The sequence below is a fragment of the Galleria mellonella genome, unplaced genomic scaffold (genome assembly GCF_026898425.1).
Source record: "Galleria mellonella isolate WM207_F2 unplaced genomic scaffold, CSIRO_AGI_GalMel_v1 utg63, whole genome shotgun sequence".
Lineage (NCBI taxonomy): Eukaryota > Metazoa > Arthropoda > Insecta > Lepidoptera > Pyralidae > Galleria > Galleria mellonella.
This window is the reverse complement of record NW_026442130.1, coordinates 641535-713623: the sequence shown is the minus strand read 5'-3', so window position 1 is coordinate 713623 and position 72089 is coordinate 641535. Positions and strand designations below refer to the sequence as shown.

The window sequence follows — 72089 nt, the reverse complement described above, 5'->3', positions numbered from 1 at the left end:
ACCACGTGGAGGACGATCTGATAGCAATGGGACTGATAGTTCGCATTACTAACAATCCCTTTCCGCCCTTTACGTGAACTGTTAGCTTGTTCATTATTCACCATACCATAGACTAAACAATCTATGGTTTCATTTAAAAACTATTTATTAGTGAAATTAAGATGTTAATTACATTGCCAGTTTCATTAGTTTAAGCATGACAATGCAAAAGGGAAGTAATCAGGGGGTAAAGGGATTATTAGTAATGGGGTCTAATAGCCCAATGGCTAGCAATACACCCTATCAGGTCGACCTCCACGCGGTTCCCCTCTGAAAACCATTGTGGTTAATTATTGTCAAATTTTTCAAGATTTATCACTGACCTGACTTCATCATCACCTATCATTCCTCACTGGTGTATACCGATAGCGAGGGCGGAGCTACCATTTCATTATCATCCATTAAAAAAAAACCCCATCGTCATATAATTTGGTACACAATAGTAAATTACTGCAGCGGCCAGCAACTGAGGCAATGATGGACGAACGTTCAAATGTGGGCCGAAGCGTAGCCAAGGCACACATACATGAGTCCAACAATGCCTATTTGTGGCCAAGGCTTGTATAGTACTTTTCTCAAACAATGCGCGGAAATCAAAAACACAATTTCACTTTTTAAGTTCAATGACGAATAACGAACAATAAAAATTTTTCACGCGCCATAATGTTTATATTTATAATAAGTTTACTATTGTAATCTTTTGGAGGAAACAATAAAGAGTATCTATCTATCTATCTAATGTTCCTTTGTTTTTTTTTTTTCAATAAACAGCTTTCTATTTGAAAGCCAGTACGAAATTTAAATAAAACCTTTTATTAGTTACCTCCTTGGTAGGCATGTTCCGAAGTAAAAGGTCATTCCATTTTTAAATTACAGGACAAATATGAGTTTACATAGTAATTTATCTGGCCGCAAAACACGACAGATATGGGTTTTCATACAACTTTTGCCGGCCGCTGCCCGCATGTATCTGGCCAGTACGGCAATTTTGATTTATCTCGAAGAAGATTGTCGAAAAAAAGCGCGGGAAACGTTTAAAAAAGCGGAAGTGTTTTTTGATCTTCTTTAAAATAATTTTATTTTTAATTATATAAGGATTAGTCTTATTTATATATTGTGTATTAGATTGTATATATAATTGTATATTTTGTAGTAATAGTGTTTGTTGCTGTAAATATTGGTAAGTAAATTACCTATATTAATTAGACATTATGGATCCACCTATAGACCCTGGGGGGACAACCCCCCAGGTGTCTGCAAATATAACTATCCCATTTAATAATAGTTTTGATATATTGGGTGAATCTAGTATGGACACAGATGGTTCTAGCGTTGCAAGTTCTAAACGTAAGCGAGTACGTGGCGAACGTCGCATTTGCAAACATTGCAATAAAAAACGAAGGAGGCACACCAAAGGTCTCGAATCTAAAATTAAAGATAGTGATTGTCAATGTATTGAGGATGAGAATCAAACTCTAGTATCAATACCAGTTGTAAATAATACCGAGTCTGTTAAACCTGCTTCTCCACCCAGTACTTTAAGCAGAACTTTGTACAATGCCGAGGATGTAGCTCCTTATGTCGTTCATGTACAAAAAAATGAAACACATCCTAATGATAACACTACATTACATCCTATTGCATTTGGTCGCTTTTTACACACTAATAAGATAAATAATATAGTGAATGGTAGCCTCAAAAGAATAGGAAGAAACCGTTTATCGCTTTCTTTCTCAAATTTTGAAAATGCAAATGCATTTTTAAATAATAGTCACTTAGAAACACATAATTTTAAGGCATTTATACCTTCTTTCCATGTAACCCGTATGGGAATTGTGAGGGGTATTCCTAAAGATTGGACAGAAGAGGAAGTAATCCAAAATATATCAGTACCTATAGGTTGTGGGAGAATTCTAAAAACCAGAAGAATTAAGAAAAAGACCATTAATGAAGGACAACCAAGTTTTATTAATACTGAAACCATTGTTATTACTTTTGATGGACAAATATTACCAAAAAGAGTATTTATGTTTTACACATCATTAACTGTAGATTTGTACATTTACCCCACTATCCAATGCTATAACTGCTGTAGGTTCGGACATGTCAAGATGCAGTGTCGTTCAAATCCTCGGTATTATAAATGCAGGCAAAATCATACAGGTGATAAATGTGAAGTAGATGAGGAAAATGTTTCTTGTATCTTGTGTAATGGTTCTCATTCAGCAATTAGTAAGAAATGTCCTGAATATGCACGTCAGAAAGCCATTAAAGAAACAATGGCCCACAGTTGTGTTTCTTATGCTGAAGCATCAAAATTTCATCCTCCCACTTCTAAACTATATTCAGATGTATTAACATCATCATCTCCGTCCAATAAATCTCATTTTCAATCTTCTTTCCTCAAAGAGAAATCATCATTACCACATATTCAATCATCACATAAAAAAACAGTTACACTTAAACCACGCTCTCCTCAAAAAGCACAACAAGGATATGATCGTTCTGCCCATGAAGCCATAGTTAAGGAATATAATATTCCTGCTCCCTCTAATGGTTGTGCATTATCATCAAATAATATTGACAATAATCAATCCATCTTTGATATTATTCTCATGCTTATTAAAGTGTTATCGCAATCGAAGATGATACAAACAACTTTACCACCGTCCAACGATGCCATTTACAATGTATTTTCTCAATTATTAACTTCTCACAATGGATTACAAAGTCCTAATAATTCAGTGGAACTGTCGTAGCATAACAAACAAGAAATCAGACTTATTTTATTTGATTAATAAATATAATCCTTTTATAATAGCTCTCCAAGAGACTTGGTTAAAGCCAGGATATCCTTTTAGGATTTCAGGCTTTACAAGTCTCCGTGATGATAGAGCTGACGGATATGGCGGTGTTGCCATATTGGTCAAAAACTCCCTTCCTTTTTCTTCTTTTTCGCTTCCTGTATATAGCGGCATTAATGCAGCTGCTATAATTATAAATGGTATCTGTTTTGTTACTTTATATATTCCTGATCCTACATGCCAAATATATTCACAACTAGAACAATTATTTTCAATTTTACCTAAACCTTTTCTCGTAATGGGCGATTTTAATGCTCAACACCAATCGTGGGGCAGTTCTACTTCTAATTTTTATGGTGGAAAACTCCTGACGATAATTGACACTTACAACTTATGTATTATTAACTCAGATGTACCAACACGTAGAACTGCACCGAATGAAGGGTTTAGTGCTCCTGACATTTCAATATGTTCTTCTGATTTAGCTTCTTCACTGTCGTGGTATCCTCATTCCTCTACTTTCGGAAGCGATCACTTTCCCCTCATTCTTTCTTTTCCAATTTCCATTCCCTCAAGTCGAAAGAGTGGTCCTCGGCTTAAATATAATTTATCAAATGTAGACTGGAATATTTACAAACAATATTTAGATAATAAAATATCGGAGTTACCTATTGTTTACCATGGAAATGAACATCAATGTTGTAATGACTTGATGATAAATATGAAGGAGGTTGCTGATTTATTATTTCCTGTTAAAAATAGTGCTTCAGGGAAAATTCCCTCGCCACCTTGGTGGGACAAAGATTGTACGGAAGCAATTAAAAATCGTAAAGAGGCTGAAAAAAATTATAATAATTACATGACACCAGAAAATTTTGAAATTTACACCGCAGTTTCACGTTCTACTCGAAAACTACTGAAAAAAAAGAAATTAGAAGGCTGGAGAAGATTTTGTTCTTCTATCTGTCCAGAAGTTAATTCATCAGTCGTTTGGAATAATATTAAAAGATTCAGATCTGCCTTTAGTGATCATACATCACGTTCTGCACTCGATTTAACTTTAGCGAATAAATTTTTAGATCGTCTTGCTCCTAGTTATGTGCCGGAATGCCTTTACAATATTTCTCTATCCGTCTCTGACGAATTATTCGAACTTGACTCTCCTTTTACTCTAGTAGAACTTAAAGGTGTTCTAGCTTCTATTAAAGACTCTGCACCGGGAGAAGACGGTATACCGTATTCCTCTTTTAAAAATGCTAGCGATGCGACATTAATTTACTTTTTAAATATAATTAATTCCATAATTATTTCGGGAAATATACCTACTTCATGGAAGTCTCAGATTATTATACCATTTCTAAAGCCTCATAAACCACCTTCTGAACCATCTTCATACCGTCCTGTTGCACTTTCCTCTGTCTTACTAAAGCTAGCTGAACATTTAGTGAAAAACCGTCTAGAATGGTTTTTAGAAAGTAATAACTTACTATCCCCGAACCAGTTTGGTTTTAGGAAAGGTAAGAGCACCTTAGATAATGTGAGCATTCTTATTTCAGATATTCATATAGCTTTCTCACAAAATTTGTCAATCCTCTCAGCCTTTTTAGATATAAATTCTGCCTATGATAATGTAATAATTTCTATTTTAAAAACTAAATTACAAGCTCTAAATGTACCGGTAATGCTTTCTAATTTCATTATTAATATTTTATCAGAAAGAACAATATATATGAATTTAGATGAAGATACCAAATTATCTAGAACAGTATGGAAAGGCCTTCCACAAGGATCTGTTCTCAGTCCAATCTTATTTAACATATACACATACGATCTAGAATTATTCCTTGATAAATCCGTCAAAATTTTACAATATGCTGATGATCTTTTATTATATTTTATTGCGAAGTCCATAGAATCTGCTTCTGCCAAATTATCTGATTCATTAGATTTGTTAAAAACGTGGTTAGATGCAAATGGTCTTAATCTTTCTGTAACCAAGAGTAGTGTAGTTTTGTTTTCAAGAATGAGATCACCGCAACAAATTAAGGTGCTTTATGATAACTCATACATTCCTATAAAGACTGAAATTAAATTTTTAGGTATCGTGCTAGATAATAAATTAACAGGTCTGTCCCACTGTAATTATATTTCTACGAAATGTGAGCGTAACCTCAACATTCTTAGGTGCCTTGCTGGAGTTTGGTGGGGAGCACATCCCGTTTCACTAAAACTTGCTTATAATGGTCTTATAAGGAGTGTCATTGATTATGGAACTTTTTTGTTAGCTCCAGGAAGTTCATTTGCTTTTAAGAAATTGGATTTAATTCAATCAAAGGCCTTGAGGATTATCTCTGGAGCAATGAAATCAAGTCCAATCAATGCTTTACAGCTCGAAGTCGGTGATCCACCTTTGGTTTTAAGAAGACAATATCTATCTGATCGCTTCTTTTTTCGTTGTTTACAATTATCTGATCATCCGCTTATTCAAAAGTTATCTCAACTACATATCTTTATTTCGTCTTCATCTTATTGGAAACATAAAAAACCTCCATGTTTAATACAAAGTTATGAAAAATATAAATCCATAGAATCTCCCACTTTTACATCGTCCTGTTTTCCCATTTATAAATGCTCATATCAATCTTTAGTTTTATCTCCTAATATTAAATATGATTTTGGGTTATTAAAAAATGATTCAGAATTGAATGCCAAATTTATGTTTATAACTGACATTGAATGGAATGAATGGCACTACATCTTTACTGATGCATCAAAACCAGACAATAGCGGTTGTGTAGGTGTGGGTGTGTTTCATTCACAATTTAATATCGTTCAAAAAATTAAACTTCCACCGGAGTCTTCAGTTTTTACCGGGGAATGTTATGGTATTTTAAAAGCTGTAGAATATATACTTTTAATGAAATTACATAAGGCAATAGTTTTCACTGACTCTATGAGCTCTTTGCAAGCTCTAGCCAAATATCCGTTTAAATCAAAACCAGTTTATCCCATTATTTGTGACATAAGACAAAGTCTTTATCTTTGCATGTTGAGAGGTTATTCCGTTTCTTTTGCCTGGTTACCAGGACACAGTGGTATTAGCGGCAATGACAAAGCTGACCTTATTGCAAGAGAGGCTGTAACTTGTGGTGATATGTATCCGTATCATAATTACTGTAGTGACCTAGCTTGTCTCCCAAAAATATATTTAAGGTATGCCTGGAAGGAATATTGGGAAAAAACAAGTACAATAAAAGGAAGATTTTATCGCCTTATACAACCCGATATTCCTTTCAAACCATGGTTTTGTAAATTAAAGCTTGGAAAGACCGCAACAACTATTATAACTCGTATGCGTCTAGGTCACGTATGCACACCTTCTCATTTATACAAGCTTGGTATTGTACAAAGTTCGTCGTGTAATTGCGGTGCTGAAGTGGCGGACTTGAATCATATATTCTTCTCATGTTCTAAATTTGACCACACCTCCCTTTTTAATCATCTCCGATCCATCCGTGTTCCATTCCCAACTTCTATTCTTACTCTACTTTCTTCCAATGATCCTATTATCTATAAAATACTATCTTCATATATATATGATAACAATATTAAGATTTAGTTATATTACATGAATACATTTATAGTTGCATCAATTGCTTTTCCTATATATTTATAAGTATATTCTCATATGTACAAGTATATGTTTCATATCCTATAAATATCCTAGACCTAATCCTTATCCTTTCTAAATTCGTTTGTGTTAGGTATTTTTATTACTATTATCGTTTCTCCGTTTTGTTCTTGGCAAAATACCCTAATATCGGGGTGAACGCCACAAAAAAAGAAAAAAAAAAAAAAAAAAAAAAAATAAGATTGTCAAAATAATGCTCACATTTCCAAGCATGTTTGAGAAAACAATATTTGGAATGAAGAAAAGTATAAGCTACTATGTATCCTGGATGTTCAACATATCCCGGTCACGTGGACGAAGTCGCGGGAAAAAGTATGTAGTAAATAGTAATATTATTATTATAATAAGATTATAATTAACAGAAAAAAAACTGAATATATCCTCACAGATCCGGTCCAGGATATTGCGTATCTAATAAACCTGTACGAAGCGAGAGGAATTGTGCCCGAATCAGGTGGACTTCCTCGTTGTGCCCGTGGAAGCTATCGTGGTTAATTCCTTATGAATTAGCCACGGTGGACCAATTGACCTGATTCCATTCTCACCTATCAACCCTCGCCGGTGCGCCGCCAGCCTAATCCAATAGCGTAGGCGGGGACGCCATTGTATTTACATTCGTTAAAAGAAAATGTATAACTACATACAACAAATTGTATTGAAAATGGGGTTTATATATATATATATATATATATATATATATATATATATATATATATATATATATATATATATATATTTATTTATTTATTTATTTATATATATATATATAAATATCAACAATCTCCAACTACCATTTCATCCACGCACGTTTTGCGCCACATTTTTCACCTTTAAACGAAACAGATTTATTAAATCGCTGCTTGAAGCTTAATATTAACCTTCCGGCAAAAAAATTGACGAAATGGCAGTATGGAAAAGGTTATGGGACTTCTGGTAGTAATAGGTTCGACTGTTGGCCGTCACACACATACTAATGGTAGCGGAATTAAACAAAATTTATATATATATATATATATATATATATATATATATATATATATATATATATATATATATATATATATATATATATATATATATATATATATATATATATATATATATATATATAAATTAAAGTATAAAAGCCGATCTTATCGCTAAAGTAATAAAGCGACCTTTGGTTACAGGAAAAAAGAAAAAAGGCTGTAAATGTGTATGGCGCAAAAAATGTGATAAAAAAAACACTCATTCGTTGTTCTCATTTCTCATGTACAGTTTAATGTATGTAGTTTGTTCTCTTTTTGAATTAATTTCAAATGTTAATGCATATTTGATTGCAACGTTCGAATGATTTATAACTATAACAAATTTACTACTACCTACATATTACAATATAAAAAAAATATTTTCTATTCTCGAATTGTCATATAATCATTCGGAAATGTGCCATAGGTATATGCATATATATAATAAAAATAAATGTTTTATTTTCAGGTATAGTACCCATAGTTTACAGTCATTGCGGTGACAATTTAATTATGATTAATTACAAATGTTACATTATTATATTATTAAACGTTACATTACTATATTAATTAATAAGATACCAATTCTGTTGCTTGGGTACCTCTGTCCCATTCGTGTTTCAACCGTGAAGCAGTTGTGTTTGCGTGGCTGTGTTTCGGTTTGAAGGGTGGGATATGGCGTGAATTTACAGGGTACAGAGGAATAACATCTGAGTCCTCAGGAATGGCAACGCATGGGTGGTATCATGGGCGAAACAGTATACTCTGTTATGTCAGTAAACTCTGTAAAGTCTGCTCATGTCTATAGGCGACGGTTACCACTTTCCATCAGGTGGGCCATCAGCTTGTTTGCCATTCTAAGTTGTATAAAAAAAAATTAAATCATTTTTATATAAATTCTTTTGTCATCTGGTATGCAGTGAGGAATACTGTCTTAACAATACATATACATCCTAAAAGTTAACTGGTAGAGAACGCCTATTACATTAAGTCCACTCTTTTTTTCATTTTATTGGTCGATAAAGCTTCAATAAATAAGTAAATATGCAAGCAACTAAGTGTATATATTTGTGCCTTACATTAACTAAACTAAAACGGTGAACACAACGGCAGCAAGCCTCAGATAAGGTATCCGCGCCCGTACATAACTCTGGCCGATAGGCTCACCCAGTTATCATATTGTAATATTTAAGGGGCATTAGCTGCAGGTAGATAACGTGACTAATGCGGGTCGAAAGAGGGGCATTTTTGCACGTACCCTACATCTGAATTCGGTGCTCCAAGTATAGAGTGGCAGCGATTTAGAATATTTCTAATAATGTATGTCCAATTGGTGAAAGTTATCTTCTGTCTCGAAATGTTATATAATAATATTCACACAATATTTATACAACATAACACACACAAACACACACATACACAGAGAGAGAGAGAGAGAGAGACAAACACACACACTCACACACGTACACAAACTTTGCTCTTTTATTTATTTCATTGTGAACCGAATAAAGGGGAAAGGAAAAGGACTTACTGGATTTCGTCTGATGCCTTTTCTTTAGTCCCAGGACACTAGTTTTCAGCCTTTCGGAAATTTTCTTCTTTTACACACACCACACGTCATGAGTTCCTTTTTTTAACTGTCAAAAACTAACAATCGCATTTCGTGCAACAGAGGGCGCTTGTAGTTATACAGCATGAATAGGGGGGGGGGGGGGGAGTTTTAGAAGGAATTTATCGGTTCTCTAACAAATATATTACTGGTTATTTGATTAGAATTAGTTTGTCTAATTCCGCAATGATTAGTATGTACGTGGCTGTCAATCAATAATAATAATAATAAAGTTTATTTGCTTGAACACGGTAAAGTCAAAGATGTTACATTAGTCAAAGAACATTCGTGCTTAGCTAACAAGGTGATAGCATGCAAAAATACATTTAAGATTAACAATTAACATTTTGTTTTTTGTTTAAGAAGTCTTTTACATCACAAAAACTATTTACATTCAGCCAAGTATACATTCTCTTTTTAAAAATAATTCACATTTAACAATTTTAATTCATAAATCAAATCAATACTTGAAGATTGACCACCACTATTACTACCAGAAGTTCCACAACCTTCCATATTAGCCGACAATCTCCGATTGCCATTTTGTTCACGCACGTTTTGCGTCACGTGTTCCACCTCTAAACGAGGCATCTTCAGGATTCTTTAGTTCGCTGCTCAGTGCCAAATGTTAACCATTTTAATCAAATGACCAGTGATATGGACATCCGCAAAATAATGCCTAATATAAATATAAAATAATAAGTATGTCTGTAAGTTTATTGACTTTTAATGAATAATTTTCTGTGCGCTATTTATGAACGAAACCAAACAGAATCGCTTCATCTGCACGACGGAAATTTAATTTCTTAGTCAAAGATAAAAAATATATTTAAAATCTAAATGTTGAAATATTTAAAATATTTTAGATTTCGTTTTACAAGGAAAACAGGAGCTTTAATCATAATTTATTTTATGCAACTTAGAATGGCAAAGAAGCTGACGGCCCACCTGATAGAAAGTGGTAACCGTCGCTTATACCTCTAAACATGAGCAGTACCATAGACTTAACAGAGTATACTGTTTCGCCCATGATACCCCCCATGCGTTGCCATTCCTGAGGACTCAGGTGTTATTCCTCTGTACCCTGTAAATTTACTACCATATCCCACTATTCAAATCGAAACACAGCCATGCAAACACAACTGCTTCACGGTAGAAACACGAATGGGACAGAGGTGCCCAAGCAAACGACTTTTGTTTGCCATTCTAAGTTGTATAAAAACACACACACACTCACACACACACACACACACACATGCGCACACACTCATACACGCACACACACGCACGCACAATAATTATAGTAGATATACAATAAACTCTTTTATACACATTTTTATTAAAAATCGCTTAAGCTCATCACTTATCCCCCGGACGGTCGGTGTGGCCATTTGGTCAGATTTGTGAGCGGTCGCGTTATTGTCGCCCCGCTATGTGTCTGGTCCAGTTTTTAGTTTATCTCCGGACTTTGGGTTAAAACCTTACGCTCTTGGGTTAAACTATTAAGCTTTAATAAATGCACGTGCGTTGTAGATAAACTAATATTCCATTATATCATGTCCTTTAGGACGGGACGTATCCAGTGGGGACACACCCTTACAATGGCCCTTTACACAGATACAATAATGATATATACCGCTTTAGATTTTTTTTTTTTTATTTAAATTACACAAACATATATTTTTCTTTTCTAATGATGACAATGGCTGTGTCCCAGCATAATAGGCCACCCCTTCCTTTCCCGTGGGTGTCGTAAGAGGCGACTAAGGGAGGGCGAAGGATGGGCAGCAGCGTCCCTCTTAAAACATCTCCAAAGCCTGACTGCGGTTGCCGATCCGCCTGCCAAGCGTGGCAACTACTGGCAACTCCCCACCTTTCCCCCCAAGAAAGATAGTTATGTTAAACAGTGGACAGTTGAAGACTGATTCATATCTCTCAGATGATAATGGCATTGTGATGTCACGTTACCATTCCAAAAGTCGTTTGCTTGGGTACCTCTGTCCCATTCGTGTGCAACCGTGAAGCAGTTGTGTTTGCATGGCTGTGTTTCGGTTTTAAGGGTGGGATATGGCGTGAATTTACTGGGTACAGAGGAATAACACCTGAGTCTCATGGGCGAATCAGTATACTCTGTTATATCCATGGTACTGCTCATGTCTATAGGCGACGGTAACCACTTTCCATCAGGTGGGCCGTCAGCTTGTTTGCCATTCTAAGTTGTATAAAAAAAAATAAGACTAAGACGTTATTCGCTCTAATACCCCATAATTTCACTGCCATATCCTACCCACCCTACATACTAATAGCTGGAAGATTATTTACAGGCTATTATCAGAAATAAAAGATATTTTTAATCTTGAATACGTGTGTTTAATACGTGTTCCCTCGGCAAAAATTAAAGCGGGAATGAATGACAGCCAGTCTATTCATTACTGCCCTCTCCAACAATTATAAATACAAAAAAAATATGTAACGGATACATGATCGAATCAATTGCAATACTTAAATTCAAAATTAAAACAATTGACATTCCAATAATCTAATTAGCATTTACGTGACAATATTTTATTAACATTGTACTATAAAATATTGTATTGTATTTATTAAAATAAATATACTAACATTTAATAATTGAATTATAACAACGTCAACAACAATCAATTCGACTATCTATTTATAGTATTAGTTTTTTTTTTTAATGAATGATAATGAAATGGTAGCCCCGTCTGCGCTATTGGTATACGCTGGCGGGACACCAGTGAGGGATGATAGATGAGGGTGAAGCAGGTCAGTTAGCCCATCGTAACAGATTCAACAATAAACCAATCACGATGGTTTCCAGGGGGAACCGCGAGGAGGTCGACCTGATAGGGTTTATTACTAGCAATGGGGTTGCTAATCCCCATTACTAACAATCCCTTCCCCCCTTATAATATTAGTTAATAACAATATGTATTTCTATAAAATATAATCATATAGTCTTACAATCGATCGAATTAGCAATGAGAAGGTCCTGCTTAGGGTTAAGGAAAAAAGACAAATTATTAGAACTATTGAGGACAGAAGGGGAAAAATGTTGGGACACTTGATACGACACGAAAAACTTATGTACATTATAATAGAAGGTAAGATAGAAGGAAGGAGGGGGAGAGGGAGACCGAGACATCGTTACATCAGGCAGATCAAGTAAGGAGTTGGTGTCGTGTCGTATCAAGAGGTGAAGAGACTCGCTGAAAATCATAGTGAGTGGCAAAAGCTCCACCGACAAGAGCGCAGCTCTTAAATAGGATAGATAGATAGATAGTCTAACAATACCGAAACAAAATCATGCAGTCGTACCTTCTTGACAGCAATAATACTCGTGTAGTTCAAAGATTTACAAAATAAAACAAAATTAATTTAATTTGACACGAGTATTTATTAACCCTAGCACTTAACTGACCTATAATCCACACCTTTGCACCTTCATATTAAATTCATTTTACCGGTTTTCCATTGAAATTGCAAGATCTAAGAGGATATTACAATATATTTGCGTTGATCACACACGTTTAGATGGTGCACGAAGTGTTAAAAAACGTCACTAGAACGACCAGCCAACTGTTGGCTGACGCGTTGTTTTTTAATAAAACGAAACGCGCCCTTTTTTAGCTGTGTTTTAAATAATAAATACTAAGCAAGTAATTACTAAGTTTATTGATAACTAGTTTTTATTTTCCGCGACATTTTCCGCGTTACCAAGTAACATTGATTGACCCCAGTAAATGTTATCCCAACCAATAAATAGTCTATGACTTGCTTCATCCTAATACTTTCTACACTCCTATTTTAATTATTTATTATAAATATCACTGTTTTGTCACCTTTTTTCAAATTCAGAGTTTAACACAAAAGAAAGAGATAGAACACACTAGTCAGTTCAATAGCTCAAATAGGTTTATTTGTTCATATATTAATTTTTAATACACCTAGTTAGTATAAATGGCGGATTGACACCTAATGGCGTTATCTACCAGACGACCACAGACAAAATAACAGAAAATATAATTAACAGTGGAACGTGATGAGTAATTAAATAGAAAAACAAAAGTATTTCCTACTAATATAAACGTGAAAATGAGTTTGTATGTTTGTTACTTTATAGCGCCTGAACAACTTAGCCAATCATTATGAAATTTAGACTACTTTTTATCCCAGTTAGTAAACGTATCTCGATCATACGGGCGAAGTCGCGGGTGAAAGCTAATATTAATACAAAATAGTAATATACAAAAATATACATAATAATACATAATAATACTAATGTTATCTACCTTTCATAGTTTGGTGTTTTTACCAATAAGAAGATATATGTATACCAAATTTTATAACTGTACAAATACTCGTATTATCAACATCTCAGCCATTTTCTGTCCACTACTGAATATAGGCCCCATAGAAAAATATTATAAATGTGAAAATTTGTAAACATGTTTAGACATTTGTCACTCAATTCTGCTTAATTGGCTTGTTTAGCCGGTGAAATTTGGTAAAGTTAGGTTATATCGTAACTTAACACATACTTTAAATACTGACTGATGTAAGCAACCGTGGGACACAACTAGTAAGTGATAAAGCCGTTAATACGCCAAGACCAATTTTTACCAGAGGGAGACTTTGTACAAAAGTCGATTGCTTGGGTACCTCTGTCCCATTCGTGTTTCAACCGTGAAGCAGTTGTGTTTGCATGGCTGTGTTTCGGTTTGAAGGGTGGGATATGGCGTGAATTTACTGGGTACAGAGGAATAACACCTGAGTCCTCAGGAATGGCAACGAATGGGGGGTATCATGGGCGAAACAGTATACTCTGTTATGTCCGTGGTACTGCTCATGTCTATAGGCGACGATTACCACTTTCCATCAGGTGGACCGTCAGCTTGTTTGCCATTCTAAGTTGTATAAAAAAAATACGTAATATAAGCTCATTATCATATTCCATTTATTTTATTGTTCGTTATTTATTTAGGTTCCCTACACCGCACATACTGACGAGTCTTGTAAATCAATCAATAGAAATAAAGACAGAAAATTATTAACATTATGTGTTCATAAAAAAATTACCTTCAATTGTGACAAACCCAGGTATTTTGATTAAAAAAAGAAAACTAATGGACCGATTTTGATAAAATTTCTACGAGACCTATCTATAAGCATATTGTTTCTGATAAAAAAAAATTCCGAATTAGTTCATAACTGACTGAGTTACGAGGTAACAATTATAAAAAAAAAACAACACAACAGAATTCAAAACTTCCTTGTGATTATTTTCTAAAATAAATTATATGGACCGTTTCTGACTAAGCGTTTTTTCACTAGACACTCTATCTAGATACATGTTTGACCAATGTTTGTAACTATATCTATGTTAAATTCCCTTTACCAGTTCTCCGTTGAAATTGCAATATCTAAGAGGATATTGTAACATTTTTATAAGAATTTCCAACAGCATAAAATAAGTGAGCAAGTGAATTCGCCCGGGGCGCTCGCTACACCGTCAACGACTCGATGCGATGTTTTTGGAATACCATTTCATGCTTACTGGAATGAATTGTATTCTATCTATAAGATATCTTCGCGTGAATGTGATAGTGGGTTCGATTTCAGTCGACTCAATTTAGAAAACGAATTTTTGTGTTTTTTTTTTAAGAAATAAAAATAGAATGGTCTAGTATTTAATGGATGATAATGAATTTTTTTTTTAATTAAAGATAATATGGTAACTCCGTCTGTGCTAACGGTTTACACTGACGGTGCACCAGTGAAGGGTGATAGGTGAGAATGAAAAGGCAGATCAGTTAGCCCATCGTGATGAATACACCTGGAATTCAGCACGATGGTTTCCAAGAGGACCCACGTGGAGGTCGTCCTGATAGGGCATATTGCTAGCAATGGGACTGATAGTCCGCATTACTAGCAATCAACAGCCAGTTATACAGGCGGTAGATGGTACAAACAAAAGCAAGTGTCGCCTTAAATTAAGAGGTAGAATATGTATTTCTTATGCAACTTAGAATGGCAAACAAGCTGACGGCCCACCTGATGGAAAGTTGTAACCGTCGCCTATAGACTTCAGCAGTACCATGGACATTAAAAAGTATACTGTTTCGCCCATGATACCCCCCATGCGTTGCCATTCCTGAGGACTCAGATGTTATTCCTCTGTACCCTGTAAATTCACGCCATATCCCACCCTTCAAACCAAAACACAGCCATGCAAACAACTGCTTCACGGTTGAAACACGAATGGAACAGAGGTACCCAAGCAATCGACTTTTGTACAAAGTCTCCCTCTGGTTTATAGGATACACAAGCTAAAATGGCAATGGACTGGTCACATATCTCGAAGAACCGACAAGACGGGAAGAAAGGTTCTTGTATGGCGACCGCGTACGGGCAAACGCAGTATAGGACGACCCCCCACTAGATGGAGTGACGACATGAAATGCATTGCAGGAAGTTAGTGTATGCAGGCTCAAGATCGTTCTTTATGGCAGTCTATGGGGGAGGCTTATGTCCAGCAGTGGACGGACAATGGCTGAAATGACGATGACGATGACATATGTGTTTATAAAATTTTAAAATAAGGCCAATATTGGGCAATATCGATTATTTCGCAATACGACAATTCAATAATAGTGTTATCATTAAAATAAAAACACATATATGTATGTACGTGCCATAAACAAATTTTACAACGACCAAGCCGTATGACGAACAAATTTGTTATTCTATCAACGCATGAAAAGGTATAAAAGACTCATTGTTTACTTAGTAAAGAATTTATTACATTAAATATGGGATGGTGGCAACTTGGCATAATTTGGTGTTGTGTATTTCTATTAGAGGTAAGAATATTGTTTTATTATTTTTTTTTATACAACTTAGAATGGCAAACAAGCTGACGGCCCACCTGATGGAAAGTAGTAACCGTCACCTATAGACATGAGCAGTATCATGGACATAACAGAGTATACAGTTTCGCCCATGATACCCCCCATGCGTTGCCATTCCTGAGGACTCGGGTGTTATTTCTCCGTACCCAGTAAATTCATGCCATATCCCACCCTTCAAACCGAAACACAGCCATGCAAACACAACTGCTTTACGGTTGAAACACGAATGGGACAGAGGTACCCAAGCAATCGACTTTTGTACAAAGTCTCCCTCTGGTGGTGATATATTGATACTCTTTATTGTGTCCTCCAAAAGATTACAATAGTAAACTTATTGTAAATAAAATAATTTACCCATATTATATATATATATATATATATATATATATATATATATATATATATATATATATATATATATATATATATATATATACTATAGATAAAAGAGCATACAAATTTATTATGTAATAATCTCAGATTATATAGATAGAGCATCGAGTCTCAAAAACGGATCAACCATTTGTCAGTTAATTGTCAAATTAGCTGACTCGTTTTTTATCAGTGTTCTATTATATATTATAAATATAAACAATTACAAGAAATGATCACAATGAGAAAACAATGGGCGACCATATCGCTAAAAGCGATCTCTTCCAGGCAACCTTTGGACGGAGAGGACTTTTTAGTTAATTTTATTAACAAATAATAAAAGCTTGTTTTTAAAAAAGGTTTATTAATTTAATTTTATTATTAACTTTTTAGTATTCGGTATCTTGCTTATTTGTGCGTTGTTCTAACGATTCGTTTTCTCTATGTTTAGCTACTGCTCAACTTAATTTTTCTAAGCATTGCCGCTTGTGGGCATCGCTTTCATTAGCAAACTTCTCCTGTCGCTTCAATTTCGCCTTCTCTTAACTTCGTTTTCTTTGTGTAGTAGTTTTTTTTTGTTCATATTGTTCCCACGAGTATAGGACAAAAATGGTTTATCCCGCCATAGGTTCATTGTAGAGGGATAAGGCCTTCAGTACAAAAGGGTTCGCCCTGGTACCCTGAGGAGCAACGTTAGCAATATGAAATGTTTATACACCCTCATACCATTCATCCCTCTAGACGTCAGTCAATCAGACATAATCCACATTCATCACCATCGGAATGAACTTTCTTTCCCAAATTTGTTGGAGTTGCATATTCACGCCAACCAAGATACTCCTCAAGACGAATCAAATGAGCCCAAACTCGATGGGGTTGCGTCGTTTAATTATGGAGTTCCTATGGCCGTCTTCCGGCTCCATTATCAGACCCTGGTTACCATCTAATACTAAAGTACTCATCAAGACGAATCAAACGAGCTCAAACTTGAAGGTGTTGCATCTTTTAATTAGGGAGTTCCTATGATCACCTTCCAGCTCCATCATCAGATCAGCTCTATATCATAATAATATTGTATTGTCATCCGATTTATATATGCATGCAAAATTTTCGCTCAATCGGAAACCGGAAAGTGGATCAAATTTAACTTGCAAGATTTGATTACAGACAGACAAGGGGACAGGTGAAACTAAATAAAAGCTTGTAAAATATAGAAAAAGTACCAATTAAGGACGAGATAGGTGAGAGTTATCACGGATCAACGTAACGTATTCATCCGGAATTGACCACGCTCAACCGGTCATGGTATATTGCTAGCAATGGGACCACTAATTCTCATTACCAACAACCATCTACCCACTATCACCCATTCTCTTTTATAAAGCATACATTAAAAAAGAATAATGTCCGTGCCAATTATTCTCTGTAAAATTATATAATACCTACTTACTTATTTGGAAATAAGTTTTTTAATTCATTATATTTTTGATAATAAAATAATTAAACAGTCCTGACTTCTAACTTAATGCAGTTTCATTAAGATTAAGTAAGATTTTTATATTTTAATATTTATATTATTATTTATTATTTTCAGTACAATCCCCGCCAAACTCGAGTTTGTGATGGACAAAAAATATCTAGAGAAATAAGATCGATTCCAGAACGAACAAGTATATATATGTTAGAATTACAAGAACCATCGTATCCTAATGTAACTGATGAAAAATTTAATATAACAAGTAATCGAGTACGTAGGGAAATAAAAAATGATACTAGAAGTGGTAAAAAAAGGAAACGTAAAATAACAACAACCATTACTCCAATGCATAGACCGTATAATTTCCCTCTTCATATTAATATAGTCAACCGAAGACCTAAACAAAAATTGAAGAACACAACCAATGTGGTAAATAAAGACATGCCGAATGAATCCTTAGATATGGAAATCTCTAAACTGAATGGAACTAAGAGTACTGATAATGACGACCATTCACCTGAGTTAACATCCGTTAAAATTGATGATCTATTGACTAATCATGATAATGTATCAGAATCGACTTTTGATAGTAACAGGTCTATTTCATTGAACAATACTCAATCAGATTTAATAACTAATTGGAATGAAACAACACCAAAAAATAGTACTGCATTCCCAGAACATGTAGTTGAAAAAGAGAATATAATGATAAATGACACGTCAATAATATCATCGAACGAAGGTAACTCTTCAACAAGTAGCCTACCTATAAATGATAAAGAAATAAAGGAAAACAAAATATCTGTTGAACAGACATCACCAGAACCAATTACAAATATTGCACAAAATGTGCCAAATAACAGTAGTTTAGCTAATGTAACCAGTAAAAGTGATTTAATTATGAATGATGAATTATCAGAACAGACAACTAGTGCTATTGGTAAAAATATAATAATTGATGATAAATCAACAAATGAAACAATTCCAACTATTAAATCCAAGGATGTGACTGATCCACAAAAGAAAACAGGCTTATCTAACATTGAGGAACCATCAAACTTACCACATAAAGCAAGTAATTCCACGGAAAAACTGCTAAATAACACTGTCTCAAGTGGTAAGTCTAAATCAAGTAATTCATCAGAAGAAAATAATTTATTAAACTCGTATGAAGTATCTTTACCCGAAATATCTTCTTCAAAAAATCAAACTGCAGATGAAACAGAAAGTAAATATTCTCCTAATCTGTCCGATGAATTAAATTTAATAAATCAAGGTAAACAGATCCAACAAGACAATAGTTCACAAATTTTTGATCATTCACATCTCCATAAAACACTAGAAAGTCATCTAAAAGATAATAAAACATTAAATAATACAGATTCAAAACATTATAACAATGAAAAAGAAAATCCTAACGGTACAACTACAATAAAGAACAGTGAATTAGGAAATCTAGACGAGCCGTCAACTCCTAATCAGAAAATATTCACACCACTTACCTCTACCAACTCGGAGTCGTCAAATAATACTATTCCTTCTTTGAATTTATCGGAAATCAATAAACATAACCACTTACAAAACTCATCAAATTCCACCCACATTATTCCGAACAGTGATTTACATAAAACAATATCAAACAAAGACATTGATTCACCTAATACAACAGTGTCAGGTGATAATGAAAATATTAACAACAAAACAGTGTCATCTGATAAACCTGTCGATACAAATGAATCTACCGTATCTTTTCCAATAAACACCCCCAATTTATCATCGAATTCAAATTCTGCTCTAAATAGTACTAACATTAACACAATTCCAGGTATTGAGAACCCAAAACATGAACATAATAAAACTTCAGAGAACATTCCGCCTGAAGAAAATGAAACAACTATTCCGAAGAACGACACCGGTTCACAAAATTACACGAATACAGAAACCGCACAATTTTCCCAACTAACAGAGACACCAGATGATCCTCTAAATATTACTGATACTAGAAATATTGATGTCTCAAACAGTTCTTATTCTGGATCGTCATCCAGTGCAGATGCGCATTCTTATCACGAAACTATACCTACACAAACTGGAAATGAAACCAAAAGTTATGCAACGGCAGAAGCTGAAGCAGAAAGTTTTACCGAAACTAAGAAAGTTACACATGAGGACGATATCTTAAGTGGAACGGATGTAGTGCCAGATTTATTGTTTCATAATAAAACTATACCAGGTTATAACGGAACAATAAACATCATGGAAAATGGGACATCCGGTTTCACTTTCACTGAATTGAAGAATATTACTATTGAAGAAGATAATGTTTCCGGTTCAATATCAAGCGCACGCGCCTTTGCGTTTGATGACATTGAATCCGATTCGGATAAAAACAAAACGAAAAATGTAACACAAGTGGAAGAAACCGAATCAGCAGTCCTTAACTTTAATGAGACAAGAACGGTTACTACTGAAAATGATATTATAATTATGGCAATACCCGATGCCGCCGAAACATCTAATGCTACTTCCCCTTTTTCAAATAAAACCGGTAACTTAACAGATAATTTGGTGGCCTCCCCGGCAGAGTACATTGTGGAGGTGCGAAAATTAATAACAATAAACGACACCATAAATGAATCGGCTGAAAGTGCGACTGCGCTCTCGTATCATAAAACTGGATTAAATGGAACCGATGCAGACAAAAACATCACTATATCTGCTGCATCGGATGGCAATGTTACTATAACCATTACTAGAGTCATTGAAGAGGATATATACAAAAGAGTGTCAGCTGACGAGATTGCAAAATATGAAGGCAATTCTTCAAGCGTAAACAATACAAAATCTTTTGATCTAGCTGCAGCAGATGCGGTAGGAACTGTTATTGCAACTGTTTATCATAACAGCACAAAGGAAACAGTAAGTGGGTCCGAAGCAGTCGCCACTGCTACAACAAACGGCACTAATACCACATCGTATACAGCAGTAATGAACACGGGATCACCAATTATCATAGAAGATATCTCTAGTGAATCTGTTGAAATTGTACCCGAAAATAGACACATTGACGCATTAAATAATACAAGCAGGGAAGATTTTATTCCTGAATCATCTGAATCATCCAATACTGATTCTGCTCCAGGAGATGAAGATCAAATATCTAAATAGGTAAACCTTTTGCTACTTAATAGTAATAGAGGGAGACTTTGTATAAAAGCCGTTTACTTGAGTACCTCTGTCCCATTTGTGTTTCTACTGTGAAGCAGTTGTGTTTGCATGGCTGTGTTTCGGTTTGAAGGGTGGGATATGGCGTGAATTTATTGGGTACACCAGTGTATACCGTTAGCACAGGCGGGGTCACCATTCCATTATCATCCATTAAAAATAATAAATAAAACATCCAGAAATCAAAGTAATGTAGAAAAGTTAAAAAGGAAGGCATTGTTAGTAATAGGGATTGTAAACAATACCTATTTTACTAGTTGTATACCGCGACTACGCCTAGGTGAGTTAGTATTTATTTTTTTATTTATTTATTTCAGATAATTAAATAAAACCGCCCTCTGTAAATATAAACAGTATCATGACTATAATATTTGCACAGATAAATAAGAAAATCTCTATTAATATAAAGAAATAATAAAAAATAAACATATCTCTCCCAGATGTAAAAAAAACTAAAGTCAAACAAAATAATACGAAATAGAATAAATACATCCATAGTGAATGTGAACTTAATTTGCCTACGAAATGTTTGAATAAGATGGACTCCAATTTGAGTTGAACAATATCCGGCCCTTTGGTTTAGCCGCGGGCGGACAGTCCACGGCGGAGTTTGGACTAGTGATGTGCCGAAATGGTCTTTTTCGGTATTCGAGTATTTTAGTTTTTTCGAGTTGTTCGAGTAATTTATTATTACTCTGCTTCACCTGTATGAATCAATATATAAAATATCCTATGTACTTATATAGGATATAACTAACCCGCGTACCAAATTTCGTTCAAATCCGTTAAGGAGTTTTTACGTAAAAAAGTAACTATATATTATTTTGTTACAAAATTTCGCATTTGTAATATTAATATGATAAAAAAAATTATCAAATACAGACTGGAATCTGAGTACTCGAACTCTAGGACTTGTATTCATCAATCGTAAATAATTTGTCAGTAGATTTTTGAAATTTACTTTTAATGAAAATAATAAATATTGAGTATATTAATAATTTATATATTTGGTAATTAATGATAAAATTAATGAAAGATGGCTTCTTGTGTAATTTGCTATTATAAAAACGGCTAAATATAAAATACGTTTGTTCAGTATTGTGTTCAAGATACAAGTATCATATCAAGTCATTTGTGTATTATGGATAAACAAAAAAAAAACTAAACAAAAAAAGAATGTTTTGATTCATGACTAGTGTTCGAGTAACACAAATGTTCGAATCTTATATTCGAGTATTGCATATCCGAATTACGCACATTACTTATTATTCTTACTCATTATTAGTATTCGAGTACTAGATATTCGAGTATATGGTATACTCGAATCAGGCTAACTCAGCGTCTCACTAGTTCGGACCAACCCCGAACCCTGTGTAGTGGCCAGAACATATCCTGCTGTGTTTAGTTAATGTAACATCATCAGCAAAGCGGAAGGGTGCACGTGTAGTTACTGTTATTGAATGTCGATATATGAGGACTTTGCTGATATTAGGGTTTTGCTGACATAGTGATGTATCTATATTGTAATTGAGGTTTATAATAGACGAATATTTACTAGTTTGACAAATAGTTACTAGTTAAGAACCTTTTATGTAGAGGGGGAAGGAAGTGTTAGTAATGAAGAATAGGTCCCTTTGTTAGCAATATACCTATATATAATCAGGTCAACTCCCACGTGCTCCTTTCCTGGAAACTTTCGTGCTGAATCCAAAGTGTATTTATCACGATGAGCTAACTGACCTGTCTTTTCATCCTCATCAATCATCCTTCGCTGTGTATACTGTTAGCGCAGACGGGGTTTAACATTCCATTGTCATCAACTAAAAAAATATATGTATATACATAAATATAAAAATCTTTTATGTATATACATAAAAGATTTTTAAATTTTATAAAGGACCTTGAGTGGCAAATGTATAAGAACGTTCTCGTATGGGCAAACGCAGTGTAGAACGACTCCCCATTAGATGGAATGACGAGAATAAGTAGACCCATAAGGAATGGCTCTGAGCCACGAATTATGACGATATAATATATATATATATATATATATATAGGCAAAAAACATGAGAGCGAAAGCTAGTACTGAATATAATAAAAATATAATTTTCCTATAAATTCAATATGCTGATGCGAATATTTGTACAGAAGGGAAAGCTATTTGTTCTGGCTAATTCGCAGCGAAGGGTCCTTTAAATTATAGGCCCAATTAAAAAGGCTTAATGCAAAACCCCCTGCATATATTATGCAGTACTTAATACAATAACATTTTCGCTGATCCCACTTTGGGCTTTTTACAAAATGGCCTGAATATTGCTATGCAAAAAAATTATTTTCATTATCTATGTTTACTTTACACAGGCGAAATTAGCAAATGGTCGTGGTATATATATATATATATATATATATATATATATATATATATATATATATATATATATATATATATATATATATATATATATATATACTAGCTGACCCCGTAAACGTTTTACCACTTATTGCGAAATATAAAAATCACAATTAAAATACAGGGGTTGATCGTAAAACGATGAAAATTTAAAGTTGTATGTATTTTTCAATGCTTAATCATAATAAAATAAAAATGAAAAATTTGTCAAAAAAATAAAAAAAAATATATTTTGGGGAGGGTCACCCTTATCATGGACGGGTATGAAAAATAGATGTTGGCCGATTCTTAGACCTACCCAATATGCACACAAAATTTCAAAAAAATCGGTAAAGCCGTTTCGGAGGAGTTTGGTAACAAACACCGCGACACGAGTATTTTATATATAAGATATATATATATATTTTTATTAAAATTACAGTGTATAAATTAAACTCTGCAATGGATAAAATAATAAAAAATATGTATTAATTGATTTTAAATATACTCGTAAATACACCACTAGCTGCACGCCCCGCCTTCGCTCGAGTATAAAGATCTTCCTAATGCCTTCTGTTTGAGTCCCTCACTTTTATATTTTTATATAAACATTTTTTAATTCAATTTTTTGGTTTTTCTATACGACTTTTTTTTCTCTATTCAAAAATGCACCACCTACGTATTTCTCTGTTCGCCCAATGGTTGACTGGTAGAGAACACCGTCCGGTATTAAGTCCGCCAAATGTACATAGAATTTTACTGTGCATTAAAGTTTAAATAAATAAATAAAATATACATAAAATATTTCATTCATCATCACCTTCCTACCCTTATCCCAATTATTATTTGTGGTCAGCGTAATATAGTTTTATCCATATTACAAAAAGATTTCGCTTTTAGTTCTACGACCGGCCGCCTGCCTGACGTCAACCCTCTTTGGGAAAAATATTTCTTTTTTTTTATACAACTTAGAATGGCAAACAAGCTGATGGCCCACCTGATGGAAAGTAGTAACCGTCGCCTATAGACATGAGCAGTATCATGGACACAACAGAGTATACTATTTCGCCCATGATACCCCCCATGCGTTGCCATTCCTGAGGACTCAGGTGTTATTCCTCTGTACCCTGTAAATTCACACCATATCTCACCCTTCAAACCGAAACACAGCTATACAAACAACTGCTTCACGGTTGAAACACGAATGGAACAGAGGTGCCCAAGCAATCGACTTTTGTACAAAGTCTCCCTCTGGTATTAAAGGATCTAATTATAGTAATGCTTACAATTTTATATTAGCCATTCCTTTGCTTTACTGATCCCATAACAGTAATTTCCGATAGTGTATTTCAAACAAGCTACATAGTAAAATCATAACTTCGCCGAGCCCGGTGGCGCTCGTCAAAACCCGGTCAAATTCTCTATTTACCAGGGGCTTACCTTAAAACCGTTCATCCACCAAAAGGACGGATTAAAGCGTATAGTTCCACTCACTCGTTCATTCATTCGGTCCTCATTGACGACGGGGTCTAGAGGCAGCGACGTAAGCGGCTTACATTGGCCGACCGGAAATTTAGTTGCAAACTGAATAGAATGGTATCAATACCACCTTACACCTTACTGTTGTAACTCGCATTCAGAGTTGCCAGAGTGGGTGGTATTTTTTCGCAATGTTTAGGGTAAAAAAGTTTTGCTTCGAGAAATTTCGAAATAATGAAACTGTTAAGGAAAACAAATTAAATGGGCTTGGAGACATTTGGGTGATTGTTTTGACAGTTTAGACATTTGTAAACTATATAGAGATATATAAAATTAAATATATAAATGATAATAGCAAAATAAAAGAGGTGATAAGTGAATGAGAAGATAAGAATGACTGGTAGAGAAAGCTCCCTGCTGAGGTTTTCCCAAGAGACTACAGCATGGGGTTCTTCAAAAGGGGGGTAAAGAGGTTTCTTCAGGGTCGGCAACGCGCGCGTAATACCTCTGGTATTGCAGGTATACCAGAGGTAGACTTTGTACAAAAGTCGATTGCTTGGGTACCTCTGTCCCATTCATGTTTCAACCGTGAAGCAGTTGTGTTTGCATGGCTGTGTTTCGGTTTGAAAGGTGGGATATGGCGTGAATTTACTGGGTACAGAGGAATTAATATAATAATTAATATAATTAATTAATATAATAATTATATAAATAAATAATAATATAATTAATTATTATATTAATTCCTTTATAAAATATTAAAAAAAATATTATGTAATAAAATAATAAAATATTAAATAATTAATATAATATGATATGAAAAAAAAATATAAATTAATATAACATGAATATAAAATGCAACGAGATTGGCAGTCTGCATAACTAATAATGTTTCCCCCCCCCCCCACACACACACTTTTTATCTATGACTACAATAGCATTGCACATTATGAAATTTGCAATATAGTATATAACATGCATCTTATGAGGCGTAGCAAACTGCGGAGGGTCTCCCTCCGCAGGTTGCTACGCCTGACATTATATCAAAATATCCTGTAGGTACTCGTCACTACACAAACACACACACACACACACGCACGCACATACACACACACACACACGCACACACGCACGCACACACACACACACGCACGCACGCACGCACACACGCACGCACGCACGCACACACGCACGCACACACGCACGCACGCACACACGCATGCCTGTTATTAACTAATATTATAATATTATTTAAAATGTAAAATACAATAATTTATAATCAATATAATGAGGTTTCATCAAGAAGTCACAACCCAAAAACAGTGAATTAAATAATATTATTTTTAAATACATATTTAAATTTTTCTACTCTCTTCTTCTATACATTGTGTACAATTCTTTCAAGATTTTAAGACTATCCCTGTACCACATTGGTATAATACTAAACTCAGAGTCAATGTTCAATGTGACGGGGGCCGCAGTGTCCACGGGTGGCCATCTCACTGGCAGGGTGTCCAACCCGGGCGGCGTTGGATTCCTGTTAACAACAAAGTATATAAGTAAAGAAATATACTTACCTTTACCTACTATTATTACACTGATATTAATAAGAAGGAAAGATTTTTGTATTTTTTTTCTATACAACTTAGAATGGCAAACAAGCTGACAGCCCACCTGATGGAAAGTGGTAACCGTCGCCTATAGACATGAGCAGTGCCGTGGACATAACAGAGTATAATGTTTCGCCCATGATACCCCCTATACATTGCCATTCCTGAGGACTCAGGTGTTATTCCTCTGTACCCTGTAAATTCACGCCATATCCCACCCTTCAAACCTAAACACAGCCATGCAAACACAACTGCTTCACGGTATACACAAATTAATCATAGACGAATGTTCCCTTCGAATGGAAAAATGTTCCCTTTTTTTTTATTTGTTTAAAAACTATTTACACAAGTTTGTAATCAAATAGTCATGTCTAAAGAGTATTTAGCGACAATTACAGTACGAACTTTATCAATAAAATTACTGTTGCAGTCCAAACATTAAAGCTAAAGGTCATTCTTATAATTTGTAAATAATTATTTAATTACCCAATAATTAAAGGTTATGTACGATAAACATTCTTTTAATAATAATGTCAAATCAATGTCTTACAAAAAAAAGTTGATTTTGCTCAGCGAAAAATAGCGTTTTCATTTGTATGAAAAATAATATATATTTATTTAACACTAGCGACACGTCTCGACTTCTCACTGTTTTTTTTTTTTCTTTTAATAAAATATTAAATCCTTATTGATAATAATAGTTTTATATAGTCGAAAGAGTTTTTAAAATCGACTAAAAATTTGTTAAAAACCAACTTTAACAAAATTAAGGAAATTCTTCGATCGGTTATATTTTTCTACTTCATAACTCCGTCAGTTGTAAACCGGTTTGGAAAATTATTTTTTATCTAAAAGCATATATTTACAGATTGTTTCTATAGAAATTTTATCAAAATCAGATCAGTAGTTTAATTTTTTAACCAAAATAACTGATTTTGCCCCAAAACTTTCGATCGTTTAGACGTTATTGACTATTACTCATCGTTACAAATTGTCATATATAATATTGATATATTAGCCAAACTGTAGTGGCAATAGGCTGGTCACACAGCTCGAAAAACCGACAAACGATGGAGAAAAATGGTTCTTGAGTGGTGATCCCGTACGGGCAAACGCAGTGTAGGACACGCCCCCCCCCCCTAAATGGAATAATGACCACAAATGCATTGCAGAGAAGGAGTGGACGCAGGTGGCTCAGGACCGTTCTTTATTGCAGTCTATGGAGGAGGCTTATGTCCAGCAGTGGATGGATAATGGCTGAAATGGTGACGATGATGAAATGATATTTATAAATATAATTTGTTTCAATATAACTTAATGAAAAGGTAAGTAAGTTTTGTTGAAATTATCACAGGAACACTCTCTAAATTATGTTACTAACAAAGAGAAATATTTACTCAATTGATCGATTTTTTTTATTAATACAATTAATTATTTGTTTATATTTTCTTTAAGTTCAATTTTTTTTTAATGGATGATAATAGAATGGTAAGCCCACCCGCGCTATCGGTTTACACCGGCGGGGCACCAGTGAAGGATGATAGATGAGGATGAAGTAGGTCAGTTAGCCCGTCGTGACGAATTCAACAAGAATTGTTCACGATGGTTTCCAGGGGGAACCACGTGGAGGTCAACCTAATAAGGCATATTGCTAGCAATGGGGCTGTCAAACTCCATTGCTAACAATCCCTTCCCCCTCCCCTTTAAGTTCTATTGAAACAAACTGTAGTATACATTGACCAAAAGTTACTCACCCATATTTTGCAAAATTTGTCCACAACGATGTCATTTTATTGATCATTTCAGTTTCAAACAATGATGATATCAACGTTTGACTGAATAAATAAAATAAATCGTCAGCGTGAGCAGCCCCAGGTGCCTTAGATATGTTCTTCCCTGAAAATAACTTGGCGATGTTCCTCCAACCGCCGTAACTGAATAAATAACTATACACTGGCTTATCACTAGTATTTGCTATTAAATTAGTTTCTTCTAACGACGGGTAATTTATATACACCTCACCAGTAAACCTTGAGAGCTTTATTTCTGTTTCTCTCGATACAACATCGTCACCCATATACATTTTTCTAAGTTTCTCAGCCACGTCCTTCCGCTCTCTTTCATTAAGTATCACCATATCTTTTGGCAAAGATCTCTCAATTGTTACTTTGTTAATGGACGTATCGTTTTCCATTCCCATAAATAGATATCCTTCTTCATTATTCGCACCTATTATCATGGGAACTTTATTATATCTACCATGTTTTAAAGCATCATACGGCAGTTCTGTTAAAAATGGCTCCACTCCTTCTAAAACATCTTCGACACACGGTGTGTACAGTATCTCTGATATGATTTGATTGCCTTCTTTTCTTGGCACCCTTGTGACAATCAATTCAGCGTCAGATTTGTTTGAAAATATTTCATAAAGCTTGTAAGGATCTTGCGTTATATATCCCATTGTTTTGGCCAATAAACTGGCCATGTACACTGGCCTATATTGGTAAGCCCAAGCACTAAGTGAAGATCCACTTTGTAATATCGCTTTGTGAAATAAACCTTTTGACATCGGAGAAAGTACATGGTAGGAAACGGACGCTGCGCCAGCACTTTCACCGAACAACGTAACGTTGTCTGGATCCCCTCCGAACACTTTAATATTTCTCTGGACCCATTTCAAAGCTGCTACTTGATCCTTCATTCCTGGATTACCGGGAGCTTCTTTTATTCGTAAGCACAAATTGCCTTGGATATTAAGGCGATAATTAATAGTCACTAATATAACTCCCTTGCTAACAATATATTGTGGGCCATACAAAAACGGACCGGAAGATCCTTCGAAAAACCCTCCCCCATGAATGAACACCATCACAGGTAATAAACTATTAGAATTAGTATTTAACGGTGTATATACATTTAAAATCAAACAGTTTTCTTTTCCGATTATGAAAGGTGCTCCTATGTAGGCGTTTTGTTGACATTTTATGTTCTCATTGATGGCCTCATAAACTCCCTGCCACTTTGTCTCTGGTCCTGGTGCCTAAAATGTAAAAAGAAATTAGGATCGTTTAAACATTAACACTAACTACGTATCATAAATATGGATTGCATTCCACCATCTTTAGGCGAGGGTTTCCACTTTCTATCAGGTGTCAGCTTGTTTGCCATTCTAAGTTGCATAAAAAAAAAATGTATAGACATCGCCTAATTACAATTTTATTATATAAATTATTAATTTTATTCTTCTTGCAACCGATAAGGTTCCCTCCCGTGTTATTCCCATAGAAAATTCTTTAATATTAAACTCGTTGTTGTGGAACAAACTCTTTAAATGGGAAATTATATTACATAGAAGAGCAAAGCAGAGCTACGCCTGCACGAAGCTGATACGATGGAAGATATTATCTACACAGAATACGAGAACTTTTTGGTCACGTTTCGCATATGGGAACATTCACATTTATCCGTTGTTACATATCTTAGATTATTTATAATATTTTTTATAACTTTTAAATGACATCCAAACGAAGAAGGTTCTTTATACATACACTTATATTTATTTTACGTATCGTCATCGTGATCATACCAGCCTTTAACTGTCCACTGCTGAACATAAGCCTCTCCTTTGGTGATGTTTTGCCAGTAGTTGCCACGCTTTGCAGGCGGATTGGCAACAGCAGTTACAATTTGGAGAAATTGAAAAGGGACGCTGCAGCCCATCCCTTGCCCTCCCTTAGTCACCTCTTACAACATCCACGGGGGTGGCCTATTCCATGCCGGGACCACACGGAGAATTTTTGATATAGTTCACCCAAAATACTAAATTTCATGCAAATCCATTTAGTCTTTTAAACATGAATTAGTACAAACATTTCAACATCTTTTCAAATTAGTATGTTTATATTGTTTATAAGGATTATCACGTGCAAAGATCAATCATTTTATGTATCTTGTATATTTATTTTATGTACTTAGGTTGTCATTTTGTGTATATGCCTTAAATCAAATCTTTAAGGTAGAAACACAAAAATTATTGGGTACATAGACATTATACCGCTTAATAAAGCTATTTTTTTTCCTCTTTCTTTCTTTCTATACCTTATTCCCGAAGACTGGAAACACATGAGTGATAACGTCACAGTATATTGTATTAGATCCACGTTGCTATCCATGTCTATAGGTGACGGTTACCGCTTTCCATCTGGTGGACCGTCAGCTGGTTTGACGTTCTAAATTACTTAAAAAATAGAGATAAACTACCTTAAATCTATGTTCAGGACCGATAATAGAATATGGTACACCATAATATTCAGTATGCGTGCCCGCTGGTGCGATGGAACCACGCAACAACCCTCCAGAGACGCGCACCGTCGCTGTTGGTTGCCGCACCACCCGCGCTGCCCACAGCGACCACAGCACCACCCACTTCACATGTACCATCTCAAGCAGTGACCACTGACGATATCTAGCATGTGTGGTCATCTACATGTCATGTAGATACTCGGTGACGATTTCATACACCTGAGAAGGATAGGGGGGTAAGGGATTGTTAGTGATGAAGAATGAGAATCCCATTGCTAGCAATATACCCAACCAGGTCGACGTCCACACTATAAAAATATATTGACACTAAATTGTAAAATTACTTTTTTTTATACAACTTAGAATGGCAAACCTAATGGAAAGTGGTAACCGTCGCCTATAGACATGAGCAATATTATGTACATAACAGAGTATGCTATTTCGCCCATGATACCCACCATGCGTTGCCATTCATGAGGACTCAGATGTTCTTCTGTACCCTGTAAATTCATTACCATATTCCACTCTTCAAAACCGAAACACAGCCATGCGAACACAACTGCTTCACGGTTGAAACACGAATGGGACAGAGGTGCCCAAGCAAACGACTTTTGTACAAAGTCACCCTCTGATAAAAATATATCGGCACTAAATTGTAAATTTACTTTCAAAGGATACTTGTTTGTGTCGTTAATTCATTAATTAAGCACTTATATAACGGTGTTGCTAATGAAATATACAAATAAGTACATATAGGTACAAACACGTGTGATTTTAAAAATAAATATGCTAATTCTAATATTTTTCCATCACCTTAATAGTCTGACGTACACTATTACTATTTACCATTGATTGTGTATATATGTATGTGTATGTATATATATGTATATGTATGTATATATGTGTGTGTATATATGTATATAATTTTTATATATTTTTAATTTGCAAAAGATGCTTTTTTTAATTATAAAGCACTATCATACCTACTTGTACAACAATTAGTCCATCACCCTAAGGTCGTCTTGAAAAGATTGCTCTCAGCAATAAGACCGCCTTACTGTACTTATACAATTGTATCGTTGTGCTTGTAAATTGTCTTGCTTATTTCCTATATTGTATAATGCAAATAAAGTATACTCATTCATTCATTCATCCATTCTGACCGCCTGACTTCGAAGCAGTTTCTGTGTTCACTTGACCCAAACCGGAATTACCAAGCGATTGTTAAATATTGTAATCTTTTATTCTATTGTACCAGCCGTTAACTGCCCATTGCTGAACATAGCTCCTCAGAATCCTCAAAGAGTCCTCAGGAATGGCAACGCATGGGAGGTATCATGGGCGAAACAGTATACTCTGTTATGTCCACGGTACTGCTCATGTCTATAGGCGACGGTTACCACTTTCCATTAGGTGGGCCGTCAGCTTGTTTGCCATTCTAAGTTGTATAAAAAAAAGCTATAATAATTATATAAAAAATTTATAGTATAAATAAAAATTAAAAAATTAACACGCTTGGCAGATGGATTATTTTTAATGGATGATAATGGAATGGTAACCCCACCCGCGCTATCGGTATACACCGGTGGGACACCAGTGAAGGATGATAGATGAGGATGAAGTAGGTCAGTTAGCCCATCGTGATGAATTCAACAAGAATTGTTCACGATGGTTTCCAGGGGGAACCACCTGGAGGTCGACCTGATAAGGCATATTGCTAGCAATGGGGCTGTCAAACTCCATTGCTAACAATTCCTTTTCCCCCTGGCAGGTGGATTAGTAACCGCAGTTAGACTTTCATTATGTTTTTAGAGGAATACTGCTGCCCATCCCTCGCCCTCGCTTAGTCGGCTACGATAGTCATGGGAAAGGAAAAAAATATTTTTCAATATATATGATGATGATGATGATGAATGAAATAAAATAATTAAACAGAATAGACACTCAAAAACAACAAACTCAAAAAGTAACAAGTTCTGTTGAAAACGCACCAATCTTCTATACTTATAATAAATCTGTAGAGAGGTCAATTCTGTACATGGAATATGTTTCTAAGATAACTATCAGCGGGTGATTAGTGATCGATACTGATGCCAGAAATGTAATTAGTAAAATTTTTGTCTGTCTGTCTCTCTGTATGTTCGTTAAAGAAACAAAAACTACTCGACGGATTTTAACGAAACTTGGTACAATTATTCTTCATACTCCTGGGCAGGTTATAGTATACTTTTCATCACGCTACGATCAATAGGAGCAGAGCAGTGAAGGGAAATGTTGGGAAAACGGAAGATGTTACTCCATTTTTAAGCTTCCGTCGCGTGTGCAGACTTAATGCCCACTTTTTTAAATGTGAAAATGTCCACCCGTATGACGTTGAACGGGCCGCTAGTTGTAAAAAAAATTGTCAAGTAATGCAAGTTTAAAACAATAGTATACTCTATTGAAAGTATTATCAAAATAGGATTCGAATTAGGCAAGATGTCTCGTAACTTATGAGAATAAACAATCCTTACTTTTTTTTATGCAACTTATAATGGCAAACAAGCTGACGGCCCACCTGATGGAAAGTGGTAACCGTCGCCTATAGACATGAGCAGTACCATGGACATAACAGAGTATACTGTTTCGCCCATGATAACCCCCATGCGTTGCCATTCCTGAGGACTCAGGTGTTATTCCTCTGTACCCAGTAAATTAAAGTGATTCAAGAGGAAGGTTTATATGTATAATGCATGCATAATATTGTAGAGAAACACTGATAAATTTAGAGGTTTCTAATGTGACGTGATGTAATGTGTAACTCGCGCGAAGCCGGGGCGGGTCGCTAGTAAAATATATAAAAATAAACTACGTACCGGTTTTAATTAAAAAAAAAACATTCCATTATGTTAATTATATATCACAGAAATAGTAAGGAATTCTTAACAAAAATATTTATACGAAAAATTTGACACTATCGCAACATTATGTTTGTACCTACTCTTTGAACGCCACTAGCAAAATGTTCGATATATTATAACAGTGATACATTGTAGGTACTCAAAGATATGTTATCAATCACTATAACCCGTCTGGTCACACCTCTTTAAGGTCATTACTATTTAATAATCAGCATGGCATTTATTACGCATACAATTTGATATTATAGCATTCTGTGGGCATTGTGTAATAAATACGATAGTCCGATCCTCTCATTGTGGGTCAAAATTATTATAGTGGCCATAAAATGATTTTTGTATTTTTTTTTTTCCTACTAACATAGTTTAAGTCAATTGGTACTAACAAAAATGGATCTTTGTAATCTATAATAAAGAAAATGTTATTATTATTATACTTGTGTTTTAAATTTCTTTTAGCTCTGGTAATTAACACATGGATCAATAAGTCCCGAGACTAACCCAGAGATGGCGCTCGTTAACCAGTAACCAGGTTTTTCTAGAGTGCTTGAAACGTGTCGAAATTTTAAGTCGATCGGACCAGAAACAGCTGAGTTATCGAGGTTGGAGTAAAGTCGTTTTGTAGTTTGTTTAAAAAATTAAAAAAAAAAACGAGTTTCGTGTTCTGATAAAACATACTACACTTACGGGTACGTGACCAAGTAGGTGCAGTGTGTGTTTGTATGAAAGGTTATGCTTGTGTATGACGGGTGGCTAAATAAAAATAAATATAAATACAAACATAAATATTAATACTAACATTTAGGGTGAAGGAATTGTTATGCGTACTACTAGTCCAATTGCTAGCGATATACGCTGTCAGAACTTTTTGTTTTTAAAGATGATAATGAAATGATAACCCCGCCTGCGCTAATAGTATATACTGGCGGGGCACCAGTGAAGGATGATAGGTGAGGATGAAGCAGGTCAGTTAGCCCATCGTAAAGAATTCTACAAGAATATATAATGATAGTTTCTAAGGGGAACCGCGTGAAGGTCGACCTGATAGGGTGTGTTGCTAATTATGGGCAAATCCACTAAAAACCCGCCTACCAAGCGTGGCAGCTACTGCCTAAACTCCCCAATAAAGGGAGCCCCATGTCCAGCAGTGGGCAGTTTACGGCTGACATAATAACAAATAAAATACGGTGAACGCTCTTATCCCAACTAGTCTGGAACAACATCTCAGACGGTTGGGATCCCGAGGCGGTTCACTCCCAGGAAAGATGCACTAAGCGCTTTTAGATTCTGCCCGCATTGTACGCCGGTTTCTCTCCCTGGGGCCCTAAACCCCGGCCGACTGTGCTTCTGCGGGGGTTAGTTGCCATCTCCTCTCCTTAAGAGGGGAGATGTGAATTTTTGTCAAAATTAAAAAATAAAATACAAAAACATTAAATCTTTCCTCTTATTTGATATTATGATTTTAAATAACCTTCAAGTATTATTATTTGACTTAAAAACAAACATATGTGCTACTATTCGTCACGGTTATATAAGTAAAGTCACTGTTAACGCAAAATAATGAAAAATACACACAAGTCACAAGAATAAAGACATAACATAACTTTAATTATGTATGTACTCTACCCAAAGGTTGTCTGGAAGAGATTGCTTATGTTTTTTTTTTTGTTTTGATGGGTGAAAATGGTATGGTAACCCCGCCTGCGCTAACGGGATACGCTGGCGGAGCACCAGTGAAGGGCGATAGATGAGAATGAAAACAGGCCAGTTAGCCCATCATGATGAATTCATCAGAAATTAACCATGATAGTTTCCAGGGGGAACCGCGAGGAGGTCGACCTGGCTGGGTATATTGCTAGCAATGGGATTCTCAATCTCCATTACTAACAATCCCTTTCCCCCTAGATTGCTTATGTTTACTGTATTTATTATTTTCTTTACTTGATTCAATAAAGTGTAAACGTGATCACTTTTTATTTTTCAGTTTCATTGTCTCCCGTTGTATGTGTGCTTTTAAGTTTGTGTATGTTTATGTATATATATTAATTTATACATATTAGTGCGTCACCCTTTATCTTTATTTCTTTTCTCAATATCTCCTAGCCAAAGGTTATCTGGAAGAGATTGCTTAACGATAAGACTGCCTTTTGTATCATTTCTCATTAGTATTTACTATATTTATTATTTTTATTATATTTATTATTTCCTTTACTTGGTGCAATAAAGTGTAAAATATATTTACCAAAAATCTTCTAACGTTTACCATTTTAAATGCTGTCCTGTATGTAACGTACGATTCACTTGAATATTTCAAAGTATCCGTACATCACATCGGTACAATATTGTGTTCCGACTGTATGTAGAAAGTGACGCTCTCTGTTGGCCATTTCAAAGGCAGAGGTTCCATTTCCGGTGCTGTTGGACTCCTGTAGCAAAGTTTTATTTTGAAATATAAATTTCATTGATTTGCATTGACACATATTGTTAGTGGAAACTAAAAATTAGCGAATAAATAAAAATTTAATTATTTATTAATTAAAATTTTAACGATCAATCAAAACAATTCCTTATCACTTTAATTCCAATTACAGTCGCAACATAGTATTAATTACGTCATGAATTACTTTAATTAGTACATCTGATTATCACAGTGTCATTGCCTATAAAAAAAATTATTAAATTTATATTTGGACTTTATCACGTTGCACTAAAGTGCCAATTCACTCGCCCTGTAAACCATAATTCATATTTCACTCTCAATAGCACTAAGTAGCGGTCATTGTGTAGAAAAATCACTTTTTGTGATTTATCACTGGTGATAAATTACAAAAAGTGATTTTTGCACTACGTGTGCCGTTTGGTGCCAGCATAGAATGGGCCACCTCTTCCTTTCCTGTGGGTGTCGTAAGTAATAATAATAATAACATTATTTCCTTAAACAAATATAGCCTGTAGTACAATATAACTATGAGCCCACCGAACTGTAATTGATATCTGTTAACATATATTTCGTAAAATTTCCAATTACAAAGTACGCAGTAGGCAAGAATAATGTTTACGTTACATGTATGAGGCGAGGGAGCTGTAAAACGTTCATTATGTGTTACCCCAGTGCTACCCCAACTTGCCCCATAGCCTACGGTGCCTTCTCATTTCTAATTCCTTTAATTACGCTTGCATAGCATATTTAATAACGATAACCTGGGACTGCGTCAGGGATGTTCCTCTTTAAAAATCTGTCTGATTCTAGAATAAGGGAATACGGGTATGCGAGCCTGGCCTCCCGAGCCGCTGCAGTGTCCCAGTCCTTTCCGCAACTGCAATCCCTCCTCTCCTTTCCCTACATAAGTCCCTTATTCCTCTCATTTACTAATTTCCTTTACCCATTTCCAACATTCTCTTCCTTTTTCCCTCAATCCTTTCCTCCAAACTGTCGGTGGCGGAAACCACCAACAAATGCATTCCTAAAGAGGGTTGACGTCAGGCAGGCGGCCAGTCGTATAATTATAAGCCAAATCCTTTAGTAATATTAATAAAACCATATTACGCCGACCCCAAATAATAATTGGGATAAGGATAGGAAGATGATGAAGAACGTGAGACTATGTGTAATGGGGTCAAATAGTCCCATTACTAGTAATATACCCTGACAGGTCGACCTCCACGTGTTTCTCTCTGGAAACCATCGTGGCTAATTCTAGTTGAATTCGTCAGGATAGGCTAACTGACCTGTTTTCATCCTCATTAGACATCTATTACTGGTGCCCCGCCAGTGTATACCGATAGCGCAGACGAGGTTACGATACCATTATCACCTTTTAAAAAAAATCCTTTTCCCCTAGGCGTCATAAGAGGCGCTAATAGAGGGCGATAGATGGGCAGCAGCGTCCTTTTTAAAACATCTCTAAAGTCTAACTGCGGTTGCCAATCCGCCTGTTAAGTGTGGCAACTACTGGCAAACGCCCCCAAGGGGGAGGCTTATGTCCAGCAGTGGACAGTTAAGGCTGGTATGACTATCATCATATCAGATGATTAAGCTGTTAAGGCATTAATATCAATTGTTTTCTCAGTGTAATATTTTCTTGTAATTGTTTGTATCTATAATAAGCTTACTATTGCAATCTTATGGAGGAAACAATAAAGAGTATCTATTTATTTTGTAAATATATTTAGACTCTACAGGTTGGGGAATGTATGCACTAGATTGTTTGACTTTTGGGCAGAAAAAATGTGCGGCAACGGTGGCGGTGCGCGGTCAGTGTGTGACGCGCCGCTAGTTGTACACAAATTCGGAATATCTTTTCTTTTATCGGAAAGGATGTATACTTACAGATTGGTAGCAGAGAAAAATTAATAGAAACAGTTGAGTAGTTTCGTTTTAAAATAAAAATAACTGGATTTATCACAATTGAAATAGGGATTTTTTGTGAAACACAAAACCTCTTACGACACCCACGGGAAAGGAAGGGTTGATCAATTCTATTTTGAGATCACACGGCCACAAATCAGTTCACATTTGGCAAATAATGTCGAGTAACATATTAATTAGTAATATAACAAGATAAAAACATGCACAGAATAAAAACTTGGACGTTTGCCACTGGTGATAAATTACAAAAAGTGATTTTTGCACTACGTGTGCCGTTTGGTGCCAGCATAGAATGGGCCACCTCTTCCTTTCCTGTGGGTGTCGTAAGTAATAATAATAATAACATTATTTCCTTAAACAAAATTAGCCTGTAGTACAATATAACTATGAGCCCACACTACGCAAAGCCTGTCTCGTGGAAGTCAAAGCTAGAAATTTAATATAGTGCGGCGAACAGGGTTAATTTAAATATGTGACATTGAATGTGAGTGGGGACTAAGAGAAATTTTATGGACGAGATTTATGGGCAACAACTCTTAAATCATTACCAAAACCTAACTGAGATTGCCTACCTGCCTGCTAGGGGGGAAGGGATTGTTAATAATGTGGACTATCAAACCCGTTGTACACGTTGAAAAGAATAAAAAAAAATGCAAACAAATTTTACAACCCTAATTTGAAATGCATCTCCGAAACATACTGTTGGAGATTTTACGTAGACCGAAGCACTCGACTATCTAAGAACTTAATTATCTGTCTAAGAACCGGGACCGAAGGGTTATCATCGTCTCTGAAGAACGGCAAACGTCCAAGTTTTTATTCTGTGCATGTTTTTATCTTGTTATATTACTAATTAATATGTTACTCGACATTATTTGCCAAATGTGAACTGATTTGTGGCCGTGTGATCTCAAAATAGAATTGATCAACCCTTCCTTTCCCGTGGGTGTCGTAAGAGGTTTTGTGTTTCACAAAAAATCCCTATTTCAATTGTGATAAATCCAGTTATTTTTATTTTAAAACGAAACTACTCAACTGTTTCTATTAATTTTTCTCTGCTACCAATCTGTAAGTATACATCCTTTCCGATAAAAGAAAAGATATTCCGAATTTGTGTACAACTAGCGGCGCGTCACACACTGACCGCGCACCGCCACCGTTGCCGCACATTTTTTCTGCCCAAAAGTCAAACAATCTAGTGCATACATTCCCCAACCTGTAGAGTCTAAATATATTTACAAAATAAATAGATACTCTTTATTGTTTCCTCCATAAGATTGCAATAGTAAGCTTATTATAGATACAAACAATTACAAGAAAATATTACACTGAGAAAACAATTGATATTAATGCCTTAACAGCTTAATCATCTGATATGATGATAGTCATACCAGCCTTAACTGTCCACTGCTGGACATAAGCCTCCCCCTTGGGGGCGTTTGCCAGTAGTTGCCACACTTAACAGGCGGATTGGCAACCGTAGTTAGACTTTAGAGATGTTTTAAAAAGGACGCTGCTGCTCGTCCCTCGACCTCTATTAGGCGCCTCTTATGACACCTAGGGGAAAAGAAGGATTTTTTTTAAAGGGTGATAATGGTATGGTAACCCCGCCTGCGCTATCGGTATACACTGGCGTGGCACCAGTGATAGCTGGCTAATGAGGATGAAAACAGGTCAGTTAGCCTATCCTGACGAATTCAACTAGAATTAGCCACGATGGTTTCCAGAGAGAAACACGTGGAGGTCGACCTGTCAGGGTATATTACTAGTAATGGGACTATTTGACCCCATTACTAACAATCCCTTACCCCCCGGAAAAGAAGGGGTGGCCTATTCTATGGCGGAACCACATAGTCTCACGTTCTTCATCATCTTCCTACCCTTATCTCAATTATTATTTGGGGTCGGCGTAATATGGTTTTATTCATATTACTAAAGGATTTGGCTTATAATTTTACGACTGTCCGCCTGCCTGACATCAACCCTCTTTGGAAATGCATTTGTTGGTGGTCTCCGCCACCGACGGTTTGGAGGAAAGGATTGAGGAAAAAAAGAAGAGAACGTTGAAAAGGAAAATCAGTAAATAAAAGGAATAAAGGACTTATGTGGGAAAGAAAAGGGGGGGACACTGCAGTTGCGGAAAGGACTGGGACACTGCAGCGGCTCGGGAGGCCGGCGTCGCATACCCGTAGAATCGGATAGATTTCTAGAGAAGAATACCCATGACGCAGTCCCAGGTTATTATTATTTTTTTTGATGGGTGAAAATCGTATGGCAACCCCGCCTGCGCTAACGGGATACGCTGGCGGAGCACCAGTGAAGGGTGATAGATGAGAATGAAAACAGGCCAGTAAGCCCATCATGATGAATTCATCAGAAATTAACCATGATAGTTTCCAGGGAGAACCGCGAGGTGGTCGACCAGGTTGGGTATATTGCTAGCAATGGGATTCTCAGTCTCTATTACTAATAATCCCTTTCCCCCCAAGGTTATCGTTATTAAATATACTATGCAAGCGTAATTAAAGGAATTAGAAATGTGAAGGAACCGTAGGCTATGGGGCAGGATGGGGTAGCACTGGGGTAACACATAACGAACGTTTTACAGCTCCCTCGCCTCGTGCATGTAACGTAAACATTATTCTTGCCTACTGCGTACTTTGTAATTGGAAATTTTACGAAATATATATTAACAGAAATCAATTACAGTTCGTTGGCCGACTTGAATTTTTTTTTTTTATTCGCTATAATACAAAGATATAGTATAAAGTAAAAAAAAATGGGCAAACTCTAAAGAAAGATAGTGTGCACGACGCACCTTTTTTTTTTGATGGGTGAAAATGGTATGGTAACCCCGCCTGCGCTAACGGTATACGCTGGTGGAGCACCAGTGAAGGGTGATAGATGAGAATGAAAACAGGCCAGTTAGCCCATCATGATGAATTCATCAGGAATTAACCATGATAGTTTCCAGGGGGAACCGCGAGGAGGTCGACCTGGTTGGGTATATTGCTAGCAATGGGATTATCAGTCTCCATTACTAACAATCCCTTTCCCCCTTTTTTAATTTTATTAAAAAGAGGTTTTTGTTTGTGATTCGAAGTTAATGTCAGTTTAGTTTTTGTTTCGTTCGCTTTTTGCTCCCTTGGTTAGCTTTGGATATTTTTTATAATTAAATTATCTTTCTAAAAACACCGTGTTTCCATACCAGCATACAGTCTTTTCTCTCACATATAGATAGATAATTTATTTGCATTCTTTACAGCACACGAATAACAACAGACATACACAGTTAAAAGAGATAAAAGAATGCGTATACAGAAAAAAAGCAAAATATATAAAAAGTAAGTATATATAAAATATATTTAATATATAAATATATAAAATTCAGATGAAAAATTTAAAATAAGAAATATTGTAAGGGTTCGCTAGTTCGTAATATTTTTAATAGATGGCGTTGTAGGTATTATGATGTTTATCATAGTACGTACAACGCCATCTATTAGTATATCTATAGTCAACTAGTAAAACTAATAATTGTTATTCCCGAAAATCCTGATACTTGATATTACAAAAAATAAGGTGTTCACAGGATTTTCAATATCAATATTTTACGATTATATTTTGTAAGACTTCTAATTCTAATTTACCAGAGGGACACTTTGTACAAAAGTCGATTGCTTGGGTACCTGTATCCCATTCGTGTTTCAACCGTGAAGCAGCTGTGTTTGCATGGCTGTGTTCCGGTTTGAAGGGTGGGATATGGCGTGAATTTACTGGATACAGAGGAATAACATCTGAGTCCTTAGGAATGGCAACCCATAGGATGTATCATGGGCGAAACAGTACACTCTGTTATGTCCATGGTACTGCTCATGTCTGTAGGCGACGGTTACCACTTTCCATCAGGTGGGCCGTCAGCTTGTTTGCCATTCTAAGTTGTATAAAAAAAAAAATCTCCATAGAATGGAGAAAAGAATGACTATTTTCTATCAAAGTTAGTAAAAAATATTTGTACAAATGCAAAGGATGCTATAAATAAACGCCTTATTTTTCATCCTATTTATTAACGTTACATACAATTTTTCATATTTCGAACCTACACAGAAAATCTTCATGAATTTTATGCGTATCACGTGAGTCGCTATTCTCAGCTTACCGTTGTATGAACAAAGACAATAAAAAAGATATGTGTACAATATATAATACAAATTTTTTATATATATTTTTTTTTGTTGGATGAAAATGGTAACCCCGCCTGCGCTAACGGGATACGCTGGCGGAGTACCAGTGAAGGGTGATCGATGAGAATGAAAACAGGCCAATTAGCCTATCATAATAAATTCATCAGGAATTGACCATGATAGTTTCCAGGGAGAACCGCAAGGAGGTAGACCTGGTTGGGTATTTTTTTTTACAACACAGGGGGCAAACGAGCATGCGGCTCAACTGATGGTAAGTGACTACCGCCGCCCATGATCACCCACAACACCTACGGCATTGCAGGTGTGCTGCCGGCCTTTTAAAAAGAAATATGCTCTTTTCTTGAAGGTTATGTTGTCGTATCGGTTCAGAAGTACTGCCGCTGGAAGTTAATTCCAAAGAGTGGTTGTGCGTGGGAGAAAGTGTCTTGAAAAACGCACGGTGGAGGACCGCCACTCGTCCAGATGGTTGGGATGAAATTTTAGTTTATGGCGGGTTGTACGATGGTGAAAATTAGCAACGGGTATCAATCCGAACAATTCTTCAGAGCACTCCCCATGATAAATTCGGTAGAAGATGCACAGAGATGCAACATCTCTACGCAGTATATTGTTAGCAATGGGATTCTCAGTCTCCATTACTAACAATCCCTTTCTCCCCAAATTTTCTATATTCCAAAAAAAGTGAGTAGAAAAACGACAGGGAATTCGAACCTCCTATTTTAGATTCTAACCATGTGGTCCCGGCATAGAATAGGCCAACTCTTCCTTTCCCGTGTATGTCAGAAACGATAACTAAGGGAATTTAATAATCGACGGATGAGCAGCAGCGTCCGTCTTAAAATATCACCAGACTAACAGCGGTTGCCAATCCGCCTACCAATCGTGGCAACTACTAGCAAAAACACCCAAAGGGGAGGCTTATGTTCAGCAGTGGACAGTAATAAGCTGATATGATAATGCTGATGCCCTCCGCGCAAAACAGGGGGTTTTGTTACGATGTTTATGACAGTTGAGTTGTTTGTAACTCTAGTACCTAGCGTTTAAGGTTCAGATTTATATTTGCTTCGTCTGTTTTTAAAATGAAATGGCACGTCTTCTTAGCGCATTGTTTTATTCCGAACTAAAGTAACAATCCTTTTTTACTAGTACTTATAAAACATCAGGTGACAGGTAATTAAACCGGATTCTACCGACTTTGGGGCAATTCATCCGGTTAGAATTTACACCGCAGTTCTGCAAATGTGTATTGTTTTATTTGGCCTATATACAGAGACATAGAAAAAAATACTCTTTAATCTGTGATAGGAATAAATCATTTTTATACCTTATTTTTTTATGCAACTTAAAATGACAAACAAGCTAACAGCCCATCTGATGGAAAGCGGTAACCGTCGCCTATAGACATGAGCAGTACCATGGACATAACAGAGTATACTGTTTCGCTCATGATACCTCCTATGCATTGCCATTCCTGAGGACTCAGATGTTAATACTCTGTACCCAGTAAATTCACGCCATATCCTACCCTTCAAACCGAAACACAGCCATGCAAACACAACTGCTTCACGGTTGAAACATGAATGGGACAGAGGTGGGGGGAAAGGGATTGTTAGAAATGGAGACTGAGAATCCCATTGCTAGCAATATACCCAACCAGGTCGACCTCCTCGCGGTTCCCCCTGGAAACTATCATGGTTAATTCCTGATGAATTCATCATGATGGACTAACTGGCCTGTTTTCATTGTCATCTATCACCCTTCACTGGTGCTCCGCCAGCGTATCCCGTTAGCGCAGGCGGGGCTACCATACCATTTTCACCCATAAAAAAAATGGGACAGAAGTACCCAAGCAATCGACTTTTGTACAAATAGAAAGATTTAATACGAGATGGTATAATGAATAATATTTACAATAAATAAATCCAACGATATAAAAAGTCACGATACAAATATCTTTTTTTTATGGGTGATAATGTAATGGTAACCCCACCCGCGCTATCGGTATACACCGGCAGGGCACCAGTGAAGGATGATAGGTGAGGATAAAGTAGGTCAGTTAGCCCATCGTGACGAATTCAACAAGAATTGTTTGCGATGGTTTCCAGGGGGAGCCACGTGGAGGTTGACCTGATACAAATATATTCTTCGTAAACCTAATTGCTAGAGACAATATTATCAAGTACGTCACAAGTTATTTCTCTAAAACTACTTAGGTTTAAAATAGGTCGGTAGCCTACACATACATTTTTTTATAAAATGCAAAAAAAAATATCGATAAAAATAAACATTTTATTTTTTTAATCTCATATGTATATGTTGTACAAACAAAATTTCAGTAAAAGTAACATTTAGTCATAAGAAACCTGATTACATAGACAAGAATAACATAGGTCGGCTTCTTGACCCGAACACACGAATACATATTTAAAGAGAACTACAAATAATAAGAACAAGGCGATTTCGTATATCCATCGTACCGGATGAGTCGAGTCGAGATGGAATGCCACTCGGGTCCCTCCGGCCGGCCCTTCTAGATCCTAATTAGTGGAATGCACTCGAAGATGTCTCGAAGTTGAGGTGGATACGTGGTGAACTTTCCGTAACGGTCACAGTCCGGATATGATCCGGGACGATAAGGGTCTGGACAGAAAACTTGCTATATTGGTAGTGTCCAACAGACCGCATGAGATTGTATGCTGAAACTTGTATTTGCTCGAATGGACGCCACTTGAGGCTTGAGGGCCGCAGATAGGCCTAAGGTTCGATGCGCGGGTCAAACAAAAAGTATTCAATTACAAAGTGCTCGCCACAGTGGAGGAGCATAGTCGGGTGTCACAGTGTATTGTGTAATATTATAGTGCTATTCGTGTTCTATAGATTAAGTTACTATTTACTTATTTTATATTAGCTTGTTTTGTATTCTAAGTGCTTACTTCTTAACTAATATAAAAAACCAACCGCCCGCCGCGATTTCGCACGGGTGTACTAATCAAATGAGATTAAATCTTCCTTCTCACTCTTTTTTTTTTTATGGAGATCCTTTAGACGTTTTTCTTTCCGTACATTTTTCAAACATTTTCACAAGAAAAAAAAAATTAACCAAATAGGTGCTGTCGTTTTAAAGTAATGCACTTATATACATTCGCCAATTGATTTTTGTTTACATAGATCTGAAAATAAGTTTGTTTGTCCACGTATTACATGGAATCTCCGTGTGTGCCGCGGTATACAATGGGTCACCCCTTCCTTTCCCGTGGATGTTGCAAGAGGCGACTAAGGGCGAGGGATGGGCAGCAGTGTCCCTCTTAATACATCTCCAAAGCCTGTGGAGGGAAGGAATTTTTAGTAATGCGGAATACCAGTCTCATTGCTAGCAATATACCCTGTCAGGTCGACCTCCACGTGGTTTCTCCTGAAAACCATATTGCTGAATTCCAGATGTATTCATCACGATAGGGTAACTGACCTGCCTTTACATTCTTACCCATCTTCATTCACTGGTGCTCCGCCAGCGTATACCGTTAGCGCAGACGGGGTTACCATTCCATTATCATCCATTAAAAAAATGTATATTGCTAGCAATGATATATATTTCTATCTCTTTTCCCCTTCATGCAAATAGGTATTACCACAGTTAAATAAGCAGGAACTGTGCAACCGTTTTAGTAATTCAACACCGTCTGATGAGCTGAGGAAAATTTCAAACCAGTCAGTCACACGAGCCGGCTTGTAAAGGAGAAACGTGTGTGAAAGTAAAACGTGCCGGGATTACCTATATTACGCATTATATACCATAAAACTAGGTAAGATTCGTATTAAAAATTGTTTACATACATTTAAATATAATTAAAACGTTTCATCGAAGTGAAAAAAAAGACAAAAGAAATATAAACTCACGATTTATCAACAAAAGAATTGATTAACATTTTGTATTGCCATAATGAGTAGGCACTTAATGATTTATCCGAAATAAGTAAGGCAACAACACAATGCTATACTGCCTAATCTTATGTTCGAATTATTTTTTTTAATTCCGTGTTCATCAAAGCAAACTCGACCCCCATTCTAATAATTATATTACTTAATCTAAGGTAATTTTTTTTTATTTAAATATTACATTTTTTTTTTATTTATAACTGGACATCGTTAAAGACACAAGTAAAACGCTAGTGATGTTCCAAATTATACTCATAATCGTTTTAAATCGATTTCTTCGATTCGGTTAGAAATACAGAGACCGTTACGTTGCGTTTGTAATGTCTGTGTCTATTCGTGTGTGCACGCACAACAGGATTAATATTAATGAGTTTTCTTCAAGAGACAAGTAAGAATAAATATGTTTTTGTTTGTTATATTTGTTTATTATATGGAGACTTATTTATATAACCAGTATTGTTATGTTTATGGGTTATTATAACAATGAAACTGAAAAATTATGTTGATTAATTAACTCTTAAAACATTAGCAATGCCTAACTGATGTTACCTCGCTTGCTAAACGTGGCATCTACTGGCAAAACCCAAGGGGAGGCCTATGTTCAGCAGTGAATAATTAACGATATATATATATATATATATATATATATATATATATATATATATATATATATATATATATATATATATATATATATATATATATATATATATATGATCGATTAAGTATAATTTTAATGGTTGAAAATAGAATTGTATCCTCTCTTTTGCTATATACACTGGCGGATGAATAGGGATGAAGCAGATCAGTTGGCGAATTCTAGAATAACTAACCGCGTTGGAATCACGTGAAGTTTGAACTAATAGAGTATACTGATGGCAATAGAGAAGTTATATCTCATTACCAATAATTCCATTCCCCCGGACAAGTATATTTCACGTAAATAATATAAAGAAAATCATTTTATTACTATTTTTGTTTTTTCATCAGCGCGATGACACGGCTGAACGCTTTTGAACAAAATTTGTGAGGGTACTTTGTGTACTAGTTCAAACGGCCAAACCTGCGGGAATTAGCTAGTCGTATAGATAGATAGATACATTTTTTTTTATATAAAAATAAAGGTCGTGCGGTCCCAGCGTAGGCTAGCCCATCCCTTCCTTTCCCGTCGGTGTTGTAAGAGGTGGCTAAGGGAGAGCGAGGAATGGGCAGCAGCGGCCTTCTTAAAATATCTCTAAAAGCCTAACTCTGATTGCCAACCCACCTGTCAAGCGTGGCAACTACTGGCAAAACTCTCCTTATGGGCAAGGCTTATGTCCAGCAGTGGTCAGTTATAGCTGTAATGATGATATAAGATACAAATTATAATAAAATTTTATTTCAGACCATGGCCTGTATTTTGTTAGTGATACAAACACAATAAATAGCAGGTGGCAAGGGTAACAACCAGTACCATACCCTATTAGGTCAATTCACGTGGTCCCCCCTGGAAACTATCGTACTGATTTCTTGGTGTGATCATCACAATGTGCTGACTTGCTCTTTCATTCTCACCTATCATCCCTCACTGGTGCTCCGCCAGTGTATACCGTTAGCGCAGGCGAAGTTACCATACCATTATCATACATTTAAAAAAATACAATATAATAACTATATTTGTATATAATTTTATAGTTTCAGTATCGGATCCATAGTAAATGGAGCGCCTGCGACAACCGTCATCTGAGTATACTCATCTTCACCAAACTCACCCTGATCAGCATTGAGAATAATGGATGGCATCAAATGGCTGGTGCTGTGGTCGCTGTGGGCGGCGCGGGTGGTCAGGCAGCCGACAGTTCCAGTACGCGTCGCCGGAGGACTGCTACGAGGGTCGATATCCAATTCGGGAACATACGCTGAGTACTTCGCCATACCATATGCAACCGTTGTACAAAGATTCCAGGTTCGTTCACTTGTTTATTTTCGAATGACTTCAAAAAAAAGTTTTTTAAATAGTTTTTTTTTTTTACTTTATACTCAGTGAATTGTAAACCGATTTAGATAATTATGTTTTATTTGTAATAATTCATTTTAGACCACTGAAGTCTAACTAACTAAGATATCGCATAACATAACCTACATCTAAAAAATACAGGAACACTGAGAATTTTAGAATTCCTTAAAAATAACAGTTAAGTAGAGAATCTTAAGAATTCAATTATTATTTTAATAATCAATCACAACTTATTTTCCAGGAACCTGGTCCAGAACCTAAATGGGAGGGAATCCTCGAAGCCGTCAACGAGAATATAAGATGCGTGCAAAGATTTACAGGAAACTTAATATCAGGCCAAGAAGACTGTTTAACTCTGAATATCTACACACCCTTAAAAACCTCTCCAAATTTGTACCCTGTTATGGTATTCATTCACGGGGGAGGTTTTAGAGACGGTTCAAGTTCACCATTCATTTATGGACCAGATTATTTAATCAAACATGAAGTTATCCTTGTTACTTTTAATTATAGACTCGAAAACTTGGGTTTTCTGTGTCTAGGAATTAAGGAGGCACCAGGCAACGTCGGTCTCAAAGATCAGGTGGCTGCACTAAAGTGGATAAAACAAAACATAAAAGCGTTTGGTGGTGATCCCGACAGCATCACCATTTTTGGTGAAAGCGCCGGTGCTGCATCAGTTTCGTATCATATTATCTCACCGATATCCAAAGGCCTATTCCATAGAGCAATCATGCAAAGCGGTTCATCAACATCACCATGGGCTTTGCAGATGGAACCTTTGAAAGTTGCAAGTCAACTAGCTTATCAATTTGGCTCTAACACTACAGATCCCTATGAAATTTACAATTTACTCATGACCAAATCAGCGAAACAGCTGCTTCAGGCTCGAGTACCTAGGCGAAAAGGTGATATTCTACTGTCAGAGAATATTTTTACACCGTGCATTGAGAAAATTATACCTAATACAGAACAATTCTTGGCGGAAGCGCCATATAAGACAATGGTAAATGGTCAATACAATAAGGTTCCGATTATTATCGGTTACAACAGCGCTGAAGGATACATGTTTGCTGCCAGAGAAAATGATACAACAATCGCAAATTTGGATTTCGTCCAAGCCACGCCAGTAGATTTGTCATTCCCTACAGAAAAGGAGAAACGGCGAACAGCGATGAAGTTAAAAAATCTCTATATGGGCAATGAGGAAGTTAGCAAAAAGACAATCGTGAAGGTTTCTTTCTTTGAAGGTGATGCACACATTACATATCCAGTTATAGCAACAACTGAGCTTCTTTTGAAGACCTCTGATCAGCCTGTTTACTCTTATAAATTCAATTATGATGGATGGATGAATATAGTCAAATTTTTGTACGGATTCCGCGGTGAAGTTGGAGCAACTCATGCTGATGAACTGTTCTATATGTTTAAACTTAGAATTCCTCTTATAACTGCTTTTTATGAAAAAGATATGATTAACACGATGAGTAAAATGTGGACTAACTTCGCTAAATTCAGGTAAGTGAAAACAAATATTGTATATGCGAACACACATTTATATTGCGTAATGTAGCTGAAGTGGCAATGGGCTGGTCACATAATTCGAAGAACCGACAACCGATGGGGAAGAAAGGTTCTTATGTGGCGACCCCGTACAGGCAAACAAGCAAACGCAGTGTAGAACGACCTCCCCCCGCCCCTAGATGTAGTGCCGACCTCAAATGCATTGCAGAGAGTCAGTGGATGCAGATGATTCAGAACCGTTTCTTATGGCAATCTATGGGGGAGGCCTATATTTAGCAGTGGACAGATAATGGCCGAGATGATGATGATGATGATGATGATGATGAATGTAGCATTATAACTATTGATCATTTTAATAGTATGAATAATTTCTTTACGTGGCATTGATTAAAAAGTACAGTAAAAGTTTATAAATGATTTTAAAGACTTGGACACAACAAAAACTCCTGCAAAAATTGTAACTAGTTGTGAATCTGGATTTACGTTTGCTTTAACTGATCTGTAGGCGCAAACATAAAATAATGATATAGGAATACATGTTATAATGTGCTTAATTATTATAATGAATTATAGAATTATTAAAAATTAATAATATCATTTCATTTCCAGCAACCCCACACCAGAGTCAACCCCATCATTGAAAGTAAAATGGCAGGCCTCAGATAGAAACGACCCGTACTCTTTAGTCATAGACAAGTATTTCACGACCATACCCCTTTGGGAAGATGTGAAAATGCTGTTTTGGAACGCTACTTACACGAAATATAGAAAAAAATTGTGAAAGATTATAAAATTTTACTTCCATTTATTTAGTCGATGAATTGATTATACATTGGTTGTTTACATCTGCTAAAGAAATTTATATACAATGCACTAGAGTGCAGCGGTATCCGTGCAATTTGTTTAAAAGTGCAGCTTGCAGTGCAGGTCGGGAATCACCTATCGGCCTCATAACAAGCTTGTACAAATACAATGGTGATACTGTAAAAACCAAGCCTCAACTTAATATTCATTATGGCTATATCTTATTTATTTATACCATACGATACCATACCAGTCTTTAAGTGTCCATTGCTGAATATAGGCCTCGCCCACAGGACAGAAAAGGACACCCACAGGAAAGGAAGGGGCGGTCCATTCTATGCCGGGACCACACGGCGACGAAAGTATATGCCTCATCATCATCATCATCATTTCAGCCATATCCATCCACTGCTGGACTTAAGCCTCTCCCATAGACTGCCATAAAGAACGGTCCTGAGCCACCTGCATCCACTTACTCCATGCAATGCATTTCAGATCGTCACTCCATCTAGTGGGGGGTCGTCCTACACTGCGTTTACCCGTACGCGGTCGCCACGGAGTATATACCTATGTAATGATAATTTCTATTAGCAAATTGTATACCTCTGCATTTTTTTATACCACTGGATGCAACATATAATGCCATCTGATCTTAGACTCAACAGAGCTTATACAATGTGATACAGTCTCTAGACAACCTATAGACGTAATTTGTACATAGAAAACACCCAGATCAATACTAACATTCGTATTTTACCGGAATCGAACCTGCAACCATCAGAGCATGAGGCAATATGATTTACCATTAAAATCGTCCATGAATAATAAATAAATCGATTATATCAAGAACTTAAACTAATGATGATGAACGTAAACTTATGATGTTGTATCACGTGAGGCATTTATTTATTTTATTTATTTATTAAATACAAGTGTTAAATACAAGAACTTTACTATGTGCGTACATTGGACCCCGTACTAGGCGAACCTGTATCGCGGGAGTCCATAAGAGATTAATTCAAATCAGATTGATACAAACATTTAATTAAAACCTTAATCGATTATTAATCGAGAATTTAATTAAGGCTACAAATAATTAAATAATCGATTAAGTTATAATACTATACTATACATATAATTTTTTTTTAACAATTATTCGATTAAAATTGGCCGTTTCAATATCTATCAATCGATGTTATTGATATAATCGGTAGTGTAATGGCGAATGCTAGGACAACACTACTGATTATCTACAAGTACTTATAAAATCGTTTGGCCTAACATCAAAACATAGCCGTAACTATCAAGTATAGAAAGTACATATATATATATATATATATATATATATATATATATATATATATATATATATATATATATATATATATATATATATATATATATATATATATATATATATATATATATATATATATATATATATATGTATGTACTATAAATTTATTGGGATGAATGTGGTAATTTGAGTCGCCTTACAGTCGGCCAGTTTGGCATACGACATTTTTACATGTATTATTATTACTTAATTATTTATACGTAAGCATTTTCTAAAAAAAATATTTTAGAAAATTTCACTTCATTAGGGAAACAACACAACGCATACAAAGCATCAGCTAGTAGGATAATATAATTATTTTGAACCAAAATTTTACGTAATTTAATCCATTATTCGATTAAATTGCATACACGTTTATTATTCATATTAATCGATACAATCGATATATCCACACTCGGCATATTCTGTGTAAACACTATCGATTAATTAATAAATCGATCATTAGATAACAATGTAATGTTTGTGATGAGCTGACTAACATAACTTTTGCCAATGTGACACTCTATTTCCTAACTTCTATTCCGACCTTCATAATAATTCTTAATAATATGTATTCAATGATAAATTCAATGCCATCTTTCGCCTTCAACTCGCACACGCCAAGGTAACAAACACAAAGGTTTATAATTTAATAAATTCTCGGAATTTTAAATCGAGACTTCAAAAAGTGCTAATTGCTTATTCGAAACTCTATAATGGTTAAAAGGACAAATTGCGTAGGCCATTAGTGCCATAGATTATGTATGACTACCAGATACCTACCCTACAAATCGGTTAATCTTCAAATACATATTGGAGAGATATGCCAATAGCAAACGCGCCGGACCTTGGAGTATTGTGAAAGGAAACACTGATAGTACCAACTAGCTGTCAGTTGTTTCAATGCACAGACGTACGAATAACGTTTTACGTATATATATTAAACAGTTTACGTTTATAAAAATACGCGCGAGAAGTTTTCTTTTTTTATGAATTAAAAAGTGGTGATTATCTATGACTCTTTTTTATAAACAATTAAAATAGGTAAAACCTTTATATTTAAGTAGTGTGAAGTGTTTATTAGGTTTTTTGAAAATATAATTTTGAAAATATAGTGATAGAATTCTGTAATGTTCAAATTGTTATTATTTTATTATTATTACTCGTGGCTTCTATTTCTACTATATCCATGTGAGGTTTTTTTTTAATGGGCGATAATGGAATGGTAACCCCGCCTGCGCTATCGGAATACGGTGGCGGGGCACCAGTGAGGGATGACAAGTGAGAATGAAAAGGCAGGTCAGTTAGCCCATTAGCCCATCGTGACGAATTCCACTAGAATAAACTACGACAGTTTCCAGGGGGAACTGCGTGGTGAACGACCTGATAGCAATGGGTCAATTATACCCCATTACTAACAACATACATAAGTACCGGATTCGAATATTCTGACACTTCCCTATGGTTGACTGGGAGTGAATGCTTTTAGCATTAAGTCCGCCATGTACACATATATGTACTAATGAATAAATAAAAATAAATACAAATCCAGCAAAGCTTCAGCCTGTTCAGTTTTACAGAAATTACAAGAGGCTTTATTATTTTTTGTATGACTTTTGACTGCAAATTATCATTCAATTTGTTATTCGCTATAAGGATGGCGAACAAAGCCCTACAACTTACAACATAGATACGAATTCATTTAAAAACATATTTAAATAAAAGTGACAATTGTATAACCATATAATAAAATATCACCAGAGGGAGACTTTGTACAAAAGTCGATTGCTTGGGTACCTCTGTCCCATTCGTGTTTCAACTTTGAAGCAGCTGTGTTTGCATGGCTGTGTTTCGGTTTGAAGGGTGGGATATGGCGTGAATTTACAGGGTACAGAGGAATAACACCTGAGTCCTCAGGAATGGCAACGCATGGGGGGTATCATGGGCGAAACAGTATACTCTGTTATATCCATGGTACTGCTCATGTCTATAGGCGACGGTTACCACTTTCCATCAGGTCAGCTTGTTTGCCATTCTAAGTTGTATATATATATTTCTATTACACTCGAGTTTCAGTCGTCTAATCTAACCTAAACTGTTGGGGGAAAGGGATCATTTGTAATGAGATGGTTAATTAGTCCCTATTATATATATATATATATATATATATATATATATATATATATATATATATATATATATATATATATATAAATAAAAATTAGGGCAAACTCCTTAACTCCTATACGCTAAGTTAGGATATAAACTACCCGAGTCTATTCTTATAAACTTTCGCATTTGTAATATTAATAGAATATTTATATTTAGGCTTCGTGGAAAAATGAGAATGCTATCATTTTTCTATGAAGAATACGACCTTATATTATGTATATAAAGCATTAAATCTCAAAAACGGACCAACTTTCTTGTCAGCTAATTGTCAAATTAGCTGACTCGTTTTTATATACTTACGCACATTGATGCATCTTGACGTATCTATATTTAATTATAAAAGTTTGTATGCATTAAAAAAAAATGCAAAACAAAACAAAATAAATATAAAAGTTATAAACAAAACACTCATAATTATTTATCAAGCAAAATTGTATAAAAAAGTTGACCCACTTTTCTCGAGACATTTGTATGGGGACACTCTATCTATACAATCTAAGAATACGACATAGATCAAGGATAGTCCTTGAATACTTTTTTTTTTTATTATGTCTTTTATGTTATATTTAAAAAAAATGTACATCTTTTAAAAAAGTAATCACACTTTAAATTTATATATATATTATATATATAAATTTCTCGTGTCACGGTGTTTGTTACCAAACTCCTACAAAACGGCTTTACCGATTTTCATGAAATTTTGTATGCATATTCGATAGGTCTGAGAATCAGCCAACATCTATTTTTTATACTCCTCAATGATAAGAGTGACCCACCCCTAAAAATTTTTTTTTATTTTTTTGACAAAAATTTTTAATTTTATATAAATATGATTTAGCATTGAAAAATACATACAACTTTAAATTTTCACCCTTCTACGATCAATCCCTGTTTTTTAAGCGCGATTTTTATATGCCGCAATAAGGTTGCAAGATGGCAATCGAATGTAATAATTGTAGTACGATAAATTTTCATGTATAGTTCTAGAAATAATGTATATGGTAAAACAACGTTTGCCGAGTCAGCTAGTTTATGTATATATATGTGTATATCTAGCACTAATAGTTTATTATGACATAATTAAGCGACCGACAAAGTAATCAAAGGTCATAACAAAGTAGTTGCTGATATCAATTCCGGTTCCTCTATTCCCAATTAGTTATAATTTAATTAACTATTACGCTTAATTGAAAATATTTTAAAATACGTCACTTTTTAATCGTTTATAACGAAGAATCGATTGAAAAATTTAAATCATATTTACAATTAATATTAAAATAATAGTTTTTGTCTCTTATCATCATCATCATCATATTGGCCTTTAACTGTCCACTGCTGAACATAAGCCTCCCCCTTGGGGGGTTCTGCCTGGTAGGCGGATTGGCAACCACAGGCTTTAGAGATATTTTAAGGACGCTGCTATCCCTCGGCCTCTTTAGTCGTATCTTACGACACCCACGAGAAAGGATTGGGTGGCCCATTCTATGCCGGGACCACTCTTATCATATGGATAGTAATTTTTTTATACAACTTAGAATGGCAAACAAGCTGACTGCCCACCTGATGGAAAGTGGTAACCATCGCCTATAGTCATGAGCAGTACCATGGACATAACAGAGTACTGTTTTGTATATGATACCCCCCATGCGTTGCCGTTCCTGAGGACTCGGGTGTTATTCCTCTGTACCCTGTAAATTCACGCCATATCTCACCCTTCAAACTGAAATCCACAGCCATGCAAACACAACTGCTTCACGGTAGAAAGACGAATGAAACAGAGGTAGCCAAGCAATCGACTTTTGTACAAAGTCTCCCTCTGGTAAATTCTTATTCTTATGGTTATTGTACCGTATATACAGAATCCGATTTGAACAATTATTTCTTTGTTCGATAGAGTTTATTCTAATTTATTATCAATAACATTAGCAAGTACTGCAGCCGACGCCAGTGTCCAATTTCCATAAATTTCAATACAATAACAATCATAATTAACTCCGTCAAATGTTACGCAAATGTTCGATTACCTACGTGGCTGTTTAGGGTTGCCAATCGAGCTATATATTCTCTTTATTATTCTACCGACTGTCCGCGCCGACTTCGCCCGTGTATAATACGAGTACTACTACTAAAGAAAATAAGATAAAACCTTTTTTTTTTCAATTGACTTCAAAAAGAAGAAGAATGTATTAAATTATAAATTGAGAATTTAGATTTTTTTTTTTAATATGTGTTAGCTTATAATTCTATCATTATTAAACTGTACTTTATATATTTTAAATACACAAAAAAAAATTAAATCGTTAATTACTAAACTAAATAGATATGGGATTTTTTTATATGAAAATATATACTTACAAATTGATCTTAGAGAAATTTTATCAAAATCGGTACAGTAGTTTAATTTATAGACTAAAATAACTGATTTTGTTACAAGTGAAGTGAATTTTTTGTGGAACTCAATCTTTAATTATTTCAAATATTTTTAAACCAAATTATTCTCTTTTTCTACGATATTTCTAACATTGACTTTCATACAAACCATAATCCTTTCAACTATAATGACAACAAAAAGAGAATTAGCCGCTTAAGTCCATCAGTTCTGATATAATGCGTTTGCATACATTCAGAAATTTATTTTTATTTATTTATATTTATAAACGATCATTTCATTCTGAATTAATGCACTTACATTCGGTCGTCTGCTCTGAGAGATTTATTTATTTATTTTTAGGAAAACATACAGTAGAATGACAATCAATACATAGTCAAATTATATCTATGAAGAGCCATGAATAGTTTTTACATTTGCCTAATTACACAATCGATCGGTTTTTATGTATGAAATAAGAATATATATATATATATATAATAATAATATTTACAAAGTTATAAATTTTGATAAGACATCTTTTAGCATAATTTATAATTACAAAACAAAAACAATATAAAGCAAAATGAGTGAATGAAAGGCTTTATATTTATATATATAAAGGCTTTAGCTTTTTATTTATGATTACATATATAGTGCACTTAATACATCTACGTCAATAACAAAGGTCCATTCATATTTCTTTTAGACTGACACTTTTTATACCTTTTAATTTTTAAATAATATAAAACGAAATCGCTGCGCGTGGACGTCGTCTAAACCACACAAAGTACTCGTCATTTGATACAGGTTTCACATATTTATCACGGAAATTTTTTATTTACAATTAATTCTAATAGGTGCCTGTGTGAGGAAAAATGATAAGTCGACATATTTTTCATACAACTTAGAATGGTAAACAAACTGACGCACTGTGAAAAATCGTAAAACATTTGCTGATCATGATTTCGAGTTTTTTTTTTATTATTATTTAATCTAATAAATGAGATTTTGTCTTTTATATATTATAACTAACTTGAGTTTTATTTTTATATTTTATAATATTTAAAAAAAAAAGAATCTCACTACATTTATCTTCTTGTCGATTGCCGTATGCAAGTTTACTTTTCTCTCATTTCCAAAGCATCGCCACATACAAAAAAAAATTTTATTAAACCAACGTGCTGTAATATTTTTCTGAAAAGGTTGTTTAATAAAGATTTGAAAAGGGTTATCAATAAATCATTTCATGATTTTACCTTAATAATAAACGAGACAATCTAATGCGGTGAATTTTAGAGGTTTTTTTTAGATCCTGATAGAGTTTGAACAGTCAGCTAAGTTTACCTGCACGCTGTAAAATTTACATCATCATATACAATTCGATATCTACTCGATTATTCGATTTTAATTCTATGCCAATTGTATTATTCCAAAAGCCTACCTACTGATTACATGTTATGACTTCGATTGTTTAGTTTCGAATAATTTTAACAGCTTTAGGACCAGATAAGTGTAATAAGGTGACATATTTTTTATAATAATTCATTGAATAAAGTTGCCAACCCTATCTATGTAGAATTATCTATATACATAGCAAAGAAAATAACCTGACCTTTAAACGATAATGAAATGATAGTCACAAATACATACACGCATAGCATACCTATCATAACTTTACATCTTTGCTCCACTTATAATATCGTGTTCTAATAGATACGAAGTACATATATATATATATATATATATATATATATATATATATATATATATATATATATATATATATATATAATCCTAATAAAATATGTCAAGGGGATTAGATTGTTAGTAATGCGCACTACCAGTCCCATTGCTAGCAATATACCCTGACAGGTCGACTTCCACGTTGTCCCCCCTGGTAACCATCGTGCTGAATTCCAGGTGTATTCATCACGATGGGCTAACTGATCTGTCTTTACATCCTCGCCTGTCATCCCCCACTGGTATCCCTCGCCAGCGTATACCGTAAACGCAGGCGGAGTTACCATTTAATTATCATTAATAAAAAAGGACATGTCAGTTTTAATGCATTGCCATTCCTGGACTATGGTATCATGCCAAAACAAAGTCAAGTCACCTTTACAGTTTGACCAATCACTATGAAATTTGGTATACACGTTTTTTTTATACTACTTAGAATGGCAAAAAAGCATACGGCCCACCTGATGGAAAGTGCTAACCGTCGTCTATAGACATGAGCAGTACCATGGACAAAACAGAGTATACTGAGTAAATTATATAGAACGGAAAGGGATATAAGTTAATTTTATCCCGGTCAATGTACATACGGCTCGCCATCGACAGGGAGTTCATCCTCATGTCCTACAGCCTGAATGGTCGCATACTGCGCAATTTCAGAGATGTTTCCTCCAACGAACACTCAGGTTATGGAATAAGCTCCCTGCCGAGATTTTCCCATGAGACTACAGCATGGGGTTCTTCAAAAGGGGGGTAAAGAGGTTTCTTCAAGGTCGGCAACGCACGCGTAATACCTCTGGTATTGCAGGTGTTCATAGGCTACGGTAACCACTTACCATCAGGTGGGCCGTATGCTTGTTTGCCACCTCAGTGGTATAAAAAAATACCCTGGTCACGTTGGTATTATCTCTTGTTCTTATCTGGTTGTTATATTCTCTGGAAAAAGTTGACCATAGACATTTTTTCCGAGAGCACTACAGTGTATCATATTTTGGATTGTCTATCCTTCAATCCATATCTACAGACAACGATTAACATTTTCCATCAAGCGGTCGATAAGTTTGTTTACCATTCTAAATAAATTTAAATAATTAGAACTTCAGGACCGACCTAAACTAAAAAAACAGTTTCCGCAGGCCCTGGGAATTCCGTAGTCTGAAGCGAAAGCGGTCTCGTTGACTGCGAAAATCAGTGGAAGTTAACAATATTATGTTTGTGAAATTGTCCGCTTATCAGAGGAAGTGCGTCCGCTCCACAACTGCTTCAGACAAAGTGTTGTAAAACTAATATTTTGCAATATACTATAATTTCAGTGAATTCAAGCGATTGAGTCTAGCACACATTAGCGCTTAATAAAGAAAGAAAGACGTAACAAGTCCGTCTCCGTCCTACAAGCGACAAGAGATACATGCAATATACTCAATCAATTCGACCACCACATGGTCCCCCCAAGAAATCATCGTGCTGAATTCCAAGTGTATTCATCGCGATGGGCTAACTGACCTGCCTTTTCATTCTCACCTATCATCCCACATTGATGCCCCGTCAGTGTATACCGTTAGCGCAGGCGGGGTTACCATTCTATTATCATCCCATAAAAAAAGATGAGGGGGACTGACAACACTGATGAATCAGACAAAATAAGCACCTCCATTTTAGCTTATACCAAGCAAATGCAATTTAGGGCAGCAGTTTATATGTATATTCCAGGTAATATAAATCTATACCAAGGCATCTTACTGAAAACTTAGAATAGCAAACAAGCTGACGACCCACGTGATGGAAAGCGGTAACCGTCGCCTATAGACATGAGCAATAGTATGGACATAACAGAGTATACTGTTTCGCCCATGATACCCACCATATGTTGCCATTCTTGAGGACTAAGATGTTATACCTCTGTACCCTGTAAATTCACTACCATATCCCACCCATCAAACGGAAACACGGCCATGAAAACAACTGCTTCACGATAGAAGCAAGAATGGGACTGAGGTACCTAAGCAAACGATTTTTGTACAAAGTCCCTGACTGGTAAAACGTTACGTGTAGCATACACGTTTATCTACTGTAAGATTTTGATGTACGACGTACAAACATAACCACATAATTCAAATTTCATTTACTAGATATAAACCAAAATCAATTGCAAATGTTGGAAGATATGAAGTGAGCGCATACATAGCAGCGAATGATGTGGAAATGGGTGGCGCTGGTGTCGCTAATCGCGGCGAACTTTATAGAGCAGCGGTCGCCGGTAGTGCGCACGCGCAGCGGGCTGGTCCGCGGCACGCTCAGCGACGACGGCGCGCTCCACCAGTACCTTGGCATACCCTACGCCACCGTCGACCACACCAACCGGTTTCAGGTTAGATGCTCCATTTAAAATACGCCCTGCCAATTGAACTTCACATGGTTTTTCTTAGAGTTTTTTTTAATGAACGGTAATGGAACGGTAACCCCGCCCGCGCTATCAGTATACACTGGCGGGCACCAGTTAGGGATGATGAGTGGGGATGAAGCAGGTCAGTTAGCCCATCGTGACAATTTCACCAATGTATCAATCACGATGATTTCCAGGGGGAACCGCGAGGAGGTCGACCTGATCTTGTTAAAGAGTAGTTACTAGTGAATACGTAACGGCAGCTCAATTTACCTGATGCGACATACAAAACTTTTTACTTAATACTGCTTTGTTTTTATATTATTGGCTAATAGCTGTGACATTTTTTTTTACATGTGTATATATATATATATATATATATATATATATATATATATATATATATATATATATATATATAACTTAAAGCTATATAGGTTACAATTTAAAACAATCTACCGACCGGTGTCGGTACTAGGATGACCCGTCTTACAGATCACCAAGCTCCCAAACTTTATAGTCCCAAACTTTACTTATTTTACTTGATTTGTAAATTAAAGGGAGACTTTGTATAAAAGTCGATTGCTTAGGTACTTCTGTCCGATTCGTGTTTCAACCGTGAAGCAGCTAAACACAGCATGACTGTGTCTCGGTTTGAAGGGTGTGATATGGCGTGAATTTACTGGGTACAGAGGAATAACACCTGAGTCCTCAGGAATGGCAACGCATGGGGGTATCATGGGCGAAACAGTATACTCTGTTATGTCCATGGTACTGCTCATGTCTATAGGCGACGGTTACCACTTTCCATCAGGTGGACCGTCAGCTTGTTTGCCATTCTAAGTTGTATAAAAAAAACTTTCTATCTTTCAATGTACATATGTTATGATGGCAGAATACTAACGTACCTTTATTTTCAATTGAATTTTTATTCAATATTCATCAGCATCGTAACAGACATTAACTGTCCATTATTGTACATAAAACTCCCTTTTTGTTGAGTGGGGGGGGGGGGGTTTCACTCCATTAAAATCAAATAGATAATTTATTTGCATTACTTACAGCATACAAATTACAATACAAACATATATATAGACATACACAGTAAAACAGATAAAAGAATGAAAAAAACAAAAAAAGCGACAAAAAAAGAACAAAAAGCGAAATATAAAAACAACATTTTCCTTGTCTTCAATAGAAATAGAAAACTCCCTTTAAATTAGTCACTTCCTATATTTCCTAAATATCTATCCACTCGAGCGAAACCTGGTGGAATCGCTAGTTGTTAATAATAGATTAATATCGCTCACATACTTAACAATGTCACGGTCCAGGTAAACAATGTCAGTGTCAAAATATTATGACACTGGCACTGGTTCGCCTTGGCGTGGCCGACGATGTAACTGCTTGCGCACGCGCCTCCGCTACACCCGCGCTCGTACGTAGGACGTAATAACCATAACAATGCTTGAACACAACGATGGCTTCTTATTCAACTTCTGTCGTACTTATGAACGGATGCTTCTAGTAGGGACTGGCCGGAATTTTTTATCAATATAAAGTTTGAGATAGATAGATAATTTATTTGCATTACAGCACACAAATAACAAAAAACATATACAGTGAAAAGAGATAAAAGAATGCATATACAAAAAAAAAACTAAATATATATAACAAGTAACAGTTTTCTTCCATAATGCGTGTGCCATAGTAACACAAAATGGTCACAACTCAGTTTATTGTTTTGCCCTCAAAAGAGCAAAACACTACAGATAGTCATTTTATCCAGACACTTTTTTTTGTTAACTCAACTTTTATTTAATAAAGCAACAGCCTAGTTTCTTGCCTATTCTTCTCAACTGAAATTGCATTCTGAATTGAATAATAGATTTATAAAAAATTACAATTAAAAAATGCTTATACCTAATTAAATTTACTTGAAAAAAAGATTTTTATTATTTTTTTAGCCCGGTAACGTCCCACTACTGGGCAATATTTCGACCCATGATTCCATAATAATAGAATATTAGTCCATTATTACTATCGTGCCCAAATGGCGGCTTAACCTTCCCTTGTACTGCGCATTCTGCTTTCTTTCCTTAAAGAAAAAAATATAGTATTATATTCCCTGATATTATAAATACATTTTGCTCTACAAAAAAATCCCCTTAATTGTGACACAATTGCTATTTATTTATTTATTTAAGCCGAACTGACAGCTAGAACAATACATAATTAGGTACTTAAATAGTAATTTTAAAAGCCACTATAGTTTGCACAAATGTAATACAAATAAAAAAACACAAAATTAAACAATACTTAAATAAACTAAACAATACTATTGAAAACTACAGCAACATTGTTTAAGAAATGTATTTTCATATCGAAAATTTGAAAAGTTTGAAAAGAGATACTAGATGGCGTTGTTAACAATGCAAAATTCGCTGTTAAGGTTTTCCTGTGTTTTGACATGCCCTTAGAGAGAATTAACTTAAATTTTCTGTCATTCCCACTGAATTGTGGTTGATTCATTCGACACCATCGGTAAAAGATTTTTGACTCACGCTACCTAGTTGTTCAAACATTGTCAATAATACTGTCAAGAACAAACAAAACAACTATTAGTTAATAATCGTAAAAACGAATAAACCACACCATCTATAAGCGAGATGTTTTGTTGATATTATTCGATGAAAATTTATAACGCATAATAATCACCACAAAAATAATATAGAACGAATGCAAAAGAGCCTTATAAATTGTAAAAATAATGAACAAAACAATTTATATATCGTGGCAAACACACATCTAAACTAACATATATGATATTATTATTCCAGGCTCCACTGCCTCCACCGAAATGGGAAGGGATATTCGAGGCGGCCGACATAAACTCATGGTGCCCACAAAAAGTCATTGGAAGTGTCACTATAGGCGACGCCGATTGTTTGAGGCTGAATGTATTCACACCAGCTAACACCAATCCCGACCAACTACTCCCTGTTATGGCTTATATCCATGGTGGATGTTTCCTGCACGGAACAGGCTCTCCTTACCTTTACGGACCAGATTTCTTAGTTAAACAAGACGTAGTGTATGTAGGGATCAGCTACAGACTTAGTGTTGAAGGCTTCCTATGCCTTGGCATTAAAGAAGCACCAGGCAACGCTGGACTAAAGGATCAAGTAGCCGCTTTAAAATGGATACAAGAGAACATAAAATCGTTTGGAGGAGATCCAAATCAAGTGACTTTGTTCGGTGAAAGCGCAGGCGCAACTTCTGTTGCATTTCTTCTTTTATCACCAACTGCAAGAGGTCTTTTTCATAAAGCTATTTTGCAAAGTGGCTCACCTATAGTACCGTGGGGGTTACAACATGATCCCATAAAAACAGCCAGCACTCTAGTCAAAGAATTCGGATACGATACCAAAGATCCACACGAGATATATAGTATTTTGTCTAATAAAACAGTTAGTGAACTGATAAATGCCATAAAATACTCCGAACATAAGAACTTTATAACTGCTGAGACGTTATTTGTGCCATGTGTAGAGAAAGAAATCCCTGGTGTGGAACCGATTATAACAAAATATCCCATGGATATAGTCAGTTCTGATAATTACACCAAGGTGCCTATGATTATAGGTATTAATGATAATGAAGGCATTTACTTTGTATCTGCAGATTACGGAAGACACGTGAAGAAAGTAGATCCCACAATAATACATCAGCCACTACAATCAGACCTGGAATTTCCAAATGAGTTTGAGAAAAATGAAACCACAAATAAGATTATACGGCATTATTTTTCATCTGAGAAAGATGATTATGTAATGAACATGGTGGATCTATACTCTGATGTGCACTTCAAGTTTCCTTCTGCTATATTCTCGCAGCAGATAGAGAAGACGACTGATCAACCTATTTACTACTATGTATTTAAATATAGTGGCTATATAAATATGGCAAAAGTCATCTCAAATTACGCTGACAAACCTGGAGCGTCGCATGCTGACGAAATCTTCTATCTATTCAAACCACACTCCTTTCCTCTCCCCCATAGATATTTGGAGAACGACATGATTAAACGTATGGTGACCATGTGGACCAACTTCGCCAAGTACAGGTAATTATTATGCTACTTCTTTTTTGTAATAATAATTATTTTAACCTTGCCACATATTACATTTACACTATACGGTAATCAAGACTCGCTCTCGACCCACTGACCCCTGACTACTTAATTGAAAGTAACCGGAGCAAAATCGTGTCTGTTGCGAAGCAAAATTCACTTGAAGACACGATTTCGCTTTTAAAAAAACAAATATTTTAAATATAATATGTACTACTCTAATATCTACGAAACAGCGGCGATAACTTATTGGTGCGTCGTATTTGTTCTAAATTTACATTTAATGAAATGACTCTTCAAATAGTCGTTGTTTAGCAAACCCCTGGTACAAGGCCGTAGCTAGACCCAAGTTTAAAATAGGGCCAAAAGAACTTTTTGGTAAGGCAAAAGCCATAATTAAGTGATTTCAAAAAAGCGAATCTGTCTAATTTTCTTGGGGCTTTTCATTTTAAGGTAAGGCATTGCCTCTCAATGCCTCCCCCCAACTTATAACCATACCCTGGTATAAAAAGCAGAGTCCATGTTTCACAGCTGAATCTATGGAATGATAATTGTTCATAACTGAATTACATAATCGAACCGTTAGAACTACAAAGCTTGCCTTGAAACTCTTTGAAATTACCTTACATCTATTGCATGGCATTTTAAAGGGAAACTGCTGTAGAAGGAAATATAAATTTTTACCACAATTATACATATATTTTTAACTACCATATTACATTGCAAGACTGCACTGCAACCTTCTGATACTCTGTTAACTTTCGTTTAATTTCACCTTCACTGAATTTCACAATACTGGATTTACTTTCAATAAAAAGAAATCGTTTCCAGTTTTTCTATATTTTACTGTAACTCACGAAGGTCTCAAGAAACTTGTTTATGACACTTCTAGTTTAAAAAAAAGTTTTTTTGTTTTTTTATACCATTGAGGTGGCAAACAAGCATACGGCCCACCTGATGGTAAGCGGTTACCGTAGCCTATGAACGCCTGCAATACCAGAGGTATTACGCGCGCGTTGCCGACCCTGAAGAAACCTCTTTATCCCCATCTTGAAGAACCCCATGCTGTAGTCTCTTGGGAAAACCTCGGCAGGGAGCTCATTCAATAACCTGAGTGTTCGTTAGGTAAGTGTTCGTAAGATAAATCAAAATATTTAAATGAGCGAAACTGAACATTTTTTTTAAAGAAACATATGCGGTAACATTAAATTATGCAAATAATAATAGGCATGTCACTCCACTAAGAAAAACGACAACTTTAATCATCACAAAACAATATGCGACCAACAGCTTGAATTGTGATAAACTGACCGAAATAGAAGAAATATAAATTGGTTGTCTTTTGAAAGTAGAATAAAATAAAAACAAATTTTATTTTAATAAACTTTAGTTTCATGTTTAAACATGTTAAAATAATAATCTTTATTATTCGAGGACTGAAATTACTTGTAATATAATTAATATGGAAATGTAACACAGGACTAGAAGCACAAAAGATCCCGATGGGTCGAAGTGCAACAACTTAGCTGACCCCATATGCGAACATAGGACTACATATATGTACATAAACTTTGAGAGTTGCCATTCCTGTTGATTATGCCATAAAGAATGCCATAGGAGTCACACACCGTGTATTATGTAATGGTGATGGTACTGATCGTCTATAGACAGCAGTCACTACTGTCCACAGCGAGCATGGGCCGTCATCTTGTTGCCATTCTAAGTTACATAAAAAAATTCTGGGTACTAACAAATTGCATCCAAAGGTTGCCTGGAAGAGATCGCTTTTAGCGATAAGGTCGCCCATTGTTTTCTCATTGTGATTACTTCTTGTAATTGTTTATATTTATAATAAGTTTACTATTGTAATCTTTTGGAGGAAACAATAAAGAGTATCTATCTATCTATCTATCTATCCGGAAAAATAAATGATACAAGTATAATTGGTTAATTAATTACACTTTACATTTTCCCGCCTACAGCGACCCAACGCCGGAGCGATCACCGCTGCTGCCAGTGCGGTGGACGCCCAGCCGGGGCTCCGACCCCACGGCGCTCATCATCGACACCCAGCTCAGCACCGGGCCCATCTGGGACCACCGCTCACTCGCGCTCTGGAACGACACGTATACTAAATATCGAAGGAAAAATTATGGTTTCATGCACCCTATCAACAATAACGTAGACGTAAAGTAGAAGTAAAACATTATAGGTGTGTATTTTCAAAAAAGTATTTTAGTATTTCTGTCACTAATCCAGCCGTATGGTCCCGGCATAGAATAGGCCACTCTTTCCTTTCCAGTGGGTGTCGTAAGAGGCGACTAAGGGAACTTAATGGTAGTAAAATGAGCAACGAGCGTCCCTCTTAGAATATAACCAAAGCCTAACTACGATTGCCATCTCGCCTGCCAAGCGTGGCAACTACTGGCAAAACTTGCGAAGGCTGATGTTGATAATCACTTGTCTAGTACCCATATTACAAGCTCTGCTTAATTTAAAATTAGACGGTTTTATATGTATTGTTGGTATTACAACTTTCATTTACACTAGAGGAAAAAATTAAGGGATCAAAAAAAATGCCAACTTTTTTGAGGTTTTTCAAGTAGCTGTATTTCCTTTAAAAATGGTCGTATTGGAATTTTGAAAAAAGGATTTTAAAGCTCAAAGTTTCCAGTTTTGAGATCTTATGATGTATTTTCTGAGATATATAGAACTAGACAGCGTAACAAGATAAAGGCATATACCAATTCTTAAGTTACACCGTCTCCAATAGATCTGTGAAAACTACAGCTGTCCAAACATACAGACAGATAGACAAAATTTAAAAAAAATATTGTATTGTTGTTTCTATTGTTTTTATTAAGACCCCTCATATATATTTTTTTTTTCAAATTGTACAAACATTGTTTGTTACAATTTATTTAATTCCAAAATAAAACGTTTGCTATTTAAACTTAAACAGGCGTTACATTTCATACTGCGTCGATATATTTCAAATTGAATTTCAAATCGATTATTGCTCGAACATGGATACATACGCGCGACACTCAGAAAGTTTTGCAACACTAAAAAAAAATTCTAAAGGCGTAAAAAATCATAGCGCGAAAATGTTCTCGACGCAAATTCATTTTTCAATGAGACACTGTAATTTTAATTAGCTCGCAAAAAATTTGGAGGGAAGTTTTGAATTTAGAACGTACCTATTTTTACTTATAAGTAATCATATTTTTAAATAAATTATAACTGGCCAGTATCACATACATAATAAGTTTTTCTCGCAATACTTTCTGAGTGACCTGGTACTCGTATATTAGATGAAAATATTTTTTACAAACTTTTTAATTATAGCATTGGTGAAGGAAATTAACTTAAAAAAAAAGTGTAAAAAACTTTAAATTTTATTTATTTTTTAGGTGTGGGTGTCGTCATCGTAATGTTCTCTGAGCCCTGTGAGTCCGTTCATCTCTAAATGATGATTTACTAACATTTATCAACTTATTTATTTGCATATTTATATATTGGTTATAAATAAAACATTTTATGGTATGGTGTTAGCTGTTAATTAAGACAAATGCATTGCAGATGTTAATTCGATTTTTTTAGTGATTTAGATTGACTATTTATTTATTTATATAATAACTGACAACAGAAACAATATTAATATGATTCTTGTTTCTTCTATTAATTATAATAATGCCAAAATAATGTCTACGTTAGAGTATGGATAATTTGGAGAAGCTAATAAATTGTTTGCCTACTTAAAAAAAGTTTTAAATTCAAAAATGTTTATGTTACCAAAAATATTTGTTTACAGGTGATAGAATTCTAGTCTTAAATAAGTGATAATGTTATTTAATTGATAGATACATGTAGTGAACAGGGGGTCTACCATGAAATGAAATTCCGAATTTTCGGGCTCAATTTCGTGTTTTTGTTTGTACCTAAATCGACCCAGTAAATGGAGCTTAACATTTCATTTATCATAAATCCTATCCTAATCCTAAGTCCAGAGGAACGATGTATTATGTAATTTTAACATCAAATATCTATTTCGTTCGTCCCCGAAATTTCGGAAAATATTTCATGGTAGGCCTTTAGTTTTAGTGTGTTATCGAAATAAGAGTACATATATATATATTCTATTTAATTTAACCTACCCTCCAAAAATAAGCATAATATTGTCTGGTATACAAATTGGGAATCTGTTATTAGCTAATGTGTGGTGTAAATATAATATTTTAAATTATTCTAGATATAAGCTGTTGATTCCAGATGTAATATTAAAATAAAATAATAAACTAATATATAAATGAAACAAAAGGATCTTTTTTTTCATTAATTTACTTTTTTATTTTATTTTTTTATTAATCGTATTACTTCACACGTGTGGATTTCAAAAATAGAAAATTCAATGTTCACTTCTAGATGATATTTCGCGTTAAAACATACACCAGATTTTAAGTTAAACCTTCAGGTATACAACTGTGTAAACCTTATCCAATTTGGTGCAGTAGTTTTAACATTAAGCCGGAACAAAGACACATATAGGCAAAATTTCTAAAATCTATTTTTAAACGGTTTTATTTAGCTTGACCTGTACGGTATTTATTTATTTGGGTCAAAATTAGAAATTGGAATTTAAGCACCTTCCCGTTATCAGATTGATCTGAAATTTGGTACACACATTTAATTTAGATGACAATACAATATAATAAAATCAATAACATTAAAAATCTAAGATGGCCGCCGATACAAAATGGCGGATTACATATTTTTCCTTAACCCCCGCAATATGGGTATCAAATAAAAGGGCTACACTAGTAAAACACGATGATTATGTCAAAATTTAAAATTCAAGATGGACGCCGTTCCAATATGGCGGACTAGGTACATATTTTTCCACAACCACCACAATATGGGTATCAAATAATAGGACTACACTGAGACACCCAGACACTAGACACTCGGACACTAGACACTCAGACGCTAGACCCTCAGCCACTAGACACTCAGACACTCAGACCCTAGACACACAGACACTAGACACTCGGATACAAGACACTCAGACACTAGACACTCGGACACTAGACACTCAGACACTAGACACTCGACACTCGACACTCGACACTCAGACACTAAACACCAGACACAAGACACTCAGACACTCGACACTCAGACACTAGACACTAGACACTCGTCACTAGACACTCGACACTCGACACTCAGACACTAAACACTAGACACTAGACACTCAGACACTCGACACTCAGACACTAGACACTCGACACTCGACACTCGACACTCAGATACTAAACACTAGACACTAGACACTCAGACATCCAGACACTAGACACTCAGACACTGGACACTCGGATACAAGACTCTCAGACACTAGACTCTCAGACACTTGACACTCAAACACCCAGACACTAGACACTCTGACACTCGACACTCGACACTCAGACACTAAACACCAGACACTAGACACTCAGACACTCGACACTCGACGTCACTCGACACTCGACACTTGACACTCGACACTCGACACTCGACACCCGACACTCGACACTTGACACTCGACACTCAGACACTAAACACTAGACACTAGACACTCAGACACTCGACACTCAGACACTAGACACTCGACACTCGACACTCGACACTCAGACACTAGACTCTCAGACACTTGACACTCAGACACCCAGACACTAGACACTCAGACACTAGACACTCAGACACTAGACACTCGAAACTCGACACTCGACACTTGACACTCGACACTCAGACACTAAACACCAGACACAAGACACTCAGACACTCGACACTCAGACACTAGACACTAGACACTCGTCACTAGACACTCGACACTCGACACTCAGACACTAAACACTAGACACTAGACACTCAGACACTCGACACTCAGACACTAGACACTCGACACTCGACACTCGACACTCAGATACTAAACACTAGACACTAGACACTCAGACATCCAGACACTAGACACTCAGACACTGGACACTCGGATACAAGACACTCAGACACTAGACTCTCAGACACTTGACACTCAGACACCCAGACACTAGACACTCTGACACTCGACACTCGACACTCAGACACTAAACACCAGACACTAGACACTCAGACACTCGACACTCGACGTCACTCGACACTCGACACTCGACACTCGACACTCGACACTCGACACTCGACACTCGACACTCGACACTCGACACTCGACACTCGACACCCGACACTCGACACTTGACACTCGACACTCAGACACTAAACACTAGACACTAGACACTAGACACTCAGACACTCGACACTCAGACACTAGACTCTCAGACACTTGACACTCAGACACCCAGACACTAGACACTCAGACACTAGACACTCGAAACTCGACACTCGACACTCGACACTCGACACTCGACACTCGACACTCGACACTAGACACTCAGACACCCAGACACTAGACACTCAGACACTAGACTCTCAGACACTTGACACTCAGACACTTGACACTCAGACACCCAGACACTAGACACTCTGACACTAGACACTCGACACTCGATACTCGACACTCGACACTCGACACTTGACACTCGACACTCGACACTCGACACTCGACACTCGACACTCGACACTCGACACTCGACACTCAGACACTCAGACACTAGACACTCAGACACTAGACACTCAGACACTAGACACTCAGACACTAGACACTAGACACTAGACACTAGACACTAGACACTAGACACTAGACACTCGACACTAGACACTCGAAACTCGACACTCGACACTCGACACTAAACACTAGACACTAGACACTAGACACTCAGACACTCGACACTCGACACTCAGACACTCGACACTCGACACTCGACACTCAGATACTAAACACTAGACACTAGACACTCAGACACTGGACACTCGGATACAAGACACTCAGACACTAGACTCTCAGACACTTAACAGTCAGACACCTTTTTGGCCTCAGTTCCGTCGAACCCAAATGTACGAAACAGATATATCATCAGTTTTAATTGACTTTGGCACAGACGGCATGCACGTTATTTACCCTAAAGCCATACAGTTTCCAGCAAAATTCAATTATGGTACGGCTGAAAAAAGGATGTTGCCCTTAGTTTTGTCATGAGCATTCACCGTCCATAAAATGCAGGGCAGCACCGTCGACCATGCAGTAGTATATTTGGGCTCAAAATGGTTTGAGGAAGGACAAGCATACGTGGCTCTAAGTCGAGTCAAGTCTCTGGAAGGGCTG

At 35.7% G+C, this 72089-nt stretch overlaps 4 protein-coding genes and 1 long non-coding RNA gene across 12 annotated transcripts; 3 read left to right on the top strand and 2 right to left on the bottom strand.

The window, feature by feature from the left end:
* The first annotated feature begins 18636 nt into the window (after positions 1-18636).
* LOC128201779 (putative uncharacterized protein DDB_G0282133) lies at positions 18637-21561 on the top strand. The gene is made up of 2 exons (XM_052899713.1): positions 18637-21099; positions 21474-21561. The coding sequence occupies exon 1, from the start codon at positions 18637-18639 to the stop codon at positions 21097-21099; it is 2463 nt and encodes an 820-aa protein (XP_052755673.1). The 3' UTR covers positions 21474-21561.
* Positions 21562-26293: 4732 nt separating this feature from the next.
* On the bottom strand, positions 26294-33954 carry LOC113522005 (esterase FE4-like). 3 transcript variants are annotated; one of them, XM_026907717.3, is made up of 4 exons: positions 33792-33954; positions 30895-31155; positions 28389-29674; positions 26294-26561 (listed from the first exon to the last, which is right to left on the bottom strand). In XM_026907717.3, the coding sequence occupies exons 2-4, from the start codon at positions 31114-31116 to the stop codon at positions 26390-26392; spliced, it is 1680 nt and encodes a 559-aa protein (XP_026763518.2). In that variant the 5' UTR covers positions 31117-31155; positions 33792-33954; the 3' UTR covers positions 26294-26389. The 3 variants fall into 3 exon arrangements, with proteins under 3 accessions (XP_026763518.2, XP_031765824.2, XP_026763519.2); XM_031909964.2 differs by lacking the exon at positions 33792-33954 and adding an exon at positions 31920-32051; XM_026907718.3 differs by lacking the exon at positions 33792-33954 and adding an exon at positions 31924-32049.
* Positions 33955-44682: 10728 nt separating this feature from the next.
* Positions 44683-46423, bottom strand: LOC128201802 (uncharacterized). Its single transcript, XR_008253432.1, has 2 exons — positions 46305-46423; positions 44683-45730 (listed from the first exon to the last, which is right to left on the bottom strand). It is a non-coding gene; the product is annotated as an uncharacterized LOC128201802 (long non-coding RNA).
* Positions 46057-50671, top strand: LOC113521666 (acetylcholinesterase-like). 2 transcript variants are annotated; one of them, XM_026907277.3, is made up of 4 exons: positions 46057-46210; positions 48018-48288; positions 48581-49857; positions 50473-50671. In XM_026907277.3, the coding sequence occupies exons 2-4, from the start codon at positions 48115-48117 to the stop codon at positions 50642-50644; spliced, it is 1623 nt and encodes a 540-aa protein (XP_026763078.2). In that variant the 5' UTR covers positions 46057-46210; positions 48018-48114; the 3' UTR covers positions 50645-50671. The 2 variants fall into 2 exon arrangements, with proteins under 2 accessions (XP_026763078.2, XP_052755792.1); XM_052899832.1 differs by having other exon boundaries at positions 46081-46210; positions 48024-48288.
* A 17-nt stretch (positions 50672-50688) lies between these two features.
* LOC113521632 (esterase FE4-like) lies at positions 50689-69118 on the top strand. 5 transcript variants are annotated; one of them, XM_052899829.1, is made up of 6 exons: positions 52151-53047; positions 59597-59993; positions 60413-60651; positions 63507-64792; positions 66781-67010; positions 68212-69118. In XM_052899829.1, exons 3-5 carry the CDS (start codon positions 60475-60477, stop codon positions 66992-66994), a joined length of 1677 nt encoding a protein of 558 aa, XP_052755789.1. In that variant the 5' UTR covers positions 52151-53047; positions 59597-59993; positions 60413-60474; the 3' UTR covers positions 66995-67010; positions 68212-69118. The 5 variants fall into 5 exon arrangements, with proteins under 5 accessions (XP_052755791.1, XP_052755789.1, XP_026763027.2 ...); XM_052899831.1 differs by lacking the exons at positions 52151-53047; positions 59597-59993 and adding an exon at positions 50689-51029; XM_026907226.3 differs by lacking the exon at positions 59597-59993 and having other exon boundaries at positions 52151-53007.
* The last annotated feature ends 2971 nt before the right edge of the window (positions 69119-72089 follow it).

Coding starts and splice junctions, on each gene's coding strand:
- LOC113521632 (XM_052899831.1), top strand. CDS start 60,475: ATGATGTGGAAATGGGTGGCGCTGGTGTCGCTAATCGCGGCGAACTTT. Junction 60,652..63,506: donor ACCACACCAACCGGTTTCAG/GTTAGATGCTCC, acceptor TTATTATTCCAG/GCTCCACTGCCTCCACCGAA. Junction 64,793..66,780: donor ACCAACTTCGCCAAGTACAG/GTAATTATTATG, acceptor TCCCGCCTACAG/CGACCCAACGCCGGAGCGAT.
- LOC113521666 (XM_026907277.3), top strand. CDS start 48,115: ATGGATGGCATCAAATGGCTGGTGCTGTGGTCGCTGTGGGCGGCGCGG. Junction 48,289..48,580: donor CCGTTGTACAAAGATTCCAG/GTTCGTTCACTT, acceptor CTTATTTTCCAG/GAACCTGGTCCAGAACCTAA. Junction 49,858..50,472: donor ACTAACTTCGCTAAATTCAG/GTAAGTGAAAAC, acceptor TTTCATTTCCAG/CAACCCCACACCAGAGTCAA.
- LOC128201779 (XM_052899713.1), top strand. CDS start 18,637: ATGATAAATGACACGTCAATAATATCATCGAACGAAGGTAACTCTTCA.
- LOC113522005 (XM_026907717.3), bottom strand. CDS start 31,116: ATGACCACACATGCTAGATATCGTCAGTGGTCACTGCTTGAGATGGTA. Junction 29,675..30,894: donor GTCCTGAACATAGATTTAAG/GTAGTTTATCTC, acceptor TTTACATTTTAG/GCACCAGGACCAGAGACAAA. Junction 26,562..28,388: donor ACAAATTTTGCAAAATATGG/GTGAGTAACTTT, acceptor TGTTGTTAACAG/GAATCCAACGCCGCCCGGGT.